We start from the raw sequence: 72,089 nt of genomic DNA, 5'->3' as shown, positions 1-72,089 counted from the left end.
AGTTTTGGAGACTGGGAAGTCCAAGACCAAAGTTCAAGACCATTTCACCGAAGCAGAAGACCCTCCTCCTGGCTCACAGCCAGTCATTTGCTGGGTTCTCACATGAGGGAAGGGGCAAGTTCTCTGGGGTTTCTTTCTTTCTTCCTTTTTTTTTTTTTTTTTGTAAATTAATTTATTTATTTTAATTGGAGGCTAATTACTTTACAATATTGTAGTGGTTTTTGCCATATATTGTCATGAATCAGCCATGGGTGTATATGTGTCCCCCCATCCTGAACCCCACTCCCACCTCCCTCCCCATCCCATCCCTCAGGGTCATCCCAGTGCACCAGCCCTGAGCACCCTCTCATTCATGGAACCTGGACTGGTGATCTATTTCACTTATGGTAATATACATGTTTCAATGCTATTCTCTTATAAGGGCAGTAATGGCACTCATGAGGGCTCTACCTTGTGACTTAATCAACCCCACAAAAGGCCCACCTCCTAATACATCACACTAGGGTTAGGATTTAACATATGAATTGTGGGGTGGGGGAAACATTCTGTCTTTAGCAAGTAGTAAGAAATTTTCTTCTCATTTTGATTTTATTTCTAGTCCAAAAACTTATATTATAAATTCTTCTTTCACATAATGTATTTCAATTCTCCTTTTAGAGGTCTAGATGGTAGCACATATACATTTTTTGATCAAAGTACTGACTGTGTTAGCTTGGTGGAAAACTTACATTAAAGGTTAATTTAAACCAAAGAATGAGGGATTCCCCTGGTGGTCTAGGGGCTAAGACCCTGCACTCCCAATGCAGGGGGCCCGGGTTAGATTCCTGGTCAGGGAACTAGATCCCACATGCTGCAACTGTTTGTATGCTGCAACTAAAGATCCCAGCACAGCCAACTAAATATTTTTAAAAACAAATTAAGTAAAGGATGATATGAAATAGGGGGTCCCAAACCCAAATTCCTGCAACAACTCAGAAGATAGAATAAATCAAGCAATGTGTGAAGTGACTGAGACAGTGAGACTGTGGTTCAACTGGGACAGTAAACAGTAGAGAAAGTTTTCATGTTTTATATTTTTATGTCATGATTTTCTGAGCAAATTTTGAGGACCTTTGTAATCTGAGCTAAAAGAATAAGATTCAATGTGAATTTATGAGTGATTACTTATTGTGAATTCCATAGAGATTTACTTAGATCTGTGGGGTTTTTTTAATGTCAAAGAGAGATGCAATCCCCTCCCACCCCCCATCCCCATCATCCCCCCAACCCCCAACTCAGGGTCATGCAGACATCTTCTGTGATGTGAAGCTGGAAACTCTAGTCCTATCTTCCGTGTCAATAAATTTATTTACATCCCAAAGGGTAAAAATCCAGGATCCTGCTCCATTGTTCCTCAAGGAGAATTTGCTTGCAATATGAAGCAAAAGATTTTACTTTATCTCTCAGAATGGGAGAGATAAATAAATGTACATGTTGATTCTGGGGAGTGAGTTGCTCACCTACAGTAGACACTGTTATGAGTAGGATGACATCTGGTTCTCACTGCATGGCCCAGAGATAAGAATTGGGACAGAGAGAAGATGGAACGATCATTTGCTGTAAGTAAATAATATTCTGCTTTGCTCTAGAAACCCAGTATTGGTGTACAGGATAATATTAATAAATGTAGATATTAAAAACTTAAAAGGAATCTCTACTCTACCTGGGCTTCCCCAATAGCGGGTAAAGAATCCATGTGCAATGCAGGAGACAGAGGAGATGTGGGTTTGATTCCTGGGTTGGGAAGATCCTCTCTAGGAGGGTATGGCAACCCTCTCCAGTATTCTTGCCTAGAGACTCCCATGGACAGAGGAGCCTGGTAGGCTACAGTGCATGGGATCACAAAGAGTCAGACACAACTAAAGTGACTTAGCACACATGCACGCATACTCTACCAGCCCTGCTGACCAAACAAAACATGTCTATCAGCTGACTTAAGTTCACGAGCTGTGAGTCTGCAGTAACTAGTATTAGCTGTGCCCTGTCTTTTGGAAAGTGGGTTGTCATAGCATCATTTTAAAGGTACCTAAAAGATCCCTCTTTCAGAGCAAAGTATCTTACTCTTCTTGTCAAGACTTCCAATGTCACTGTTGTTACACTGTCACGGTGAATCCATTGTTTTGCTACTTAGAAACTGTCTATAATGCTAAAACATCTAGGAGTGTTAACCCAAAAATGGCTATCAAAATGCTGGTATCTATAAACTAATCTGTTTACCCATCTTTACTCACAGCCAGCAAAGAACATCGGCCTGCAGATTAAAGAACCATTTACTGTACCTAAATGTTGATCAAAGATTGAGGTGGAGAGAAACCTTAAGCCGAAACCTTGTGAACCAAGGCAGTTCTAGTTATTCTCAAAGCAGAAGGACTCTTGTCTGAAAAGCAGTGAGAGGGCACCAGGCGTTGGTGAGACACAGGAAAGCACTTCAAGAGGAAGAAACTCTGAAAGAGGAAGTTCAAGGCACCCAAGACAAACTGCATGCTCCTTTACATTGCTTGATTCTTGCTCAGCAACAGTTTACCCAGACCAGTGTTTCATGGGATACTGAGAAATGTTTTCTAAAGAACATGGTAGCTGTTCTTTATGGAACTGACCACACACTGGCTAGAAATTATGACAAATGGGCTGTTTTAGTTGCAAGAGACAGAGACTCTGATTACCTTAAGTGACAAGGAATTTTGGTGCAAATGTATGGGAAAGTCAAAAGAGGAAATAGTCACCCTTCAGGGGGTCCTTAGAGATCACAGTGAGAGAGTACTGTTCAGGTACACAGCAGTGCTACAAAACCTTGGGTTACTGCTGCAGCTCCAAGGCTTGGGCCTCTTGTTTTCCTTCAACAAAGGTTCTTCTTTGCTTACTGTTCTAGTGCTCTATTTTCTCTCTCTGAGTTTCTTGCTGCTTCTTTTTTTATTTTCCCCTCGTTCCCACCCCCTCTGTCCAGCCATCTTTCCTTCCACTATGGTTTACATCTCAGCTCTCTGAAAGCACATTTATTCAGCTTGGTCTGACACTGTGTGAGAAAAACTAACAGAAAACTTAATTAACTTGATAAAAGCTTAATTAACAAAAAATCCAACTGGCAATGATTTAAATCCATAGGATTTTATTTTTCCTCCTAAAAGAAGATCCCAGAGGTAGGTGGTACCAGATACTGGTTCACCTGCTCAATGCTAACACCCAAATCTCAGTCTTTCTATTTTTTCTAGCCTTCCATTTTTAGCTGTTGGTTTTTAATCCTTAATTGTGAAAAACCAGCCTTATGATAGCTGCTGCAGATCCAGTCACCATGTGCCAACATTTAAGGCAAAAAGATTAGAGAAGGGTCAAAGCCAGCACGCTCTCTTGTTGCATCTGTCTCACACACACAAACAAGCATGCACATACACATGCTCGCAGACTTCTGCTTATGTCTCATGAACCAGAACTATGTCATATGACTATGCTGCTGCCATGAAGGCTCTGAAAGTGACTACTGAGATTTTATAGCCTCTATGATGCTGCTACTGCTAAGTCGCTTCAGTCGTGTCCAACTCTGTGTGACCCCATAGACGGCAGCCCACCAGGCTCCCCCATCCTTGGGATTCTCTAGGCAAGAATACTGGAGTGGGTTGCCATTTCCTTCTCCAATACATGAAAGTGAAAAGTGGAAGTGAAGTCGCTCAGTCGTGTCCGACTCTTCATGACCCCATGGACTGCAGCCTACCAGGCTCCTCCATCCATGGGATTTTCCAGGCAAGAGTACTGGAGTGGGGTGCCATTGTGGGAAGGAAACAAGAGGAAAGGTTTTTAGCTGTTAGGCATTACTGACAAAATGGAGGCACGACCCCAACCCCCTCTCCTCACAGGCACGGCTCCAGGATGAAGGAGTTAGGCCTTTGTGATTCTGACTTGCTCTTTCCTTTCTTCAGTTGAGTTGGCTGGAAAGCGTGTTAAGGTGCTTGAGAGAAGCATGAGAAAGCACAAAGACTTCTGCAGTTGTGCCCAGAAAATAATCTATAAAATAACCATTGACATTTGTTCAAGGATCTTTACAAAAAAACGTCCCCAGGATTGGAAGGATTATTATCTGAGACCTGTTTGTGAGGGGAATGTTTATGGCAAAAGAAGTTTGCAGACTTTAGGGTTTAGGATTAATTAAGAATAGCTAGAAGTCTTTTTAGGAGATAATGATCTTAAGATGCTAGGGGCAAAGATATTTAGAAAGATAAGAAATAAACTGAGGAGTGTAGCATGAGTTACAATGTAATCACGTTAAGTACAGTAAATCTGGGTGGGGAAAACTAAAAACCTCTGACTTAATGCTTTTGTCAAAGTATAAAAGAGAACCTGAAGCTTGAAATAAACATGTAGCTCCCATACTATGAGTCAGAGGCTACATCATCTTCTGCCAACACCGCTCATCCCTTCAGGCTGATTCCGGGCTGCTGGAGCTGAATTCTGGTAATTAGCATCAGTCAATGAACAATGATTGCCACAGTCAGCATCTAGCATATGGCATTAATCTTAGTCAGTGCTCCAAAACAAGCCATCTCCTAGAAGACTGTAGTCTTTGGATAGCTGCCTTGGAGTCAGGGGTTCATCTGATACAATCAGACATCAGCATAAGGGCTTTCCTCAAAATGGGGCTGTGTGCAGGGCAAGAATGGATAGTACTTGGTTTGGTATGATATCCACACGTGTCTAAATTCCAACCAATGATCCAATTATAGCTGATCAACTGTAAGTTTACTACCTGCTACATTCCCACAAGCTTGCATTGTCTATTCATATATTTGTCCACTCATAATATTCAGTATTAAAGGATTGATAGGCACTTGCCTAGGTGCAGGGACTACAACACAGAGGAAAACACTGAGCTTATTTTCTAGCGGAAGACAGAGAACAGTTAGGCTCCAATAATCCTGTTCTTCCTTTTGTAATGATCACCATAATTCCAGTGCTTACATGTCTGTGGACATATAATGACAAGAACACAGTTAAGTAAGGAGCAGTGTGGAGGGCATACTGGCTTTAATTTATAGAACAATCAGAATTCAGAACTGAATGTTTTAGCCACAGACTTTTCAGTCTGTCCCCTTTGCAGAGAGTCTCACAGACCTTTTGTGCTAGAGAAACAAGGAAGGAAATGCACACTGCCAGGAGCCAAAAGCATAGTTTTTGCTGCACACCCTGTCCCCGTTCTCATTAGAACATAGTTCTAACTTCTAAAATTACTTTATTTGGCCTTTATTTAACTTCCTCTATGGGGTCGCACAGAGTCAGACACAACTGAAGTGACTTAGCAGCAGCAGCAGCAGCAGCAGCAGGATATGCTGAATGTGGCCTACAAAGTGTAGCTTTACTCCTGAGCAGCACTTCTCTATGCACTTGACCTGAGATTTAACCATCCCCCATACCACATTAGTTTTCTTGGTTTTAAAAACTCACCAGAGGATATAACGGGAACCAACATATACTTGGATATTCTCTGGCCATTAGGCATGAGACGTTTACCAAGGAAATGGGTACTGTTCATGTGACCTCTGTGTGACTATATAAGATTTATATATTGAATTTCTAAATTATTCTACTGATCTTCCTCTTACCTCTCTTACTAGCCTGTGATTCCCCCATCACCCAGCTTTATTCAGGCTAATACCCTTTCATCCTTCAGGTTCTAACAAAGCTGTAACCACCTAAAGAAAGAGTCCTTAAAACTTAGATTAAGTTCCTGTTCATGCTCCTGTAAACCCATCACTCTCCTTGATAAAACTTACAATTTCAATACTTATAATAGCTTTATTGGGCTTCCCAGGTGGCTCAGTGGTAAAGAATCCACCTGGCAATGCATGAGATATGGGTTCGGTCCCCGGGTCAGAAAGATCTTCTGGAGGAGGAACTGGCAGCCCATTCCAGTATTCTTGTCTGGGAAATCCCATGGACAGAAGAGCCTGGTGGCCTACAGTCCATGGGGTCACAAAAGAGTCAAGACTCATTAAGCAACTAAACGGCAACAACAATAGCTTGCTTAATACCTGCTCAATCTCTCACTAGACTGCAAGCTCCATGAACACAGAGGCCATCTCTGTCTTGTTTAAGTCTACACCTCAGTATGTAGCAGTGTTGGATACAAGCAGTGGCACTCAATCACATTTAATGAATTAATAAGTAACTTTAGTCTCCAAGTGACTAGCATAATGCTGCCAAAAAATAGATACTGCAGCAGATGTTGACTGCGGAGCTCTGCCCAGGAATAGAAAATTTCGTACCATTCTCTCCCTACTGCTAAGAGTGCTACTGGCAGACACCCTCAGCTGCCAGCTCTCTTTGGAGAATGCCTTACTTTTTAATTTATTTTTAATTGGAGGATAATTACTTTACAATGTCACACTGGTTTCTGTTGTACAACAAAGTGAACGTGTACACATATATTCCCACCCTCTTGAACCTCACTCCCACCCCACCTGCATCCCACCCCTCTAGGTCATGACTAAGCACCAAGCTGAGCTCCCTGGGTTATGCAACGGCTTCCCACTAGCTTTCTATTTCACACATGGTAGTGTATACATGTCAATGCTACTCTCTCAATTCATCCCAAGCTATTTTTCTCCTGCTGTGTCCACAAGTTCATTTTCTATGTCTGCCTCTCCATTCTTGCCCTGCAAATAGGTTCATCTGTACCATTTTTCTAGATTCCATATATACGTGTTAATATATAACATTTGTTTTTCTCTTTCTGACTTACTTCACTTTGTATAATACCTTCTAGGTTTATCCACCTCACTATAACTGACTCAAATTCGTTTTATTTTATAATTAACATTCCATTCTATATATGTACCATAATTTCTTTATCCATTCATCTGTTGATGGGCAATATTGAAAAAGCAAGAGAGTTCCAGAAAAACATCTACTTCTGCTTTATTGACTATGCCAAAGCCTTGGACTGTGTGGATCACAATAAACTGTGGAAAATTCTGAAAGAGATGGGAATACCAGACCACCTGACTTGCCTCTTGAGAAACCTATATGCAGGTCAGGAAGCAACAGTCAGGACTGGATATGAAACAATAGACTGGTTCCAAATAGGAAAAGAAGTACGTCAAGGCAGTATATTGTCACCCTGCTTATTTAACTTATACACAGAGTACATCATGAGAAATGCTGGGCTGGATGAAGCACAAGCTAGAATCAAGATTGCCAGGGGAAATATCAATAACCTCAGATATGCAGATGACACCACCCTTATGGCAGAAAGTGAAGAAGAACTAAAGAGCCTCTTGATGAAAGTGAAAGTGGAGAGTGAAGAAGTTGGCTTAAAGCTCAACATTCAGAAAACTAAGATCATGGCATCTGGTCCCATCACTTCATGGGAAATAGATGGGGAAACAGTGGGAATTGTGTCAGACTTTATTTTCTTGGGCTCCAAAATCACTGCAGATGGTGATTGCAGCCATGAGATTAAAAGACGCTTACTCCTTGGAAGAAAAGTTATGACCAACCTAGTGTGTGTGAAAGTGTAAAGTCGCTCAGTCGTGTCTGACTCTTTGCGACCCCATGGACTGTAGCCTATCAGGCTCCTCCCTCCATGGGATTCTCCAGGCAAGAATACCAGAGTGGGTTGCCATTTCCTTCTCCAGGGGATCTTCTCGACCCAGGGATCGAACCTGGGTCTCCTGCATTCCAGGCAGATGCTTTAACCTCTGAGCCACCAAAGCAGAGACATTCCTTTGCCAAAAAAGGTCTGTCTAGTCAAGGCTATAGTTTTTCCAGTAGTCATGTATGGATATGAGAGTTGGACTGTAAAGAAAGCTGAGTGCCGAAAAATTGATGCTTTTGAACTGCGGTGTTGGAGAAGACTCTTGAGAGTCTCTTGGACTGCAAGGAGATCCAATCAGTCCATCCTAATGGAAATCAGTCCTGAATGTTCATTTGAAGGACTGAGGTTGAAGGTGAAACTCCAATACTTTGACTACCTGATGTGAAGAGCTGATTTATTTGAAAAGACCCTGATGCTGGGAAAGATTGAAGGCGAGAGGAAAAGGGAGTGACAGAGGATGAGATGTTTGGATGGCATCACTGACTCAATGAACATGAGTTTGGGTAAACTCTGGGAGTTGTTGATGGACAGGATGGCCTGGCGTGCTGCAGTTCAAGGGGGTCACAAAGAGTAGGACATGACTGAGTGACTGAACTGAACTGAGGTTGCTTCCATGTTCTCATTATTGTAAATAGTGCTGCAATAAACATTGCGGGTATATGTATCTTTTTGAAGAGAATGCCCCACTGAAAGAAACAGGCAACCCCAAACATGTCCCTTTTCTGGGTGGTTGATATTCAATGACTAATCAATCTTGAGAGTTGAAGACCCAGCCACTCATACCAACTCAAAGATACCTCTAAAAGGCCTGGAAGGGATCAGCTGAAGTCTTTGTTAGGATGGCATCTTAGCTCACCTCCCTCTGCTCAATCCTGTTTCCTCTACCTCCCTTTCACAGGAGTCAATCCCAAGAGCACACAAGAGCATGTCTGTACACTAATCTCCCCTAAGAGTCTACTCCATGGGTAACTCAACGTTTGATGGCTACTACAAAAATATTTACTGAACTGAATTGAATATTATGTTCAATTGAATTGAACGTTATACTCCATAAACTCCTATACAGCAAAGTGAAGTGAAGTCACTCAGTGGGTCTGACTCTGCGACTCCATGAACTGTAGCCTACAAGGCTCCTCTGTCCCTGGAATTTTCCAGGCAAAAGTACTGGAGTGGGTTGCCATTTCGTTCTCCAGGGGATCTTCCTAGCTCAGGGATTGAACCCAGGTCTCCCACATTGCAGGCGGATGCTTTACTGTCCTAGCCACCAGGAAACTTATTTATCCTTGTATCCTTGCACTGATTAGAAGGTGACTTTTATAAAGGGAGTGCTATGGTCTGATTGTTTATATACCACCAAAATTCACATGTTGAAATTCTAACCCTCAAAGGTGATAATATTAGGTGGCGTGACCTTTGGGAGGTGCTGGAGTCATGAGGGTGGAGCCCTCAGGAATGGAATTAACACCTTATAAAAGAGAGATCCCTCCCTCTTCTGTCAAGTGAGTAAACAGTTAGAAGCCTGCCACTTAGAAGAGTGAAGTGAAGTCGCTCAGTCGTGTCCGACTCTTTGTGACCCCATGGACTGTAGCCCACCGGGCTCCCCCATCCATGGGATTTTCCAGGTAAGAGTACTGGAGTGGGGTGCCATTTCCTTCTCCAGGGGAAATTCCTGACCCAGGGGTTGAACTCAGGTCTCCTGCATTGTAGTTAGACGCTTTACCATCTGAGCCACCAGGGAAGCCCAACTTAGAAGAGTATTGCAGCCCTAACCTGCCCATGCTGGCATTCTTATCTTGGACTTGTAGCCTCAAGACTAGGAGAAATATAATCCTGTGGTTTACAAACTACTGAGTTTGTGGTATACTGTTATAACCACCCAAGCAGACTAAGACAGTGAACACCATAAACTCAACAAACAAAATATTACCCCAAACAATTTACTTGTGTTAAACTCTTCCTGTTCAAAGTATGATCTTAGAGCTATGGCCATTGGCATTCTTTGTGTATTTTGTTACAAATGCAGACTCTCAAGACCCAACCTGAATCTGAACAACTGAATCCAAATCTGCATTTTAACAAGATCCCAGGTCGTTCATACTGATTTTCAGAAATACTGAGCTAAGGGGTTTATTATTATAAATTAAGTGATCTTGCTAATATTTCCTCTCTATGTTGTACATCTTCATAATGTTTTTCTTAAAAAAATTAATTTTAATGTGATCATGCCTTCTTTCATCCAACAAATACTGAGTCCCAAAGATTTCAACCCTATAGCGCTTACATTCTACAAAGATGAGAAAATAAACATCAAAATACATATTGTAGAGCATGAGGGAAGGTGATAAATGCCCCTCACACACACACACACACACACACACACAACAAAAAAACAGTAGGGCAAGGTAAAGAGGATGGGAAGATGGGTTGCAATCTCAAAATTTTGCAGAAAGCCATAAGCAGACACTTGAAGCAAGCTAGGTAGTTAGCCATATGCATATCTAAGCATGATCCAAGAAGGGTAGACGCCAATGTGGCTGAAGTAGAATAGGTGAGGCAATGCAGAGTAATAGATGTGGTCATAGAGGTAAAAAGGCAGATGTTAATGATGAGAGGCTGCTATTTAATAGCTGAAAAGGTAATACAAATTCTTTTTCCTCCAAGAATAAAGTAGTTCTTGCCCGAGCCAATTAGATTTGGGCTGTGACACTTTGCACAAACCATTTCCCGGCAAAGCTTCTGGTTCCTCAACTACAAATGCAGGGATTCCAGAAGCCATGTAAGGACTCTTTCTGCCCGAAACTCTCAAATTCCCAGAGGCATTGATGGCAAAGGCTAATACGTGGTAAAGGAAGAATTATGGCTAGGTTGTGGCGTTGAACAAAGTTCTGCAATCCTCAGTTCAGTTCAGTGGCTCAGTCGTGTCCTACTCTTTGCGACCCCATGGACGGCAGCACGCCAGGCCTCCCTGTCCATCACCAACTCCCGGAGTTTACTCAAACTCATGTCTATTGAGTCGGTGATGCCATCCAACCATCTCATCCTCTGTCGTCCCCTTCTCCTCCCACCTTCAACCTTTCCCAGCATCAGGGTCTTTTCAAATGAGTCAGTTCTTCGCATCAGGTGGCCAAAGTATTGGAGTTTCTAGCAATCCTAGAAAAAGGATTGCAAAAAAGAGGAAGATGAATTACGGCAAGTAGTGCCAAGCTTAAAGAACATAACCTTTGGACCCAAGGTGCTCACAAACGGGTGAGCCAAGATCGCCACCACAGACTGCCGTGCCCCTAACGCTGAGCTTCCACAGAGGCGACCTCTCTTTGACTTCCCTCTGTATTCCAGCTCGCCTACCCGATTCAACCTTCTCGGCCACCTCAGCCTCCCCTCAGGGGCCCTAATTACCCCCACCCAGGCCGCCCTCCCCGCCCAGGCCCCGCCTCCCGGCCCTGGCCCCGCCTCCCGGGCCAAGCTGGCCGCCTAGTCCTGGTCTCGGCCTCCAGGTCCGCGCCCTTCTTTCCCGTCCACGCCCCGCCTCCCCCTGGAGGGATGGTCGGCGGCGGAGGAAGTGACGCAAGACCTAAGCCCGAGGTTCGCGCGGGTGTATACCCGCGGTGGTGCTGGGCAGCACTGGCGTTAGTCTGGAGCAGCATGGCTCTCCTCTTTTTCCTCGTCCCTGTCTTGCTGACCGGAAGCTGGGTTGAGATGAGCGCCGCGAATCCTAGACTCTCTTCGGGTACTGTCGCTCGCGGCAGGGCCGCAGGCGGGTGGGGACGGGAAAGGAGGGAGCCCCACCGGCCAGGAAGCCCCGCCCGGGGTCGGGACCGCGCCAGCGTCGGTCTTCGACGCCCGGCGGCGGCTTCGGGTCCTAAGGGGGCGGCCGTGGGAAGGTGACGCCGAGTGTCCGCGGTTTGCAGCCTTCAGTTCCCTTTTTCTGGCCTCTTCCGCGGTTGCCGAAACAAAACGCGTTCTCTTAATTCGTTTTTAAATAAGTGAGTTACCTGGTGAGCAGTTGCACACTGTGGCCACAGCTCATGACTTAAATATTCGTAAGGTCGGCCCCGAATTCTTAGACGTTCTTTCGCCAGCTGAGAATTATTAAAAGGCAGTTAAGTGGCCGTCTTACGTGCGAGTCTGGAAGTGGTTCAGGGCATGTACTCTCGAGTCCGTTTGTCAGGCAGTAGGTCTCTTGGCAGACCTCAGTTCCTCCTTTATCTCCACCTGCTTAAAGAGATTTCCCAGGAAACATGTTTTTCTAAAGCTCGGTGTAGTGATAATTAGGCGCTCCGGTGAAATCAGTAAACTCTTTCTGCAAAAGAGGCAAACCTAGATTATCGGAAAGCGGGGCATTCTGGAGCGTTTCCTCTGTGTACGCTGTTAGCAGCTGCCTAGAAGGGGTCAGGGCGACCCCGCCTCCTTTACTCTTGGCAAACGCGGGGTCTGCACCTGTGTTATGACTTCCTCTGTGACCCTTGTTAGATGCAGTCCCTTTATATCCCGCTCTCCTTTGGCTTGCTCTTGAGAAGTCAAGTAAACAAATAGTTAAGTCATTCCTTGGAAGAGACATTGCACCATTTGTGTTGGAAATACAAAAATAACTTCAGTTTTTGCCTTAAAGGATCTTGATGGTTTAACTGTTATTGGGCACTGTTGTAAGTTCTTATCACATCATTTCCCAAACGTCCTATAAAGTAGACGCTGTTCTAGCTCTTATTTATGGATGAGAAGTTGAGGCATGGAATCTACTTAATTGCTGCTATTCACTGGGAAGCTTGGCGGTTGGGTTCCTGAATCCGAAGTACTTAACTCTATTCTCTGCCATTACTAGGGCGAGTTGGTCACCCATAAGAGCAGTTTCAGTCCATTGTGATAAGAGCTAGAACTTACACATAGTTTACTGGAAAGCAACACATGGGTGCCTGACTCAGAAGGGGAATCAAGGAAGACTTCACTGAGAAGGTGACCCCAGAGTTGGAGCTGGAGGTGCAAAGAGACTTGTGTGTGTAGAGGAAGGGCTCTGAAACAGCAAGTTTAATTTGTGGAATAATTTAAGCATTTTGGGTTGGATCCCTGGGTCATGAAGATCCCCTAGAGAAGGGACTGGCAACCCATTCCAGTATTCTTACCTGAAGAATTCCATAGCCAGAGGAGCCTGGCGGGCTACAGTCCGTGGGGTCTCAAAAGAGTTAGACACAGCTGAGCGACTAAACAACAGCAAAATTGTTTAGGAACCAGTTGGTTGGTAGGAACCAATTAATGAAGTACCTTGTCATGTGTAACAGCAAAGGACAGAAACACAGCTTCAGCTCACTTGGACAAAAAGAGGAGTTTATTGGCTCGGAGAATCCAAACCAGAGTTAAAACAGAAATGTAGAGATGTCGGCTGAACCAGAAACTCAAAGTGCCAAGACCCTCCATTTTTTATTACTTACTTTGGCTATTGGCAGCCTTCTCTCCTTGGCAGGAATTATGGATGTTGACAGGCTTTTGGATTTTGACATCTTGCAGTTTCCTCCACCCTGGCAAAATCCCAGAAGAATGCTCCTGACCAGCTTCAGTCAGGTGCCCGCTATGGGAAGGATACCGTTGCAGGTGGTAACAGTAGGAGAATGCCAGGAGGGAGAGCCATAATATTCCTGAAAGAAGTACAGGTGCTGAGCCAACAAAATAATAGGCTCACTCTTGCTCAAATCAGTGGGTAGCCATGGGATTATTTTCAGGAGATCAGTGATTTTATACAGGATCAGATACGCCATTTAGAACGGCCATTCATCTTAGAGGATAGTTTTGAGATAGATTCGAAGGAGGGAGGCCACATAGGAGGCTGCTACTTAAGCCTGGGAGAAGACAGTGGTAAGTTTAAATGGAAAAGAAGAAATTAGAATAGAGAGTCAGCATAACTTGGGGATGACTGGATGTGGGAAGAGAAGAAGAGAGTGACTGAGGTGCCTGGCTAGGGCAGAGCAGTAAACCAAGTACAAGTCCCTTCCTTCTGAGCCCGGAGCCCTCCTGACCATGGGCCCCTCGTGACTACACAATTCCTGCGTTCTTGATACCAGCCCTGGGAGGAGGATTGCCTGCCTTTCTCCACAGGAAGATCTGTGGCCTTCTGTACTTTAGCATTGTATAACCACAGGTGTCAGCTACCTTTTTCCAGTTTGTTCTTCCACTCTGGGTATTATCTGAAGAGCAGACTGCTTTAAAACAGGAGTGGGGCTCTTAACTCACCTTCTCCACTTGATTATTAGCTGTTCATTCTCTGACTTTAGGTGATGCTCTGGGTGTGCTGAGAATTTTCATTACTTTAGATTCGATATGTATTTCAGAGATTCAGAATACTTAAGTCAGTGCATTTCAATTATATTTATTGAAGAGGGTATTAATAATTTGTTTTCATTTTATTCTGATTCATGATTTATATGGGTTTTTGAAAGATCCACATTTTGGTTCTATATAAAGGAAAACCTAAAGAACTCAAGAGAGAAATAACCCCTTTAAAGACTGAGCTAAATGGATAATTAATGGCTCCATCTTAACTGAACAAAGAAAATGAAAGATGAGCCAGAATTAAATAAGTTCCTAACAAAAAGGAATCAGTTACTTGTAATTTTCTTATTAAGGGAGTGTCTTTGTTTCAGATTATCCCAATACTAGATATCCATTTCAATCATGTCCATGCTAAATAAATAATTTAGTATACTGTTCAGATTTTTGGTGACTGTCTTGTAATTGTGATAGTATAATAAATTAGGCAAAATTACTTGAAGCAAATGCTTATGAAGTCATCAGAAAACAATTATCTCCAGTTTCTATTTATATTTTTTCCCCACTTTTAGTAAACTATCACAAAGATGATGCTTACACAGCTTTTATTAATTAAAACCGACAAAACTTTGCACACTGTCAAGTCTTTGAGTAACTTCTCTAAGCTTTTTTTTTTCCCCTCTCTTTTCAGTAAAAAGATGTAAATACTACCTCCCTTCTAGGACGGTTGTGGTGTTTAACTGAGATAATGCATAACAAAGTTGAGCTCATAGCTTGTCCAGTAAATATTTCATTTATGTTGGTGACTGTCATTCGGTTATTTGCATCATTTTCACAAATACATGTTTTAAATATTGCATTGTTTTAGTTATGAATGAGAAATTGTGTCAGCTTTAAAAACAAACTCATCCAGATCAATATGAAAAATTTAAAATAAGCTCCGTGACCAACTCCTTCTTCCAACTTTTTCCCATTCTTCCTAAGATTGAAAAGTCCTGTTTCATTTTTTCTGTTCCTACACTATTTCTGAACTTAGAGTGAATCAGTCCAAAAGAGAATTAGTCTTGAGAAATGAGTTCTCTCAGGGACTAGGTGGACCTCGTTCAATTAGAATTTTATTGGCATGCCAAGCAAACCCAACTAGATGAAATTGAATAAACAGGAACAATAATACAGCACTGCGTTTCAGATCAGAAAAGTGGCTGGGAAGAAGTTTATTGGATAAGCCCTAATTTGCTTGTGGTTTCTGCGAAAGACCTGGGGAGCTTTAGTTCATTACAAATTCAGCGTAAGCCACGATTTGATAGAACTATCTCTTCAGAAGAGTATTTCATTCACATCAGTTACATTACTTTTTTTTTTTTAGAATCTCAGATTAATTTTTTTTTTTAATTTTTATTTTTACTTTATTTTGCTATACAATACTGTATTGGTTTTGCCGTACATTGACATGAATCCGCCACAGGTGTACATGAGTTCCCAATCCTGAACCCCCCTTCCACCTCCCACCCCATATCATCTCTCTGGATCATCCCCGTGCACCAGCCCCAAGCATCCTGTATCCTGTATCGAACATAGACTGGCAATTTGTTTCTTACATGATAGTGTACATGTTTCAGTGCCATGGGCCTTACATTTTAAGGGAGAGAGAGTGAGTGATAAAACCTGCAGACAGGAGGAAGAGAAGACTTCAGGGACAATAGAGGTCTTGAAATAGCTAAGGAACTCTGGAAGGTGAAACAGACCTGAAATATTTTAATGAACTCACTTGAACCCTTAGTTCTAACACCCTTTTTATGAAGGTACAAGGAAATAATAAAGGAATTTTAAATAGGATCATTTTTCCTTTCATTTCACAAAGTGATAGATAGGATTCCTTTCGAAGCCCCCCAATATTTAAATGTTTCGGTTTTAAAACTTTTATGAATGCTTGAAACACCATGTGCAAGAATTCTTAAATGTCTTTATTCAGCTTAAATTTAGAGGATGGTGCTATCAATATTTGCTAAGACAAGTTGGAAAGCACTAAGAAAAAAGTTATTTTATCAGCATCGTAAAACCAGTAGATAGATCATAATCATAAATATATTCTGAAAATAATGCAGAAGTCTTGATGTTTTTCCCTTTTTCTGCCTGGATTTCTCATGCCATTTTTTAATTTGCTGTGTAAGAAGAAACCTTTGTGAGAATGCCCATAACCCCGCATCTTTAACATGAGGAAGTTGTTAGATATTTTGAGAGTTGCTCACTCAAAAAAGAGTCTGGATGCTTCAAGTTAGAGAGTTTGTTTTTGATTTGTAGTGTCAGATGACTTTGAATCCTCCAAAACAATTTACTTACTGGCCACTGTCTCCTTAACCTCTTTATGCTTCTCAGTTTGTCCTTTCCCTAGAGAGGTTGTGAGCAGATAGTCGAATGGTGTCTATGCAGTGCAGAGCTCTGTTTTGCGTTTAGATGGACACAACTTTGGGGGCTTTCCAGATGACTCAGTGGTAAAGAATCCGCCTGCAGTGCAGGAGATGCCAGTTTGATCCCTGGGTTGGAAAGATCCCCGAAGGAGGAAATGGCAACCACTCCAATATTCTTGCCTGGAAGATCCTATGGACAGAGGAGCCTGGTGAACCACAGTCCATGGGGTCGCAGAGTCAAATATGATTGACCACGCTCACATGCACTCACATAATTTTTTTGTCTTTGAATGCTATTATGTAAAAATTGGTGAACTGCTGTGACTGTCCATCTTTCGGTCGAGGCACAGATGCTTTCAGATGCTACGGGATGGCGCATAGGAGGCTGCCTGCACCCCTGTCCCCGTCCCTGCAGAGGAAATCTGGAGGTGTCTGTAATGGTGTGCTTCCCCCCTGCTGCCTTTCCCAGCGAGGATCATAGAGCTGTCCAGCTACTGGTTTAGGGGCTTCGGTGACACATCCATTGCCCCATCTAGCGGCAGGGCTTCACCACGTGCTGAACTTCATTTGTCTTTTCTGTCCTTTCCCTTGCTGTTTTTTCATATCCTTGCTCTTTTTTTCATATCTTATCACCAGGAAACAGTCCGCTGTAACCAGATCTCTCCTTTTTATCTGCGTTGTAATTAGAATGTTATGAAAAGTGATTCTTCTCTCCTTTGTTTGATTTTGTTTAACCTTCAGCTGCTAGCTCTAAAGGAGTTTGGGGAAACAGATCTTAAGAAAGAGCTGAACTTGACTCTGGGTTGTGTGAAGATAGAATGCTACAAGGACTCTGAACCCATTTCCAAAAACAACATGTGTTGCAGAAAACTTCTGGGCATTTTTAAGAGATGAGGACATCTGTAAGATGATCCTACTTCATGAGATACTCCTTTAACTCCATTCTCTTGCTATTTCTACACATTTTTATTGACATAGAGTGTGTTTATTATGAATAGAAGTTAGCTGTAAGCCTCAATTATTTTAAGCTGATTATGTAGCCATTTAAACTTTAGGTTACAAAATTCTGAAACTTAAGGAGAAAACTGCTCATGTCTACTTTATCATGTGATTTTGGCAAGGATGACAAAAGCAGATGTCTGATCACCACATGGTTTCTCTTCTGGTAGCATTAAAACCACAGATTACATCCTTTGATGTAAATATTCAAAAGTCTCTTCTATAATCTAGCAGTAATTTCTGTGTTTTAGAATCCATTGAAACCTCTTTTCCTACTACCTGTCTTGATTGCTTTGAAAGCTGTGATTTAAGTCCTTGTCCTAGTCTAATCATGCCAAGCTTTTACTTAAATTTTGGGAAATATTTGATTCACTCTAAAGAATCACTCTAATGCAACGCAAGTCTACTGCTGTTTGTATTTCATAATGTATGATTCAGTAACCTCTTCTTAAATATAAATGCACTTTATTTTATATTCTAGTACATAGGTTTATTTCTATATGCCTTTCTCTCAAATGCAGAAACTAATTTCAGATTGGGTACATACACATTCCTACTGGGAATAATTTTTTAAAAGGGACTTAAAAGGAAGTGAAGGACTTGTCTTTACTGGAAACTGAGGATCCTTGTTACATAGTGGCAGGAAACTTAACACCCATCACCTTTAATAGCAGGGAAAGCAGGAAATGTGCCTGGTGAGCCCAGTGACCTAGCAAAGGTTTCCAGGCAGATTGAAGGTGCCATGTGATGTCTTTTTATTTCTTACTGTAAAATACAAGGTTAGAGAGAGTAATCAAGGGAAGGGCTGTTAAACAAAAGAAACCAGGACCTGATGGTTTGTAAATTTCTCCGCTACTAACTGCAGTCATGAAATTAAAAGACACTTGCTCCTTGGAACAAAAGCTATGACAAACCTAAACAGTGTATTAAAAAGCAGAGGCATCACTTTGCCGACAACGGTCAATATAGTTAAAGCTATGGTTTTTCTAGCAGTCATGTATGGATGTGAGAGTTGGACCATAAAGAAGGCCGAGCGCCAAAGAATTGATGCTTTTGAAATGTGATGTTGGAGAAGACTCTTGAGAGTCCCTTGGACTGAAAGGAGATCAAACCAGTCAATCCTAAAGGAAATTAACCCTGAATTTTCATTGAAAGGACTGATGCTGAAGCTGAAGCTCCAATACTTTGGCCACCTGATGCAAGGAGCTGACTCATTAGAAAAGACCCTGATGCTGGGAAAGACTGAGGCGGAGGAGAGGAGATGACAGGATGAGATGGTTGGATGGCATCACCAACTCAATGGACCTGAGTTTGAGCAAACTCAGGAAGATAGTGAAGGACAGGAAAGCCTGGAATGCTGCAGTCCATGGAGTCGCAAAAAGTTGGACACAACTTTTGAGACTGAACAACAAGAACAGCAAAAGATGCTAAAATTAAGAAATGGCATCTGAGGGACGTTCTGATTTATTATGAGTTTTCTTAACATTAGGTATCAAAGTTGCAAAATTATATTTATATGTGATTGATATTTGATATTAATGTTGAATTGACCCTAGAGGGGGATGCCTTTAATTTCCTTCTCAACCATAGAATGTAAGCTGTTTGAGACAGGTTGCTTCATGAAGTTGAGGTGTGACCACACCTTAGAAGGAGCCCTGTTAAGGAAGCTCAGTCCACCCTGCTGTGTATGGCCACGGGAACTCGACTAACACCGGGGCGAAATCTGGCAAGTCCAGTGCTTCCCGACTACCTGCAAGAAAATTGCTTAGAGAACTAGCGATGATAGATACCAAAAGCCATCAACATTATTCCAGAAAGGGAAAGTAGAAAAATGCTGACTGATCACTGGCTACAGGTCAAAGGGCATATTGAGTATTTGAACATGAGACATCCTTCCAACTTCATAATCTCAATCTTTAGGTACAAATTGTTCTACTACTTTGGTCAATGATATGGAGATTAGATTTCATGAGACACCAAGGCTATTTGCTGAGCAGGAAGTGTAAAACATATTAGTTTATCAAAAAATTCTGTTTGTCTTTTATTTTTTATTGAAGTGTAGTTAATTTTCAGTGTTAGTTTCAGGTATATAATAGTGACTCAATATTTTAAAATTATACCCCATTTAAACTTATTAATCAACTATATTCCTTGTGCTGTACAGTGTATTCTTATAGCTTATTTATTTTAGACATAGTAGTTTGTGCCTCTTAATTCCCTACTCCTCTCTTACTCCTGCCACACCATTGGTAACCACTGGTTTGTTCTCTATATTTGTGAGCCTGTTTCTTTTTTGATGCAGTCATCCATTTGTTTTTAGGTTGCACATGTGTTTGACTTTTTTCACGAACCGTAATACAGTCTGGGTCCAAACATGTTGCTGCAAATGGCAAAACGTCATTCATTTTTTGTGACTGAGTAGTATTCCATTATATGTGTATGTATATATGCGTATATGTGTATTATGTATACATACACAAACACCATATCTTCTTTATCCATTCATCCACTGATGGGCACTTGAGTTGCTTCCATATATTGGCTTTTGTAAATAATGATGCTGTGAACATTGGAGAACATGTATCTTTTCAAGTTAGTGTTTTTGTTTTCCTCAGATATGTGTATATATCCAGGAGTGTGATTGTTGGATCGTATGGTAGTTCTATTTTTAGTGTTTTGAGGAACCTTCATACGGTTCTCCATAGAAGCTACACTGATTGACATTCCCACCAACAGTGTGTATTAGGGTTTCCTTTTCTCCACATGCTTACCAACATTTGTTATTTATAGACTTTGATGATAGCCATTCTGACAGGTGTGGGGTGATTTTGAATTCCATTCTCTCTTCAATTTTTCTTCCTAGGTAAAAATGATTCCTAAAATTATGATAAGGTAGGGTTTCTCAGTGTTCGGCACTGATAGTGTTTTGGACTGCCAAAATGTCGAGGGCTGTCTTGTGTATTGCAGGATATCAGCAGCATCCCCAGCCTTTGTCCCTTAGATGCGAGTAGAACCCCACCAGTACCATGCCGTTAGGAGAACCAGACTGTCTCTCGACAGTGCTGCATATCCCTGGGGGACACAGCACCTCTTGTGGAAAACCACTGAAATAAAGGGAAAAATAGTGAAAGAAGGGGTAGGGGATGACAGTAGAATCCCACTGTCCTTGAGGACTTCCCAGGTGACTCAGCGGAAAAGACTCTGCCTGCCAGTACCGGAGACACAGGTTTGACCCCTGGGTTGGGAAGATCCTCTGGAGGAGGAAATGACAGCCGACTCCAGTATTCTTGCCTGGAAGATCCCATAGACAGAGGAGCCTGATGGGCTACAGTCCAGGTGGTTGCAAAAAGCCAGACATGACTTTGTGACTAAGCATGCAGGCATACACTGTGTTTTTTACCTAAGTAACTCTTGATCCGTGTTCTGCTTTGAAACAATAATGCAGTTGCTAAATAATTGTAAATTAAGACAGTGTACCAGTTTGGCTTCAAATATTGGAATTTTTGTTTTGGGAAAAAATATAAGTAGGTGTTTTCTTCAGCAGTAAGCAAATATCCTATGTATGTGAAATTAACACCTCACTTGACAGGTGAGAGATTCTGAAACAACTCTTTAGTAATATAGCAAAGAAAGAATCCGGATTTCTTAAGGTCCAACCCAGGGAATATATTTCTTATTAGAACAGTCTACTAGGTATAAGGCTACTGGGTATAGGGCTTCCCTAGTGGCTCAGTGGTAACGAATCCTCTGGCAGTGCAGAAGATGCAGGTTTGATCCCTGGGTCAGGACAATCCCCTGGGGGAGGAAATGGCAACCCACTCCAGTATTCCCTAAAAAATCCCATGGACAGAGGAGCCTGGGGGACTGTAGTCTATGGGGTCACAAAGAGCCAGACACAACTTAGTGAATAAACAACAAATAATTCGGTATAAATCTAAGTGATTATCATTATTATCTGGAATACATTTTTTAAAAGTATAAACTTTTGGCTCTCTTTGAGGTTTTTAGGATGACAGGTTATGTTTGGAAGCCACTGCACCTGACCACAGTGCTATTCATTCATTTATTTTAGCTGTACAAGCAAATCATGTTTGATGGAGTTTTCTAGATAGGTAGGATTGAATGCTCTTACATTTCAGGTCATATTGCTAACTCTATACCTTCATGTTTGTTCTCGGAGAAGGGCAAGAAAGGAGAGGGAGATAGAGCAAGAGAGAAAAGGAGGAAGGGAGGTGTGTGTTCAGTTTTCTATTGGGTGGTGGACAATAACCATTTACACCCAGCAGGGGAACAAATGGCAGCTTTTAGTAACTAGATAATGATGTGGTAGAGTTTGATTATAAGATGTTAAAGTGACTTCTGCCCTATTTTCTTGTGTAACACTTGCACGTCTTATCAACAGACATTTTCTAAAATGGTTTAAAAGAGCAAAGGCAGGAGGAATACAGGGTATGTTTTGAAAAAAGCCCTGTACACCTCAGAGAGCAAAATGCTGATGAAACTGGACTGCTTGATGGCTCCATCAGGCAGTCGTTCGGTATCAATTGCTGTGCTGGAGAAAAGGCAGTAAAGGTGTAACAGTGCTGAGTGGAGGGTTGAGAACCCAGGTAGCACTTGAGAGTGAAATTGACCATCCCACTTGTGGCCAGTTCTTCCCTAGACATTGAATATAGTCTTTGGTACCAAATAGAGAAAATTCTAGTGATTAAATGAATTGAGGATTATTATTGCAGTGCAATTATTGATAAAAACTCCTAAGACATTCTAGGAATGTGTTGCTCATACTATATTAGTATTTTTTAAGTCAATTGTGTTTTATGTTTACTGTGGTAAAATATATATAATGTAAAATTTACCGTTTTTCTTATTGTAACTGTGCAGTCCAGTAGCATTAAGTATATTAACGTTGTACAGCCAGCACGCCATCTCTGGAACTTTTCATGATCCCATATTGAAACTCTGTACCCATTAAACGTTAACTCCCCTTTGTCTCCTACCGCCGCACCCGCCCCTGATAACCACCGTACTAGTCTCTGTCTCAATGTATTTGATTATTTTGTATGCTTCATATTAGTGGAATCATACAGTATTTGTCCTTTTGTATCTGACTTATTCCAATTAGCATAATGTCTTCAAGGATCATCCATGTTGCAACAGGTATCAGAATCATCATATTCGTTTGTAAGGCTGAGTAACATTACATTATATGTATATGCCACATTTTTTGTTGTGGTACAAACACTCAAGATGAGATCTACACTCATAAAAAACATTTTAAATACAGCAATTGTTGTTGTTGTTGTTGTTCAGTCACCAAGTCATGTACAACTTTTCAACCCCATGGACTACATACAGCGCACCAAGATTAGCTGTCTTTCACTACCTTCTGGAGTTTGTGCAAACTCATGTCCATTGAGTCGGTGATGCCATCCAACCATCTCATCCTCTGCCACTCCCTTCTCCTGCCTTCAGTCTTTCCCAGCATCAGAGTGTTTTCCAGTGAGTCAGCTCTTCACATCATATGGCCAAAGTATTGGAGCCTCAGCTTTAGCATCAGTCCTTCAGTGAATATTCAGAACTGATTTCCTTTAGGTTTGACTGGTTAGATCTTCCTGCTGTCTGAGGACTCTCAAGAGTCTTCCTATAAGTAAACAATACAGTTTTGTTAGTTATAGGCACGGGGTATACAGCAGATACTGAGAACTTACTAATCTTGTACGCCTACTTTTATACCCATTGGACACAATCCCACATTCCCCCGTCCCTCCACCCCCTGGTAACCACCATTGTTCATACTGTATTTGTGTGTCCCTTATATCACAATGTTGTTTCAGTAATTTAAAATGAATTAGAATGCTTCTGTACATTGTTTAATAAAATTAATTTTTAGAAATTTTGAATTTAAATACATTTACTATCCTGGTGAATTCTTTAAGTGTATGTTTGGCTTCTTACATTAAGGTTTTGTAATGTTAGTGTTGCTCACTATGATCCTTTTTACTTTTTGCATCTCTTGTAGTTCCACCACCAGCCAATGTTACAATACAAGCCTACAACTTGAACACTGTTATATTTTGGGATTACCCCGTTATGCTACAGAATCCTATGTTTACCGTACAAGTGATGAACTATGAGTGAGTGTCACTTTTATCTTTTTATCCTGTTTTTGCCAAGGCCTTTGCACATCTCATAACTGATTCTTCCATCATCCTTCCTTCCCATGTGGCAGAACTGCCTGAACTGCTTAACGACATCCAGATGTAATAAGGATGCCAGTTAATTCTTTTCAGAATATTTCCTGCCTCTTGGTTCATCTTGTGTCAGATTTAGGGTAGAGGAGTATCACTGACTTCTGACATGTTAAGGCATGACGAATAAAGCTTACAGTTCTGTGTTAAAACAGCCAAGTCGTCTTACTTCGTATAGTGTATATATGAAGTAGAAAGAAAAATTTCAACAGAATTTTTGGCGTGTGTCAGGGGTTACTATATGTTGGATTCTATAAGTTATGGCTGTTAATGGACTCTAGATTTGTTTAAAGCACAGATTTTTTAAAAATTGCATGTGGAATGTGGTTTTTACAGGTCTTATTCTGAATTGAGCCTCTTTATTGTAAATGATTTTATAGATCTTCTAACCAAAGAGTAAAAGTTTCCCACTCTATCTAGCTTCTTCATCCTGTTCTTATTCATCTCTTTCTATCAGCTCCATGCTGTGAATGAACAGCACAGCACGGACAGAAATGGTTTATGTATTAACAGTAAAAGTTACCTTTGTGTTCTTTATTTTAGGGATGGGAAATGGATGGATGCCTGCAATACCTCCGAACATTATTGTAATATCTTTTCTGTAATTAATGATCCATCGAGTTCTGTCTGGGGTAGAGTTAAGGTCAGGCTTGGACAAGAAGAATCTGTCTATGCACAGTCCAAAGAATTTATTTTATGCAAAGAAGGTGAGTAGAATATATACATGTCTGAATTTTAATTTCATTCGTGTCTTCTATATATATTTGCTTTTATAAGCAGTTGCTAAAAATTATCACAATGCCCTCAGGAGCATTTGGAGGAATTTAGGGAGTTCCTGTCTTCTCTTCGCCCAAGCCCCACAAAATAGAGCTAAGAGGTGCCCGTCACTTTGCCCTTCTAAACCTGAGAACTGCTCTCAGTCTTCACCTCAAGGCCTCTGGCAATTTAACACATTAAATTTAACATTTTTAACACATGACAATTTTACAGCTCTGTAATCTCTTCAATCACAGTGATTTTTCAGTTCTTCATGCTGCCGACATCCCATTCCCATGATCTGCCTGAGCTTCGTTGTCACCTCAAGCTCCAGACTCTTCAGGGCCCATTCTTTTTTGGCTAACACCCTACCTTGTAGCTTTCATACCGTCACTCATGGGTAAGAGAAGTCTGTAGTCACATGGTTCCTTCCCAGTCTTGTAGCTCTTTAATGCCTTGCCTTCTGGCTTCTCTTCCATCCTTGTTCAACTTCCGTGCTTTATGACTTCAACCACTGCCTGGATTCTGCTCCTTCCTTTTGGTTTGTGCCTACTTCGTCTCTTCTAAAAGCCCTGCCTCTACCCGCCCTTGAAGTAGTTTCATTCCCCAGAGTCCACGCTTCTGTCACCTGATAATTATACTATCTGTTATGTCAGATTTTTCCCACACAGATTTATCGAGGTCATACTGTGTGCCAGAAAGTATGCTAGGCCCTAGGGTATAGTGGTGAATAAAAACAGATCTGTCAGGCACATAGGAGGCATGCAATAAATATGTGAAGACTAGATAAATGGTTCACCTACAAAGTTCCAGACATCAAAGACATAATAATAAATATTATGGAATCAGTGAATAGCTAGTTCTGATTTTCGTAGTAAAAATTGAATGTATTTTGCAAACTTTCATGACATCTTCGTGCCATGTGTCCATAGGCACTGGAAATATAAAGAGTTTTGATGCGAATTCAAAGATAATTACAATGCCTTTTCTGACATGTGTTTTAAAAAGCATGTTCTGTTTTCTGTTTAATGATTTTCAATCTACAGAATCAAAGATAAAGGAAAGATAACTTCATAAAGCTTCTTTTATGTCAAGGCTTTTTACCAAGATTCATTAAGGACAGTTAAAATATTTTCTGGATGTTTGTGGAATGATTTAAATGCAGTCCTGCTTTAGAACAACAGCAACAAAAAGAGGAGATTGATGGATTGAGTTTGGTAATGTTATATAATATGCTGTGGATCACAGTTCCAAGGCTGATACAAATTGTACTTCTTTTTTGTTCCCCACCCCCCAGGGAAAGTTGGACCACCTAAACTGGGTATCAGAAAGAAGGAAAACCAAATCATTGTTGATATATTTCACCCTTTAATTACTGTAAATGGAAAAGAGCCAGAACCTATGTATGATGATGAAAATACTTGTTATACATTCACATACCATGTATTTGTGAGCGTCAATAGAAGTGAGGTATGTGTTTCTATCTCATCTTTTTCTACATTGAAATTTTCCTGTTGTTTGCATAAGTTGTTTTATATGTGGTAAAATGAAAGTAGAATGTTTATGAATATTCAGTCAAGACTCATGGCTCATCAGTTTTAGTAAGAAAAAAAGAAATATATGTTGAAGGGAATCAGTACTGGAGTTAATCTTTAACACTGGCCACATGAATACATTTTAAGTTTTTTCTTTGCCAACAGTGTGGTTCTAATCTAGACTCTTAACCTGTGTATCTCCATTTCTCCACTGGTAAGATGAGGATAGCTTTAATCCTTTCTTCCTCATTGGTAGTGATGTGAAGTAATACGAAGTTCTAATTGGAATCGCTGTCTTTGAAAGAAGAAGCTACCAGTACTTCTGTAGGACATGATTGCACCCTGGCAGTGACGTGCAGCCCACACTTTGCCTAGAATTCTTCTGTTGCATCCACTCTCCACAGCACTGCCATTCCTTAACTTAACAGCATTTGTCAAGCACATGCCTGGTGCCTTTTAGGCCCTAGGAGTAGCTGTGAGCAGTGCAGACAAAGCTCCAGTGATAAGTATTGTGGGAGAAGCGCAGAGCAGGGAGGAGGGCCGGGCGCAGGGTGGGGCCGTTGTGATTTCCAGCAGGGTGGCCAGGCCTCGCTGGGAAGTGTTACTGGAGCCAGGGCTGGGGGAGGTGAGGAGGTGAGCTCCTGGACGTACCTGGGGAAAGTTTCCGGCAGAGCCTGGCAGAGGCACCCAGGCACGCGAAGGGAGCAGCAGGGCGCTGGGCAGCTGACATTGCAGGGTTCACTGGGGACCACTTCTCTTGAGGCATTGGAGAGAGCTGCTTCTTCTCACTGAGCCGTTGTGCCTTATGGAAGGATGTTAGGAGAAGAAGGACATCTGATTTAGGTTGTGAAACATCACTTTGGTCGCCAGCTGAGTTGTCTTTCTGAAGTGCGTATCTGACCACGTTACTTCATTGCTTAAAACCCTTTAACAAGTCCCCATTAAGTACAGAATCATTTCTAAATTCTCCTCCGTGGCATGCCCCCTTGGCCTTCATAATTTGGCCTCTTGCATCCTTTCCAGCTACATGTCTCCAGCCTTCCAGCTTCATCTTCATTTGTGCTCTGGTGAACTGCTTACTGTTCTTGGTCTCCTGCAGGTACCCTGCTCTTTTGCAGAATGCCCTTCTCCACCTTGTCTACTCTGGAGAATTTCTGTTTATTCTTCAGTATTCAGCTGGCAAACCAGCTCTCCTTTGAAGTCTTTTCTGACCCCATGGACTGTTTCCTCCTCTGTGGTCCGGTTATTCCTCATTTCACAGAGTGGGGCTTTCTCTTACAGTCCTCGTCACTCACTTGCATTTCTTTCTTGTGTCTCTTGTACTGTCATAAGTTACTGGAGGTCAGGCACCACTTCTTACCTTTGTGTCCTTAGGCCCTAGCACAGTGATCCGTGCACTGTGGCTGGTTGAATGAATAATAAGCTCCCAGAGATTGCTTCAGTCCCTTCCATGTATTATTGCCAAGAGATGCTCCGGCAAGATGCCTGAGTTATTCTTCGTATGAGATGCTCGTCTCTCTCACCAGCTAAGTTTCAGGCACTGCAGAAATAGGACCAGTGAGCATTTGTTGGTTTGACAGCTAACACTGAACGTTTCTGCTATTTGAGTTTTTATATTCATAATCTATATTTTAATTTTTAAATTTATAATCTCTATAAAGAACATTTTAATGGATTTATAGCATCATGCATCATGCTGTGTTGAAGTAACAGGTTGACTTACTGTTTGAATATCAACACTATGTTCAGACATGTTCAGCACTCATCATGTCTGTGTTTTTCTTCAAATGTTCGACCAGGATAAGTATGGTGATTTTTTTTTTTCCCAAATTAAAAGGTGCCGTGCATTTTCTTTGTTTTCTTCTTCTGTCCAGACCACGGATAAAATGTACACAAAGGAAGAGGATTGTAATGAGACTCAGTGCTTCTTAAATATTCCTATGTCCTCGCTGAATTCTCAGTACTGTGTTTCAGCAGAAGGAGTCTCAGAATTATGGGCTGTTACAACTGAAAAGTCTGATGAACTTTGTATTACCTTTTCTGATGATAACAACACAGAAGGTAAGTTGTTACAATTTTTTCCTAAATGTAGGGCTGTGGTTTAGTCCCTACGTAGTGTTTGATTCCTTTGGGACCCTGTGGACTGTAGCCCAGCAGGCTCCTCTGTCCATGGGATTTCCCAGGCAAGAACACTGAAGTGGCTATTCTCCAGGGGATATTCCCGACCCTGGGACCTAACACACATCTCCTGCATTGGCAGGTGCATTCTTTACCACTGAATCACCAGGGAAACCCAGTATAAGCAGTGATCAATCACTAAAATGGTAATGTGAAAAGAGTTGATTTTTAATTTCAGTGCATCTCTGCTCTTTACAAAAAATATTCAGTAGTTCCATTCTTCAGAAGTTTAAAATTAAAAATAAGGCCGTTTTTCAGTCTTAAAAGATACAAAACAACCAATTTAGAAAGCCATGTGATGACCTTTGACCCAGCAAAGAAAAATTGTAACACATAAAGTTGTGTGCATAAATTTCTGCATTTCAGGATTATGAGTAAGGACATACATCAGTTTGTTACTCTAATATAGCAAGATGTTATATATCCATTAAAATATTCTTCCTGGGGACAGTAAGTTTATAAACTAAAAAGTAGGGATGTGCACTGACTAAAATTGTGTTACCTGGGAACTGGACAAGCACTGGAAATTAACATTCAAAAATAGATAAAGATTGGTTTAAATCATAGATTATAGGTCATTTTTATAACACATTCTTAAAATAAATGTTTTCATTTTATTATTATTTTCTTTAACAGGCATTCTCATTTGGCAGGTACCTTAACAAAACTTCGGGCTTATTTTTGATGTTATGAAATTTAAATGTTCATTATAGATACTTTTTAAAATATAAAAAGCCAGAAGGAAACAAAAGCTGTAGTTCTGCCAAAATGAATACTCAGTTATTCACAGTTTGGTGGGGCTTTTTCCATCCTGTTTTTTCTTTTGCTTTGTAGCCATGATCATACTGTAGTACAAATATAACTTAGTATATAGGGCTTCCCAGGTGACTCAGTGTTAAAGAATCTGCCTGCTAGTGCAGAAGACACAGAAGACGTGGGTTGGTCCTGGGTCAGGGAGATCTCCTAGAGTAGGAAATGGCAACCCACTCCAGTATTCTTGCCTGGAAAATCACATGGACAGAGGAGCTTGTCGGACTATATATAGTCCGTGGGGTCACAAAGAGTTGGACACAACTGAACACATACACACACGCTAAGCATATGCTATAAATATTTTTTATTTTACATACTTTATTAATAGTATTTTTGATGTCTCTAAAATATTTTATTATGAAGATCCTAAGTGAAGTGAAAGTCGCTCAGTCGTGTCCGACTCTTTGCAACCCCATGGACTATACTGTCTGTGGAATTCTCCAGGCCAGAATACTGAAGTGGGTAGCCTTTCCCTTCTCCAGGGGATCTTCCCAACCCAGGAATTGAACCCAGGTCTCTCCCGCATTGCAGGCAGATTCTTTACCAGATGAGCCACAAGGGAAGCCCAAAGATCATATTTAATGTTTCTCAATTTTTGGATTAACTGGTCGATTTGTCTTTATAAATCATACTACTTTGGTGACTGTCTTTGGGTGTGTGCGTCTGTGTATGTATATATATATTATGTTGTTCAAGTATTTTTAGAATATATTTCCTAGGTTAAAAATGTACAAAAAATTTTGTAAATTTCTTTTCGAAGAATGAAAATCTAGCCTGAAGAATCAGACCAAACACTTTAATGAATACTGAAAACTTTTTAGGCCATTATGTTAGGATTCCAAATAGATAACTTAAAATGATGCAGTGCATTTAATATCCTTTTGTGTTATGCTATTTTGAGTAAGAAAATGCATAAAATTTGAAATAATGCAAATACCCCAGATTTATTTAAAAAAAAAAAAGAAATCCTGAGTTACAAACCAGACTGACAGGTGGCTGCACAATGGTACCTCTGTGGCTTATATGCAGGCAGCATTCTCTACCTGTCCACTCCAGTGCTTTTGAGCAGGGTGCTGTGTTGCTTATATGGTTATTTTATCTTTTCCTATTATAAAAATTTTTTTCATGTCCTCTAACAGGTGTGATATAGGCATTTATTTTAGTAACTTCCAGAGTTATTCTGTTTTTTTGTTGGAGTACGATTGCTGTTAGTTTCTGCTATACAGCATGATGAATCAACTGTGTGTGTGTATATATCCCCACCCACCCCCATCCCACCCGGTTAGGTGATCACCAAGCACCGAGCTGAGCTTCCTGTGCCTTATAGCAGGTTCCCACTGGCTATCTGTTTGACACATGGTGGTCTGTGTATGTCAGGCTGATCTCCCAGTTTGTCCCACCCTCTCCCCTCCATGTCTGCATGTCTGTTCTCTACGTCTTCATCTCTATTCCTACTGCGGAAATAGGTTCATCTGTACCATTTTCCTAGATTACACATATATGCATTAACGTACCATCCTTGTTTTTCTGACTACGCTCTATATGACACATTCTAGGTCCATCCACATCTCTACAAATTACCCAATTTCATTCCCTTTTTTACGACTGAGTAATATTCCATTGTAAGTGCTTACCACATCTTTATCCATTCCTCTGTTGATGGCCATTTAGATTGTTTCTATGTCCTGACTATTGTAAATAGTGCTGCAGTCAGCATTGGGGTACACATGTCCTTTTTTAAAATATATTTATTTTTTAATTGAAGGATAATTGCTTATAGAATTTTGTTGTTTTCTTTCAAACCTCAACATGAATCAGCCATAGGTATACATAAGTCCCCTCCCTCTTGAACCTTCCTCCAATCTCCCTTCCCATCCCACCCCTCTACATTGATACAGAGTCCCTGTTTGAGTTCCCTGAGACATACAGCAAATACCCATTGGCTGTCTGTTTTACATATGGCAATATAAGTTTCCATGTTACTGTCTCCATACATCTCACTTTTGAATTACGGTTTTCCAGGGTATTTGCCCAGTAGTGGAATTGCTGGGTTGTATGGTAGTTCTGTTTTTAAGAAACCTCCGTACTGTTTGCTACAGTAACTGTATCAGTTTACATTCCCACCAACAGTGCAAGAGGGTTTCCTTTTCTCCACACCCTCCCCAACATCTATTGTTTGAAAATTTTTGATGATGGCCATTCTCACTGGTGTGAGGTGATAACTTCATTGTAGTTTTGATTTACATTTCTCTTATAATTAGTGATGTTGAGTATCTTTTCCTGTGCTGTTGACCATCTGTATGTCTTCTTTGGAGAAATGTCTGCTTAGGTCTTCCACCCATTTTTCGATTGGTCTGGTTTTGGGGGTTTGTTTGTTTTTTTTTTTTTTAGATTCTGAGTTCCAGGAGCTGTTTCTGTATTTTAGAGATTAATCCTCTTTCCTTTACTTTGCAAATATTTTGTCCCTTCCTATCTTTTTGTCTTGTTTATGGTTTCCTTTGCCATACAAAAGCTTTTCAGTTTCATTAGGTCCCATGTGTTTATTTTTGTTTCTATTTTCATTACTCTAGGAAATGGGTCAAAAAAGATCTTGCTGTCAGAGTTATTATTTCAAAGAAGTAACTTTGGAATAGAAATTAAAGGTAATAAAATGCTGTGAAGGATGGCAAACACCACCACAGCATGTAGAGCACTGTTAATTTGAAGAGAAGACTGGGAAAAAAAATTGAAGATTGTGCTGTGAAAATAAAAAGCAGCATTAGAGAAAAATATACAGTCGTGATTGTAGGTGTTTGTGCTCTGAAACAAACCTTCCCTATTTTATATTATTCTTTATATCTGGTTTACCTTCAAAGGGACTTTATTCCTGTGCAGCTTGCCTATATGTGTGTATTTGTGTACATCTGTGTATTTTATTAAGTTTTGTAATCTTTAAATAACAAAATGTAACAATTCAGAAGGGTGGGACTAAAGACATACCATATTGGGGTGTGTAAGGAAATTATTATGAAAAAGTCATTTTAGGCACACTGTATGACAGTATAGTTGCATAAAGTTTAGAATCTGAAAGCTGGGAGGAATCACATGTTGATTTCTTGGACAGGTACCTAATTTTTTACTCATGTCTTCTGACTTCTGTGTCAGTGTTGTTTGAAACTCTGACCATATTAATTGCCGGATATGTAAATCCATTAAAGAATAGCACTGAGACTGTGTAACTGTTTGATGGATCCAGCACTGTTCACTTGCAATTCTGATTTGCGATTTGTTTCCCTTCTCGTAGATCCTGTTTGGATTCCTATCGTTGCTGCTTTACTCCTCTTTCTTGTATTTGCTGCGGTAGTTGTATGTTGCATCATTAAGAAGTTGTATCCAATTAAGCGAGAAGGCACCAAGTTACCCAAATCCTTGGTAATATATTTAGATTTTTTTTTCTATATCTATTTATAGTTGGCTCTTGAACAACATGGATTTGCACAGCACAGGGCCACTTCAGTATTTTTTTAGTGAATATATTGGAAAGTTTTTTGGAGATTTGTGACAGTTTGAAGAAAAACTCACCATATAGCTTAGAAGTATTGAAAACATTAAGTGAAGTTAGGTATGTCATAAATGTATAAAATGCATGTAAATATTATACACAGGGTATATGTTAATCAGCTATTTATGTTATTGGTAGGTTCTGGCCAACAGCAGACTCTTAGTAGTTAAGTTTTTAGAGAGTCAAAAGTCATACATAGATTTTTTGACTGCAAGAGAGGCTCAGTGTGCCTAACCCTTGTATTGCTCAAGGGTGAGCTGGACACTAAAATGTTAATTTAAACCTTTTTGATAATTCTTCGAATTTTGTTTTTAAGTAGAATGATGCTCAGCTGCATGTCACCTATCATAAATCACTCAATCTCCCACATACCCAAAACCACTTTTTTGTTTTATTACTATGCAGCGGGTACCTTTTTATATGAGGGCCAGAGGCATAGTTAGGCCTCAGTGCTCAGGAGCTTAAAGTCAAGTGGGAAAATGATAAGGACTCAGTGGTTGTCCAGTGCAATCTGAGGGTTGAAGATCGAGGTTTATATACATGCCAGTGAGGACTTGGTCCATCTTTGTGGGGTTGGGTTAGTTATGGCTTCTCCAGGGGCAGTGATAGCTAAACAGTCTTGAGAGGCAGAGGAATTCATCCAGGTACCAAGGGACAGTGTGTGCTAAGGCCCACTGTCAATAAGGTGTGGCTTTCGAAAACCTGCAAATACAGAAATGCTTCATGGTAGTTGAAGACTAGAAGGAAAGATGACCAGCAGTGAGTCTAAACTAGAAGGTTGACATTTTAATGCCTGACATTTTAAAGTATGATGAAAAGAACATTTAAAGGTGCCAGAATGATAACTAGTTAAGTCAGATATGACAGGAATCGCACCTGTGATATGTAAAGGGCACGTTTAAATTTGTTATGGAAACACTGTCTTTAAGTAGAGGGGATAAGAACTGTCAACAGTTAGCAGACAATTCACATATGAATTATTAACTACTAGTGGTATGGCAACCCACTCCAGTGTTCTTGCCTGGAGAATCCCAGGGACGGGGGAGCCTGGTGGGCTGCCGTCTCTGGGGTCACACAGAGTCAGACACGACTGAAGCAACTTAGCAGCAGTGGTAAAGCACAAACGGAGCGCGCAGTGTGCTATTTTACACCTACTAGAGAAGGAAAAATAAACCTGAATATCCACTAGTACCTTGTAATAAAAGTAGTGTATGCTGGCAAAAAAGAAATTTTAATCCTGAGGAGTTGATAAGTATGCAGTGGGTGTACAAAGTAGCAGCATCCTAAGCGTGCCACACTCTAAAAAATTAATCCTTAAAAAGATAGTTTCATAAATAAAAAGAAGTATAAAAATATTAACTTCAGCATGTTCTATAAATGGTAAAAATTAGAACACCTTAACACTTAGATAAATGATTTCATCATCAGTATAAAATTATTGAGCCTATGAAAATTAGACTATAAAGACAAATGGTGAAACATTACCTAGAATAAGTAACTGTACTCCTATTACAAATGAAACGTGCGTGGTTGTTGAAGGTAGCACACAAAAAGCAACATATGTTGGTGAGATAGTGACTTTCAAAAAACTTGTTTTTAATCTTAATGGTGTTTCCATTAAAAAGAAAGGCAATTAGCAGACTATTCCACTGTTATCCTAAATATGCCAATGAGTGATACATTTAGTTACCCTCTACCCTTTTAGACCTTTTTTTTTTTTTTTGAGGTTAAGCACTTAAGTGTAATAATTTATTATGTTTAATCACTGATTTCTCTTCCCTTAGCTGTCTGTGGTGAAAAATGCCTCTTCAGAGGCAAAATTTGATTCAAAAATGATATCACCCATCACCTACCAGCCAATTGCCGTAGAAAATGAACAGCTGTCCCCAGGGACCATTTCAAGCCTACACACTGAGGACAATCCAGAAAAAGTGGAACACGGAGATCTTTCTAGTGAAATGGAAGTGGTGACCATTGAAGAAAATATTTCTGACTTGGCCCCATGTAGTCCTCTGACCCCAGAGAGAGAGGATTCTATCCACGCAAGCAGCAATCAGTCTGAATCCTGCAGCATCACTTTGAATGCGTATCACTCCAGAGATGGCTCTGATAGTGGCCTGGTGGTGTTAGACAACTGCTCCAGCTCAGAATTTCCCCCAAGTAATAAAACTGAAGTAAAGACTGAAGGACAGGACTTCACAACGCTGAGAAACACCACCACCTCTTTTGGTTACGATAAACCGCACGTGTTAGTGGATCTGCTTGTGGATGAAGGTGGTAAAGAGTCCTTAATTGGTTACAGACTTACAGCAGACTCCAGAGAGTTGTCATGAGATGAACCAAGATCACAAACTGGAAAGGAGCTGTTTTCCTGAAGAGTTTTTCCACTTTGATTCCGTGAACAGATCCATGATTTCAGAAATGGCGTCATCTTGATAGAAATCAGATGGAGTGTCATGGTTTAGATAAAAGTGTAAAGAGCTTGTTTGGCCTTGTCGCTTGTCGTCTGAAAACTGCAATCTCTTTTAAAAAAAAAAAGCCATTGTCACATGTGAACCTTTGCGTCTACAGGTTAATGGTGAACATAACCCTGCTTCCTGTAGGTGTTAACTCCAGGGTCCTTTCTAACCACTTTAAGAGATAATAAAGATTGTTTTCCTTTTTGTGCCTCAGCATGGTATTTGTTTTTGGAAGTCTGTGTATATATACTTTCAGGAGAAATCCTGAATGCTTTTCGAAACTGCACTTAAAATTGCCTTGAAATCCATAGTATTAAATAGAATGTGTAAGTAAAAGCATGTATGTATATTTTTATGAAATGTTACCATTAAGGGATATTTTTTAATAAAGTAACTTTAAAATTCATTTTTGCTTTCATTTATTCATTTAACTGGGATGTTTTTTATTCATTCACTTGTTTCTATCCATTAATATCATAGAATCATTTTCTAATTATTCATATCTTTAAAACCATCCTAAAAATCACCTAATCTTTAAAAATGGTCTTTTTGTATCTATATCTTAATATTTAGCAATCAGTGTGCAGAACACACACAAGGAAAACCAAAAGTTTATGTTACACAGAAGTTTGGAGAATTACTAAGAGGATAGGAATTTTAAGACAAATTAATTAACTGACCCCCTAAAATGTTAAATGCAAATTACATGAGTAAATTAATAAGCCATGAGAAAAACATATTTCTTCTCACCTATAAGTGCAAATTAGGTTGTGGAGGGCTCCCTGCCTCACCCAACTCAGGCCTCTGCTCACCTCCATTGGCAACAGCACCTTGCTGACAAGCTCTCCCCCTGCCCCCTGCTTCATCTTTACGGCACTGATCCTTGCCTGAGGAAGCAGTCATGTGTCTGCCTCCACATGTAGATGCTAGGATATCAGCTCTCTGAGAGGAAGAACTTTTCTAATCCCCTGTAATATTTCCAGACTTTAGGACAGTGCCTGGCAAGTGTTCCTGAACACAGCAAGTGTTCAGTAAATACTTACTGATGAATGAATTGTCTACACAGTCACTTCTGTTTGGCTTATGATTATGTCCATGTCAGTTTTACTCCTTTTGCCACAAAGTGTGTATGTGTGTGTGTGTGTAGAGAGAATTGGTCTGTTTTTGTGATTCCAGAAAAATCTGAAAACTTTTGCAGAACCACAAATTCTTGCAAGCAAGAACTGAGTTAAAATCTGGAATAAAGGTGTGGGATTAAAGTCAGATGATAAGCTAGACATGTTACAAAACAACTCTTCTTTTTTATATAATTTTTATTTATTTTTTGCTGTGCTGCATCTTTTCTGCTGTACTCCAGCTTTATCTGCTTGAGGCGAGCAGGGGCTACTCTCAATTGCAGTGCTTCTCATTGCTGTGGCTTCTCTCGTGGAGCTTGGGCTCTAGGCATGCAGGCCTCAGTATTTGTGGCATATAGGCACAGTAGTTGCAGCTCTGAAGCTCTAGAGCTTGGGCTCGATGGTTGCGGTGTATCAGCTTTATTACTCCATAGCAAGTGGGATCTTACCAGACCAGGGATCGAACCCATGTACCCTGCATTAGCAGTCAGATTCTTATCCACTGCACCACCAGGGAAGTCTCTTTTATATTATTTTAAGAGCACCAATTTCCATGTTTTGTAACAGGGAATCAAACTCAGTGAACTGATTTTACCTCAACATTTCCACCTGTGTTGTGCCATCTATAGAACTGTTCTTTTCCATCATTCCCAGTGTCTTGCAGGGTTACATGGAACAGATATGACTCAGTCTCTAGATCTGTAGGGATCCTTTGTTTCACACAGCAGGAATCCCCCTTGACTCCTGCCGGAATGTTTGGAAAACTGCAACAGCTGTCTTTCAGACTCCCCCAGCCTGCAGGAAGGGCTGATATTTATCAAGTCTCTGCTCTAAGCAGATGTCTGGCAAATTTCTTACTGATCCCCAAGTGACCTGATGTGAAAAGTATTCTACGTTTCTTCCAAGTAAAGAAACTGGGGCACAGGGAAGTTGCTAAAAGTTGTTAGGTAAACTAGAAATCACAGAGGTGTATCTCGGGGACACAGCACAGTAGGCACTCAGAAGCCAATAAAACCTGGAGGACAGCAGCCCTGGGACCAGTGCAGCTGGGAGTGGGGGTGGGTTGCAGCTCGGAGGTGAAGGAGTCAGGAAGCCAGGAGCCCAGCCTGACCCTGGGCAGGAACCTCTGCAGGAGCCTCTTAGGCTGAGGAAAGGACAAGATGTCGGGGGAAGGCAGGTCACCTCTGCAGTATAAAGTGGGACCCTGACTGGGAAATTTAGGATGCCTAAAAGTCCAGAGACTCCAGAAATCAAAAATTAGTGCTCTGGGTTTTTCTGAGCATTTGGTGGAGGGGGATAAAAAATGGCATCCTCCAGGTCTTTGAGCACCTGGCTGGGGACTACACTGGTGAATGAAACTCAGAGAAACTCATTTTGAGAGACTCAAACTCAAGTGTCACTTGGCTCCAAAGTCCAGGATTTTTCTGTTGTGGTCTGATGTTTCTAGCTTCCTATTATTCAAAACCAAAGGGGTAGGGGGGACACTAACCCTTCCACTTGTCTTTGAATATGTGTTATTCTTTGACAACTGGCACCTACCCCCAGAAACAGCCTTCGATGAAGCTGGGAATATACTGGCATACGTTATTTACGGTGGTTACTCACAATGCTATCATAAAATAGTACATGAAGTCATTATTTTAAAATGGGAAAGGTCCTTTGCTTACTCTGAGGTTCGTGAGGATTTTTAAATTTTGTTAAGAAGCTCAATGTCCTTGTTGGATTGTCTGGCCATGTTGTGTCTTTGTTCATGAATAATAATACTGATCTGCTGCTCTGCTCTTCCACTCCTCCCAGAAAGCAAAGCAATAATAAAGGGGGTTTCCAAGTTGCAAATGGTTGCCAAAATCAGCATCTTTTTCTTCCCTGGGAATCACGAAAAAGCAGCAATGAGAACTGAAATCAAAAAATTTTCCCACTTGGAAAGTTTATTTTTAATTCTCTTTAAAAACGCTTGGATCAGAAAAAGTAATCCAAGTTACAGAATTGTTAATAATAGAGGGGGAAAAAAATCACATTTCAGAAACAAAGGGAGAACCTGTGGGATACAGTCCAGAATAAATTCCTAGTGCAAATATTTGTATTGTTATCAAATAAAGAACAAAGCAAATGCAATAAACATCTGACACAAAGAATTTTTTTTCTTAAAAAGAATATATAGAAGAAAAGAACTTTAAAAGGTAAAAGAGGAGATATGAATGAGACATGAAATTTTCAAGAAGCAGAATATATATAACTAATCACAAAGTCTGGTTCCTTGCAGAGTGGTAAAGATAAATAACTAGCTTACCTAACTAAAAATAACAAAACATACAAATCTTGAAATTATTTGTTCTAGTTCTGTGAAAAATGTGGCTGGTAGCTTGATAGGGATTGCATTGAATTTGTAAATTGCTTTGGGTAGTATACTCATTTTCACTATATTGATTCTTCCAATCCATGAACATGGTATATTTCTCCATCTATTAGTGTCCTCTTTGATTTCTTTCATCAGTGTTTTATAGTTTTCTATATATAGGTCTTTAATTTCTTTAGGTAGATATATTCCTAAGTATTTTATTCTTTTTGTTGCAATGGTGAATGGAATTGTTTCCTTAATTTCTTTTTCTACTTTCTCATTATTAGTGTATAGGAATGCAGGTACCACTTCACACCAGTCAGAATGGCTGCGATCCAAAAATCTGCAAGCAATAAATGCTGGAGAGGGTGTGGAGAAAAGGGAACCCTCCTACACTGTTGGTGGGAATGCAAACTAGTACAGCCACTATGGAGAACAGTGTGGAGATTCCTTAAAAAATTGCAAATAGAACTACCTTATGACCCAGCAATCCCACTTCTGGGCATACACACCGAGGAAACCAGAATTGAAAGAGACACATGTACCCCAATGTTCATCGCAGCACTGTTTATAATAGCCAGGACATGGAAACAACGTAGATGTCCATCAGCAGATGAATGGATAAGAAAGCTGTGGTACATATACACAATGGAGTATTACTCAGCCGTTAAAAAGAATTCATTTGAATCAGTTCTGTTGAGATGGATGAAACTGGAGCCGATTATACAGAGTGAAGTAAGCCAGAAAGAAAAACACCAATACAGTATACTAACACATATATATGGAATTTAGGAAGATGGCAATGACGACCCTGTATGCAAGACAGGGAAAGAGACACAGATGTGTATAACAGACTTTTGGACTCAGAGGGAGAGGGAGAGGGTGGGATGATTTGGGAGAATGCCATTCTAACATGTATACTATCATGTGAATTGAATCGCCAGTCTATGTCTGACGCAGGGTGCAGCATGCTTGGGGCTGGTGCATGGGGATGACCCAGAAAGATGTTATGGGGAGGGAGGTGGGAGGGGGGTTCATGTTTGGGAATGCATGTAAGAATTAAAGATTTTAAAATTAAAAAAAAAAAAAAGGAAAACCTAATGAATGGAAAAAAATAAAATTAAATTAAAAAAAATTAAAAAAAAATAACAAAACAAGGGAGAAAATATCACTACTCAGAATAGGAAATTATAAAAGGGAAGCTGCAGAAACAGGCAAAATTGCATGTACCATAAGGGAATAATTGGCTCAACTGTCTGCAAATACATTTAAAAGCATGAATGAAGTAGAGACTGACTGTTCTAAAGAAATACAATTTGTAGAAACTAAACCTAGGAGACATAGAAAATCTAAGCAGACTAATGATCATGCGAGAATTATAAGAAAATTGCTAAAGAAATGCCACCCCCAAGTTCCCCCATGTCCCACCCAGGAAAGCACCCAGATGATTTCTCAGGGAAATCGCTCCAACCTTCAGGAAGCAAATAGTTCTCAGGTCACATAGATTAATCTGTCCAGCTTCATAGCCACATAATACAGTGAAGGTCATTGTTTCCTCTGTGTGTCTGACAACTATAGTGATCCCAGGCATCAGAGAATCTCAGCCCTCTCCCACCAGGACTCCAAAACTCAGACCATAAAAAGCAAAGTGTTAGTCGTTCAGTCGTGTCTGACTCGTTGCAACCCCATGGACTGTAGCCCACCAGGCTTCTCTGTCCATGGAATTTTTTCAGGCAAGAATACTGGAGTGGGTTGCCATTCCCTTCTCCAGGGGAACTTCTCCACCCAGGGATCTAATCCAGGACTTCTGCATTGCAGGCAGATTCTTTATTGTCTGAGCCACCAGGGAAGCCCCCCAAAACAGAGAAGCATCTTCTTATTCCTTTAACTTCAATCTTGCAAATTCATGAAAACTGCTTTATCACTTCCTTTCACTGATTCACTAGATACGTATTCTGTGTTTACTCTATGCCAAACATCCTTCCCAAGGGAAGCAGCAAATAAAACATACAATGTTCCTGACCTCATGGAGTTTGTACTTTAGTGGAGGAGACAGACAGCAAGAATAAAATAACACAGTCCATTAAATGAAAGTGTGATGGAGAAAAATGAAGCAGATGAAGTACTGCCGTGGTGGGTGGTCACAGAGGGATTCACTGATAAGATAATATCCAAGTTAAGATATGAAGGATATGAGTGAGTGAGCCTGGACATCTCAGGAAGAGCATTCAGGCAGAAGGGACAGCTAATAAAAATAAGTCTCAGTGGAGGATGTGCTTGATGTATTTGACAAACAGCAGAAAAGGCAACCAGGGCCAGAGCATTTGGAGTTAGGAAGAGAGTTATGCTGCTGCTAAGTCACTTCAGTCGTGTCCGACTCTGTGTGACCCCATAGACAGCAGCCCACCAGGCTCCCCCGTCCCGGGGATTCTCCAGGCAAGAACACTGGGGTGGGTTGCCATTTCCTTCTCCAATGCATGAAAGTGAAAAGTGAAAGTGAAGTCGCTCAGTCGTGTCCGACTGTTCGCGACCCCATGGACTGCAGCCTACCAGGCTCTCCCATCCATGGGATTTTCCAGGCAAGAGGACTGGAGTGGGGTGCCATTGCCTTCTCCATAGGAGAGTTATAGCAGATGAATTTAGAATCTAGCAGGGCTAGATTACACAGAGCTTCAGAGGTGAGCATCAAAAGTTTTATTTTTATTCTGAGAGGCATGGGAAGACATGGGAGGATTCTGAGCAATGGCTCTGATCTGGCATTTCAGAGAAACAATCTGCCTGAGGCAGAGGACAGCGGCAGAGGCAGGGAGAATGGCAAGGAGACAGCCTCAACCCAGGAAGGAGATGATGGCAGCAGAGACCTACATGGTTGCGATCAAGGGGGTGACCTGGCTATGCCAAGAATCCTTTCAGAGTTGCAACAAGGTACAGGCATATGCTAGCGCTTAAGTGTCATGACTGATGACACCCAACCTCGGTCGAGAACAATCGAAGCAAAATCAGTAGCATCTTTTATCCAAACAATATGAGAGAAGAGCAGAAAAAGTTATCTTAATAAAGCCCTAAATCCTATTAGGGCTCCTAATGGAGATTGAGAATAATCTATTAGTGTACAAAGTCCAAAAATAAAATTAAACTTGATCAAATTGGTCATTGTGCTTATTGCCTGTATTTGAACAATGCAGTTCCTTTTTTTCTGAATTCAAGCCCATAAACTATTTTAAAACTCATGCCAGCTATTTCCAGAATGCAGAAGTACTTAAAGGTCATGGTTATTACTCAGTGGAGTTATTGAGGGCCCAGTGGATAAGAAAGAACAAATAGTTTCCCAGTTAAGGGTACTAGAGGCATGTGGTTCTCTGTAGGTTGAGAAGAGTGGTGTTTGAGATGTAATTCATGATTGAAGTTTGAAAGATGTCCTGCTGCTTACCAAGTCATAGAATGAGGGATAGGACATGAAGCAGAAACCCAATCTATCTGACCCCCTTGGATAAACCCACTGAAATAGTGCAGAACATCAGTTTTTAAACACCTTCTGAAGATAATAAGAAACATATAACCCTTCATTACCAAGATGCACTGAAGACAATGACACTGGCTCCCTGTGGACTGGCCCTGCTGGCTTGTTCAGTACCACACGCCTAGTCGGGTGCCTGGCACACAGCACATACTCAGTAAAGATTTGTTTGAGTGAATAAACAAAAGAATAAATAGCTGAATCTTCTTTGACATCATTCAATCCCTTTATGGAATCAACATTATAAGAAAAAAAGCAACTCCGATTTTTATAAGCTTCAGACCCTGAAGGCAGGCAGACCTGGCTTCACTGCTCACTGTGTTACTGCATGCTATCGAGCCTGGTCAGCTTCTCTTGCCCCTCAGCTTCTGTTTCCTCATCTGCAAAATCAGGATAATAATACCAAACTCCTGGGCTTGTCATGAGGATTAACTAAAGTAATGTTCAAAAAGGATCCAACATACTGCCTCATAGTTATTAGATACTATTATCATCAATAAAATGGCATTAAAATTACTATAAGAAATTTCACAGAGATGACACCTTGTAGATAAACTTAAAATTTTTTTCTTTTGTTACAAATTGTTTCAAATATATACAAAAGTACAGAGTATAATGAACTGCCTCATACCCAGTACCCAGTTTCAATAGTTATCAGCTCATCGCTGGTCATCCCCCTTCCGCAACTGCTTGGATTATTTTGAAGCAAATCCCAGACATCATGTCATGTCATCTGTGATACTTCAATATGTATTTCTAAAATAATAACTAAAATCTCATATCACTCTTAAAAATAATGAATAAAGATTCCTTAATTTGATGAATTGTTGGTCAGCTGGAAGCCACAGGAGAAGAGAATCAGGTCTGTCCAAGGCAAGGCTTTAGGCAAGCTCTCTCCAGATCCAACACGGTAGAGGCATCCGTGGTCACTGTCGAGGTGGCCTCTTCCTGCTAAGGGGTTGCTGGCTGGGACTGGGGGATTTGGGAGGGGAGGGAACAAATTTGCAGATAGCATTTCATGCCTGAAGCCGAGTAAAGCAGAGGTCTCCCGTTGTCTGTAAGTTTCTTACTTCCCAAAGCAATCTCATTTGATTTGAAATAATTCTGTACAAATTCCTCTGCTTTCCAATTGGTGGTATTTTAATTGTATCTTTTCATTAACTCGAGGCATGGTTGGCAGTGTCGGCTTTTATGCAGACTGTGATCTCAGAAAATCAGACAGCTCATCTGAGGGTGACAAGATGAGCTCAGTTTCTGAAATTTAACATAGCACAGACATTCACACATATTTGAGCAAATTTGGTTCTTAGTATATTCTCTGCCCTCTCCCAACCTTCTCCCCCCCTCATTTTCCCCTTATTTGTTCCTACAAAAAGTCACTACATTGGAAACCCCAATTTCCTTCTCTGCTTCTCTACTTATTAAACCTTGAATTCATTTCTTTTTTTTTCTTAACTGGAAGTTGGAGCAATTTGGTTCCTCTAATACATGAGTTATTGGCATTAAAGATATTGAATATCAATGGTTCAAACCTAAATGACTATTCCCCACTTGAAACCAAGGTGAGTAAAAAGTCTAGCGTTCAGTGGTGAATCACGAGCAAGGAAATGAAGGATGATGCTGAAAATGCTAAGGGACAAAGATCCCTCAGAAAGTATTCATACAAAGGGCACCTGAGATAGGCTGCTGTTTCTTCTTTGAAAGCCTAAGTCATCTTAGAAGCAGTGGAAACTTCACCTGGAGGAGGTAAGGAGTTTGGATTCAAAAGTCTGACCCTGCCAGAAAGTGCTGGAAAACCCAGCATTGTTTCCACAAAGCCCCCCATCCTGCTTAGGGAATGTGCCTACTTCCCCCATTAAAACTCATCTTCGGGTGAGTAGGGACAATGTCTATGTTATTTGCTTCTTCATCCTTGATGCTGAGAACAATGCCTATCTCATGGTAGGGCAGAAACTATGTTATTGAGTCAAGTATTTACTTACTTATTACTTAAATAATTATTAATTAATGGATACTGCTCAGCAGCCATCACTATTCCCGACTGAAGGGGTTATGCTACCAAGAGCTTGAAAGTTCAACTTCCCAAGAGGAAAAAGAAACCAGCATGTATTTCTTCTTTTACCCCAAAAGCCTCTTTAAAAAAAAAAATCTTTGAGTTTCTTGTGCTTTAATGTATAATCTTAGTGTTGCTAAAAACATGCAGTAAAAAAAAAAAAAGTTTGGTAAGAAAACTGATATAGTGAATCATGGGCAAAGAACAGATGACCTAGTTTGATTAGATTTCCAAGAAGATATGACGAAGATTTAACATAGTTCAAAATGATTGTCCTTGGTCTTCCTCCTTTTAAGGGTTTACTTGGTTTGTTGGGCTCAAAATCTTGATCAGCTAGATTGCTGGAAATGGAGAGTGCAGATGGAAAAGGAAGAAGCATGAGCTGCGTGGGGCCCAGGGCGCTACGGACTGGGATGGCCGCAGAGGTGGGAGGGAGTCCTGCAGAGAGGCCAGGCGGACAGAGGGTATGAGGTCTACACCCGGGAGGTTACTCGAGGAGCTCCCATGAAGGGAGGAAAAGGAAAAACTAGCCAGAGACCCCACCTGCTTGAACCACTGCCAGGGGCCCTGATCACTGCAACCGCCAAGCCCGTTACTCAGAGTCACTGGCAGCCCCTCTGCCCCCTCTGCCAGATGCCGTTTAGGCCTCCTCCACTCACCTGCAAGAATCTTGCATAATTCTTCACCCTGCCTGCCCCCGGCCCACCAACCCAACATTAAAGTGACTTAACTGACAATATTTTTGAAATGATTCTTAATACTTATTCCTCTCAAATGATAATACACGAACAGGATGAAATTGTATTTACTTCAAGAAGCATGGTTAAAACCAAAAGGGGATCTTTGAGCGAGAGGATTCTGGTTCCCTCTCTTGTCCAGCGCTGTCGTCTCATTGAGGTGAACACTGGCCACCCGACCAGTCACACTCGCAACCATGACGCTGAAGTGTTGCTTTCTAGGCTTCCTCCTCAGTGTCCTCCTGCCTGGTGTGGTAGGTAAGTGCTTCCTTTCTTCCTAATTTCTCAGTGTTGTCATCAGAGCCTGCTCCAGGGCACTATTGGACATGGCAGTCTCGCCCTTCTGGGCTTTGTAAAGATTTCAGCTCTCTCCTGTCACAAATTGGTCAGAACAGACATGGGGTCCGTTTCTCAGTGAGCTAAGTCGTTCCAGTTGTGTTTGACTCTTTGTGATCCTATGGACTGTAGCCCCCCAGGCTCCTCTGTCCATGGGGATTCTCCAGGCAAGAATATTGGAGTGGGTTGCCATGCCCTCCTCCAGGGCATCTTCCTGACCCAGGGAGCAAGCCCATGTCTCTTGAGTCTCCTGCGTTCGCAGGCAGGTTCTTTGCCTGCCACCTGGGAAGCCCAGTTTCCCTCTATAGCCTGGATAAATACATGACTGGACTTCATGAGTAGCTACTAAAGAGGAGGCACTCTAGTGGGTTCAAAAAACTCCACACAGGACAAATACACACCCTTCTCTGTCTCCTTAGCATTTCTTTCAACTTCAGGGGACAAGCAGAGCTCCTAAACCAGACTGCCTGAACCTGGATTTCAACTCTATCTCTTTATTATCTAGAAAAACTGGGCTGATTGGCTTAAACCGCCTCTGCCTTGATTACTTCATCTGTAGAATGGGGATTGCAGGTCACTGTGAGGATTAAATGAGTTAATAATATATGCCAAGTGCTTAGCACCGTGCCTAGCATAGAATAGATCATAAACAACATGTGAGAATTTGCTATTGGCATTCATGGAGAAGTCTTCAAGAACAGAGAGCATCTTGTCACCCCAGCTTACCTCTGAGCAAAACCATGGGGGGCCCCAGTTAACAGATGTGTACCTTTCAGTGTCAGTGGCTCAAGGAGCTTTCCCAGCATTCTACAGTTGCCCAGTGACTGATCATTTAAACACAACTCAAGCCTCCATTTCCCAGAAATGTGTGGATTTGGGTAGACTATGCCTTTGGTCTTTGGTCATACCAAGGATTCAATTAAAAGAATATGACAGGAATTAAGTGTCACCAAAATGACTTAGGTGCTGCATCTTACCGACCCTAGGCAAATCACACAACTTCTTTAGACCTCAGTTTTCCCATCTGTAAAACGTACTAATAAAAGTACTCTACCTTATTGGGTGGTTGTAAGAATGAAAAAAGAGATGAAGCTCTGAGCACAGTGCCTGATAGATGGTTAATGTTCAAAATGTGTTTTCTTAATGCCAGCCAGGAAGAGGAGGAAGAGGGCAAAAGGGAGGACTATCTTTGACTCCTCACTGTTCTGCCTCCTCCACTGGCTCCTGTCCCCCCAGGCTTTGCTCTTGTTTTGCTGTAGCCGCTGAGAGGCAGGCTCTGGAGCCAGACAGCATTGGTATAAAATCAGCTTCACTGTCTGCCACTTTGCCAGCTCTTTTACCTCCCCAACGCTTGGATTTTGGTCTGCAAGAGAAAGGCCATAATATTATCCTTTTCATAGGTGAGCTGGGCAAATTCAATGAGTTCTTGCAGGTAAAAGACCTGCGGTGTTTTTCACAGAGGGCTTGTTATTTTCTTTGATGGTGCTTACCAACGGTGTCACAAAAATGAGAGAAGCCTGAACACAGACGAGATAAAGGACACTGGACCATTTGTTTTCAGGATAGCAGATCAACTGTAGGCAGGGTCTTTAAGAAACTGTGCCTATCACTTCCTATCAACTCCTGAAAACTTTCAAAGTTTTTATGTGCTAAATATGATTGATCCAATAGTGACTTGTGTGAGCGAAACCAATCATGGCATTTGACTCTTTCCAAGAGATATGTTCTTGTACTTTGGATGAAAGGAAGTCCAAAAAAAATAAAAAATAAAAACCAAATAACAGCACTGACACTATTTGGTTGGTAGAAATAAATACCTAAGGAAGCAGCCTTACTCATTAGAGAATAACACATGTCTTATTTATTTACTTATGTTTGGCTGTGCTGGGTATTCCTCACTGCTTGCAGGCTTTCTCTAGCTGCAGTGAGCAGGGGCTGCTGTCTAGCTGTAGTACATGGCCTTCTCATTGTGATGGCTTCTCTTGTTGTGGGGCGTGGGCTCTAGGGTATGTGGGCTCAGTAATTGTGCACGGGCTTAGTTGCCTCACAACATGTGGCATCTTCCCAGGCCAGGGATCAAAACTGTGTCCCCTGTATTGGCTGGGGGATTCTTAACCACTGGACCACCGGGGAAGCCCTGAGAATAACAAATTTCGAAAGTTCAGAGCGGAGATCATAGGCATCAAAATATTCACTTCCCTTTGAATGATATTTGAGCAAAGACTTGAAGGGGGTGAAGAAATGAGGCTTGTGGAAATCCAGAGAAGAGTATTCGAGGAAAAGGAAAGGGCCAATACAGAAACCTCAGATGGGGCCACGCCCAGCATGGTAGAGCAGGAGAAAGGAGGACACTCTGGAGAAGCCAGGGGGCAAGTGATAGAAGATGAGGAAGAGACAGGTGGGGGAGACATGCTTCCTGACTCCTGCTTCTGCCTATCTCCTATCCTTCAGCAGAAACGCTGGGCCTGTCAGGAAGGCAAAGCTTTAATTCTGCCTCTTTTACGTTTTCATCTGGTACTCTCTTCTTTTTTTTTTTTTTTTTTTTTTTGCTTACACAATGTTACATGACAAATTTATTCAGTAAAAAAGTCAACTAGGACTCTAGCAAAAAGATTAATAAAAGAAAAACTGTTTATGAGTGCATACACAGCATGTCACTAGTGATGAACTTAAACAAAGATGAACTCAAAATGGCGTCTGAAAGTCCCAGCTTCTGTAGCATCTTCAACAAGGAATGATATACCTGTGCAAATATGACAGGACAAAGGAGAGCAGTTCTAGGCTTCCAAAGGTGGCAATCTGCGGGAAAGTCAATACATGGGAGGAAACTAATGGAGAAGTTTCATTTGCAGATTCTTCTAGTGTTTTCTTTGGGCCGGTAAGAGTCTGTCTCCAGTAAAAGTAAAAGAAGAATGTATATGCCGGCTTCCCTGGTGGCTCGGAGGGTAAAGAATTCGCCTGTAATGCAGGAGACCTGGGTTCAGTCGCTGGGTTGGGAAGATCCCCTGGAGGAGGGCACAGCAACCCACTCCAGTATTCTCGCCTGGAGAATTCCATGGACCAAGGAGCTTGGCAGCCTACAGTCAGGGGTCACAAAGAGTTGGACATGACTGAGCAACAGCATAGCATAGCATTTAGGCAGAAAAGGAGGGGATCAAGAAAGCTTTTACTGCATTTGCTGCTTCTCAGTTGCCTTCAGCTCAAAATAATTTTTATGTCAAAGAGACATTTCTGGGGGTGATATATTCTGGTTTCCTTCAGACTCCAGAAAAAAAAAAATTGTCAAAGATCTTTTATCTCCAGCAGACTAAAGGCTGGTGAGACTGAGCTGTCACATCCCATTAATTGAGCAAGAAAGCACAAACTGTGCCAGTGTGAAATTATGCCCATTCCCGTCATGACCCATGATGAGATGCCTCTCAGGGAAGTTCCTGGCTCGGGCAGTCTCCCTCCATAGCTTAGACCAGTCACCTGAGCAATTATGCTCGGGCACTTGGAACCAGGATGCAGGTAGGTAAGAGGATCTACTCAGGAGTAGATGCAACCTACGTGGAATAAAGCCAGGTCAACTAGACAGGAAGAAGACAATGAGGCAGGACCTGGAGATGGAAGAAAAACCAGAGAGAGGAATGAGTGCTATGGTGAGGTCCTGGAGGCCGAGCTGATCCCAGGTGAAACCTTGAGGGGTGGTAATACAAGGCCTCCTAGGAAGATGGGCATCTCAGTCATTATATCTCATCACCACCAGGGACAGATCAAAAGACAGTATCTTCTCACTACTGTTACTTCCTCTCCCGTTTAGGAGTGATGTGAGAGATTAGCACATATGTTTTTACAGTCCGGATCACAACTGTTTTGAGACTTTAGCATGCATCAAAATCCATCACATCAAAGATCCAAAATGTTAATTTCTGGGCTCCACCTCTACCACCTGCTCTTCTAGCAGCTCTTCCAAAGAATCCCAGTGGAGATATTACTACCCTGCCAGTTATGGCTAATGACAATGGTGCTTGTATCAATGTTCAGTTTTGTCTCTCTTCTTGTTGTTTTAGAAACTCAGCCAGCCAACGAGTCTCTGAAACCTCAACGAGTCCATTTTCAATCCCGAAATTTTCACAACATTTTGCACTGGCAGCCTGGGCGGGCTTGTCTTGGGAACAACAGTATCTATTTCGTGCAGTATAAAGTGTAAGTCGTCTGAGTTTCCTCCAGCTAGTAGATGGCTGCTGAGATTCCGTGCCCTAGAACGCGATGGTGTGCCAGGATCTGAGCTTTTGTCAGTTTCAAAAGGGTTGAGAAGAAGCAGAGATAGGGGCAGGAGAGTGTCTCCCCTGAAGGTGACACAAAATGCATGATGACGTGAAGTCTGTGGAGGGAGGTACTTCATCCCTAGGAGACCTCACTGAGGCCTCACAGGCTCAGCCTTCAGCTTCACAATTGACTCTTCCTATACATTTGTCCACTGAGTGCTAGAAGCGACTTGTTTAGCATATAATAAGTACTCAATCTCAATTAAACTGATGCTATTGATAGTTGAAAAATAAGTTGTGGGACACGTGGAAGTGAGTGTGTAAAGTACATTTTCAATTAAAAGTCTTTTTAAATTTAGGGTGAGTTTGCTATTTAGGAAAAGTCCTTTTATTTTTTTAATTTTTTTATTTTTTTAAATTAATTTTTAAAATTTTACTTTATAATACTGTATTGGTTTTGCCATACATCAACATGAATCCTCCACGGGTGTACACGTGTTCCCAGTCCTGAAACCCCCTCCCACCTCCCTCCCCATACCATCTCTCTGGGTCATCCCAGTGCACCAGCCCCAAGCATCCTGTATCCTGCATAGAACCTAGACGGGCAATTCGTTTCTTATATGATATTATACATGTTTCAATGCCATTCTCCCAAATCATCCCACCCTCTCCCTCTCCCAGAGAGTCCAAAAAACTGTTCTATACATCTGTGTCTCTTTTGCTATCTCGCATTCAGGGTTATCATTACCATCTTTCTAAATTCCATATTATGTGTTAGTATACTGTATTAATGTTTTTCTTTCTGGCTTACTTCACTCTGTATAATCGGCTTCAGTTTCACCTACCTCATTAGAACTGATTCAAATGTATTCTTTTTAATGGCTGAGTAATACTCCATTGTGTATATGTATCACAGCTTTCTGAAAAGTCCTTTTAAAATGGAATGCCTCCTGTAAGCATGAACGCAAATTGGAACACACCACAACATGTTCCTCTTGCATGATCTTCAGGCTAATTCTGATGGATCCATGCAAAAACTCAGATATAATCTACTCCTTTCCTGGATCGAGGCCTGGGAACAGAAGTTTCTGATTTGCAGATAGCAGATGTTCCCCTTCACACATCTTTTTCTGGACATGGTGGGGCGGTGGAGTACAAGGTGGGAATTGAGGCTCTTCCTTCTCTTTCATAGATTGAGATGCTAGTTGAACATGAGGCAGGCAATATTACTGTTTAGCTTTTATGGTTTTCTATTAGAAATTCAGAAGATCAGATGCAGCTATGGACCAAAATGGCAGTTTTTATGCCATAAATTCATTCTTGTCTCTCTAGCATGGGATAGATTCAAGGTCAAATTTTTCCATTAATCAATCTCTCTAACTTCAGAAGGACTATCTCCAAAAGTTTCTCGGTCTTGGTGGCTTTTTTCAACATGTTTTGTGCAGCAATTATAAACTTTATGAATCTTTATCATAAAAATTTCTCCACTTCTAAAAGAGACTTGGGCATCTATTTTGAAAACGCTCCTTGCATATAGGAAGTGGGGATCAATGATCTTTTTATGCTTCCCCTTTAGGCAGTATAAACATGTCCAAAATGAGCCTATTTGTGGTTCAATATAAACAGTGGATTAGAAGTTGTTTTACCGTGAAATTAATGAAGATTAGACTTTAGGGCCCCATAGAAGAATTTCATAGTTCTAATTCTTTTGCTTAAATAGAGCTCCCAGACTTGTATAAAATTCAGAATATCTGGATCCCATCTTACCTATGTGGTATTTTCAGTAGCACGATGCAGATTAATATTTTTGAAATTTTTTGCTTTGGGTCTATCCAGTTCTCATGGATATACTGTTAGATATCTCATAAATATACTCATGGATATATCCCTGTTAGACATAGATATACTCATGGATTTGTCCCTCTGGAATAGGACAAAAGATAAGGTATTACACCAAAAACATAAGCCAGTCATTACAGCTAAATTTAGCTAGCAAAGACAATGTCTCATCAATAAATGTTAGAAAACATTAAATTGTTTTTGATATATGTTATTGGTTCTGCCCATATGGTATCTTTTGATATAATGAAACTATTGTCAACATATAGTTTGCAGAGTACAAATACCATCAATGTTCCTCCTTATATGACTATAGAATTATATTTCAAGTCCTTCAGCAAATATTTTGGGGGCTTTTCTCCCCAGCATCTAATCCCTCCTCTGTTCCCACCATCACCTTATTGCGTTTTCTCTGATCTGTGACTAATAATCTTCCCTTTTCCTGTTATACCATCCCAGAGTGTTAGGCTGAATTACTGTATCTGACTCTTTGACACATTATGTTCTTGGGTTCTCCTCCCTCTCTCCCACCCTCTAATTGCAAAACTCAGCTAACCCTCACTACCACCTCTGATCAGTTGTCAAAAAAAGAGATTGGCCTTAGGTGTTGAGTAAACATCACCTGAGATGAAAAGTGGTAGCAACTTCTCAGAACCAGGCGTATTACTCAACAGCAGGCTGATGAGAAGTGAGGAAAACCACAAAGCACTGAAACCCCAGGAGGCTGAAGGACGTAGTCAAAAATGGAAGTTGGTTCAGACACCAGAAGAAAAGCTTGCCTAAGTACTAAAAACCCAAAAACCCTTATGCTAGGGACAGAAGCTTATCAGGCTTGAATTTATCTTTCAACAAGATAGCACTTTTATTAACAAAAAGAAAAAAACATTTAAAGAGACTTAGGAGCAACTGTCAGCTTTCACAGGGGTGCTGATGATATTGGAGGACAAATGCCAACCAGTCTGAAAACTGAATAGACTGAAAAAAACTTCTCCAGTGGAATAAAGGAACTCAGATTTTGTCTTCTTCTGTCTCTAGGTATGGAGAGAGACAGTGGAAAAATAAAGAGAACTGCTGGGGGATTCGAGAGTTCTTCTGTGACCTTACCAATGAAACGTCAGATATATGGGAACCTTATTATGGGAGAGTGAAGACAACTCTGGCTGGGATCCACTCAGGCTGGACCATGACACAGCGGTTCACTCCATGGTGGGAAAGTGAGTTCCATGGCATTTCTTTGCATTTGCTTTCCCTGACCTTCAATAGCCCTCACGGAGCCTGGCTAGCTAGCTACCAGGCCCTGGGCTTTGCTGAGGTGCACACCATCATCTCATTTGATCTCATTTTCAGAACAACCTTAGCAGATGGATTTTACTGTTCTTGTTTACTGTCCAGAAAATCAAGGGACAGACTCTTTGGAAATAGCCCAGGTCTCACAGCCTATATAAGCCAAGTTGGGGTTCAAAATGGGCTGCCTCTGATTATGAAGCTGACACTCCATCCTACTGCCTGGATGTTGCCATCTAGAAAAGAAAGTATTTTTATATAGCAGAAAGGATTCACATTGCCCTTCCTAAGCATGAGGGTTACGTTCTTGAAAATATACTTTAGACAATTTTTCTATTGAGAAAATTAAGGCTTTGAGTTACCTCTCCAAAACAGGAGATCCAAAATACTCTCTTGTATCCAATTCTCAATAATGTTTGTTCTCCTTCTAATTTAGTCATAATCTCAGAATAATGTATTATAACTTCTGATGAAAATTATTTTTAAAAAACTAATGGACTTCATATAAAATAGTAGACAAAATATATGAGAAAAATGTGTCTAAAGTGTATGTACAAAGATATGCATAACAAAACAAGAACAAAAATACAGATATTATAGTCCTCACAATGCAACTAGTCATGAAGCTGTAGTTAATATTCATAACTTCTCCTCTCATGATTAACTCAGCATCTGCTTTCTTTTCAGCCAGCACCTCAGCCTTTCATTTTTCAGGGGTTTGTGTCCTTTTGATCTTTATTCTATTAGTTTAACATAGCCTACATTAATTTTTATCTCTGAAAATAGGAGTTCTAAGAAGCACTTCTGAGGATGCCTAGCATATTTGACCCCAATGTATTTATAACAGCTCTATTTCACTTTGATAATTGGAACCAGTCACCCTAGACAACACAAGGACCTCTTTCCTCCTTGTTGGTTAAATGGCGTAAAAATCTCCCAACCATCAGGAGGCAGCCTTAACTTCCAATTCTTGGAAACTGTTGTTGTTATAACCCAGAAGAAGGAAAGGATCAAGTGTATGGGAAACAAACCATTTGATGAATCATTCACTGTGTTTAAAAGTGAGAATTGCCCCTCCATTTTTTACTTCCTGTATCCTAGACCAGTGAATTCTGTCCATGGAAGAAATAGCACCATTTATTGGTCATATTTCATATGAATAGAATCACATAATATGTGATCTTTTGTGACTGGCTTTTTTCATTTAGCATGTAATGTTTTGAAGATTCATTAATGTTGTAATATATATCAGTACTTCATTTCTTCTTGCTGCTGAAAAACACTGCAGTACCTGAATACACTGCATTTTGTTTATACTTTCCTTAGTTGATGCATGGTTGTTTGAGTTATTTCCACCTTTATGCTACTATGAATAGAGTACCTGTGAACACTCATATGCAAGTTTTTGGGTTGAAATGTTTTAATTCTCCTGGGTATATACCTGGAAGTGGAATCAGTTGGTCACCTTATAACTCTGTTTAATCATTTGAGGAAATGCTGCATTGTTTTCCAAAGCAGATGCACCATTTTCCATTCCAATCAGCAGAGTATGAGGATTCCTATTTCTCTACATCCTCAGCACCACTATCTGACTCTTTGATTATAGCAGTCCTAGTGGATATGAAGTGGTCTCTCGTGTGATTTTGATTTGCATTTCCCTGACGATTAGTGATATTGAGCATCTTTTCATGTGTTTATTGGCCTTTGGCATATCTCCCTTGGAGAACTGTCTATTCAGACCCTTTGCCCATTTTGAAATTGAATGCTTTGTTTTTAATCACTGAATTTGAAGTTTTTTATGTATTATGGACAACAATATCTTATCAGATATGTGATTTTCAAGTATGTTCTCCCATTCTGTGTTTTCTCTTTGAGCTTTCTAGATGGCATCATTTGAAGCCCCAAGTATTTAACTTTGATGAAGTCAAGTCCACTTATTTTTTCTCTTGTTGCTCATGCTTTTGGCATTATATCTCAGAATCCTTTGCCAAATCTAAGGCTATGAAGACTTATCCTAAGTTTTCTTCTAAGAGTTTTATAGTTTAGCTCTTACATTTAAATCTTTGATCCATTTTGTGTTCAGAAGTAGTATTCTGAGTCCCCAAGGATTACCAAGTTATGACCAATCTAGACAGCATATTAGAAAGCAGAGACATTACTTTGCCAACAAAGGTCCTTATAGTCAAGGCTATGGTTTTTCCAGTAGTCATGTATGGATGTGAGAGTTGGACTATAAAGAAAGCTGAGCGCCAAAGAATGGATGCTTTTGAACTGTGGTGTTGGAGAAGACTCTTGAAAGTCCCTTGGACTGAAAGGAGACCCAACCAGTCAATCCTAAAGAAAGGGAGGATAAATCTTAAAAGGAGACTGAAAAGAAACAGCCAAAGACGTAGGAGGAAATCAGGGGACGGCATTATTTGTGACTATCTCAAGGAAAGAGAAGTCAATGAATAAAACAGTGCTGTGAGGTCAAGTAATCTTAAATTGGCCATTGTAACACAATCGCAGTCCAGTGAAAAAGCTGATAATGGTCTCTGAGTCACAGATTCCTCCATCATAGATCACAGATCAGGAGCCCTTAGGAAGTCTGTAAGTCAGGTTCTCTGGTGTTCCTAGGTCAGTGCTTGACATTATGTGCTTCATCTGTATGTAGGATCAAATAACACATCAAACAACCAGAATCTAAAATAATAAGCCGATACATTCAAAGGACGAGGTCTGTATGCACATGATTCAAGGAAAATTCTTCAACAGTCATAACTTAGGCCAGAAAGAACAAATATTACTAGGAGAAAATCAGTTATGCATATCGTGCTATGCTGTGCTTAGTCACTCAGTCATGTCTGACTCTTTGTGACCAAATGTACTGTAGCCCCCCAGGCTCCTCTGCCATGGGGATTCTCTAGGCAAGAATACTGGAGTGGGTTGCCATGCCCTCCTCCAGGGGATCCTCCCAAACTAGGGATCAAGCCCAGATCTCCCACATTGCAAGCAGATTCTTTACAGTCTGAGCCACAAGGGAAGCCCATGAATACTAGAGTAGGTAGTCTATCCCTTGTCCAGGGGATCTTCCCAACCTAGGAATTGAACCAGGGTCTCTTGCATTACAGGCGGATTCCTTACCAGCTGAGCTACCAGGAAGCCCTATACATATCATACTGGCCTACAAAACTGACTCATGCTTCTCATCTTTCAAGTGATAGGCAGGAGGTCTATGGTCACCAGAATTTGGAGCATGAAAACCATAAACAGAATTAAATATCAACCACTTTGCATGATTAAAACGTAAACAAATAAGAATTCCTTCTTCAGGCAATTGGGCAAAGTTTCCAACATAGTTGAAAAGTGAATTAACAATTTTTTTGGTTACAAATTAAAATGAATCCCCCTTTTCTAAGAGGCTTAGAAATTCTGAATATAATATACCACATTCTCTTAACTCTATAGAGGAACATGAAAGAAAAGGAAGGAAATCCCCAGGTGCCAAAACAGAGCAGCTAGAAACCAGAGAAGAAACCAAGTGAAGTCCCCCTGCCCTGAGGACATTTGCCCAATTTAGTAACTAGTAGTAACTAGACCCTGGGAGGGGAAACAGCCATTCCCTGAACAGAAGACAATGTCATAGCCAGCGCAGCATGGGGAGTGCACTCCCAGAAATTCTTGCCCCCACATAGGGCTCTACTCTCAATAAAAGTGCAGACTAGGGAAAAGCCCTTTAGAGAAACAAAGAAAGGTGTATGTTTCAGTCTTGACTGTTAAGAATCAAATGTTTCCTAAATACAGAAAGTTTTGAGATTCAAATGCATACAACCTTATGTTCCAGAAAACACCACTTTGAGGCTGTACCAGGCTGACGGTGCCATGGGATACCTTGCAGAAGCAAATGCTCAGACCCAAGTTCAGAAGCAGCACTACACAGATGAGGTCATGTGATCCATGTCCATGGTGCCATTCAGTAAAGTAACCACTGTCCTTTTTAATGAAGGAGACTGGATCAGTTGGAAAAACAAGAAATCTTGGTCCCCTACATCCCTCATTTTCAAAATCAAGTATGGCGAAATGAAAACAGTAAAACTTGGCAACTACAGACTGTGGGCCAAACTTGACCTACTTCTGTTTCTATAAAATCACATTTTATTGGAGCAAAGCCACCCCCATTCATTTACACTTTGTTTGTGACTGCTTTCACTCACCAATGGTAAAGTCAAGCAGTTACAACGAGACATATGGCTCATGTATGCGTGTGTGTGCCCAGCCACTTCCATCATGTCTGACTCTTTGGGACCTTATGGACTGTAGCCTGCCAGACTCCTCTGTCTATAGGTTTCTCGAGGCAAGAATACTGGAGTGGGTTGCCAAGCCCTCCTCCAGGGCATCTTCCCAAGCCAGAGGTTGACCCCACATCTCTTATGTCTCCTGCATTGGCAGGCAGGTTCTTTACGTACTGAGGCAGCTGGGAAGCCCCATACATGGCCCACAAAGCCTAAATATCTATTATCTGGCCCTTTACAGAAAACTTTTGCTGACTTCTATAAAATAACATGGGAATCCCTGATGGCTCAGGGAAATCCCATGGACAGAGGAGCCTGGTGGGCTACAGTCCATGGGCTTGCAAGAGTTGGACATAACTTCAGCAACTAAACCACCACTGTAAAATAACATGGAAGAATATTTTTATGATTTGGAGATAGGTAGACCCCCAAAAGTACTAATGAAGAAGGAAATGACTGATAAATTGGACTACACTAAAATTATGAACTTCTGATTATTAAAATATAACATTAAAATGATGAAAATGCAAGCCACAGAGAAAAAATATTCACAATGCATGTTTTTGAAAAAGGACTATGTCCGGAATGTACAAAGAACTCTTACACATCAATAATAAGGGGCAAAAGACTTGAACAGTCTTTTCACAAAAGGGAACATTCAAATGGCCAATAAACATGAAATTCCACTAGTCAGCAGGAAATGCAACTTTAAAACACAATTAACTGGCACTACACACTTACTAGAATGACCAAAATTAAACTTTTTAAAATATAATAATGTCAAGTGAAAAACAGAATCTTTCATATACTGCTGATGGGAATAAAAATGGTGTCTTTACTGTGGAAAAAATTTAAGTATTTATAAAAGTTAAACATATATCAACTCTATCACCCAGAAATTTCACCCTTAGTTATAGTCCCAACAAAATGCTTGTTTCCCAAACTACACACAAAAGAATGTTCATTAAACTTTACTCAGAATATCCAAAAACTAAAAACAAACTAAGAGTCTGTGAATAACACAATGGATGAACTGTGTTATTCATACAGTTAAATACCACACAGCAATCAAAAAAACAAATTCTTGATACATGCATCATGGATGGATATGTATGTGTTAGACATAGCCAACTACCACAGGCTAGGGGGCTCAAACAACAAAAGTTTATTTTCCTACAGTTCTGGAGGCTAGATATCCAAGATCAAGGTATTCACAGGTTTGGTTTCTTCTGAAGCCATGCTCCTTGACCACCTCACTCACTGTGTCCTTGCAAGGTCATCCCTCTGTATTCAGTCTTATAAAGATTCCAGTCACTGGATTAGGGATCACCCATATGACTTCAGTTTATCTTAACTGTGTTTTTTTAAGATCCTGTCTCCAAATACAGTCATATCCTGAGGTGCTAAGGATAGGACTTCAACCTCTGAGTCTGAGGTGGGGCGTAATTCAGCCCATAATTATATATGTACAAATAAAAGTAAAAGAGTGAAACAAGCCAGACAGACAAAAAAGTGTATATTGCATGATTCCAAAAACAAATGTACATGGAAATAAAAGCTAGGACAATTGTGGTTTTTCTCTGGGGTTAAGTAATTGGAGAAAACATGGAGTTTTCTGGAGCACTGGTAATGTCCTTGTTCTTGTCTGGGTGGTAGCTGTACAGGGGTGTTTATCTGTAAAGATTTGTTTAGCCATATTGTCATGATTTATTTGTCTGCATCTATTTTATAGGTTGATTTTTTTTAAGTTTATTTAAAGTTTAAAACTTCAAACCGAAGCAACAAAAATGAGTACCAACTTTCGACATGTGTTCACAATAAAAACACAAGGAAGCAGATCAACACGAGCAAGTTTGTAAGAAATAAGCACTTGGCTGGAGCAATGCTTTAAGGATTCGTATTATTGAAAGCAGATAATAAAATAAATAAGTTTAAAGAAATAATAGAGGAGAATAAAAACATAATCAAAGGACAAAATATTACTAAGATCAAATAGACTGGAAAGTACTCGAATTGAACTCATAGAAACAAAAATATATAATCAATTAAATTAAAATTTCGATTTTAAGAGGAGTGACAGATCAGTTTTGGAGAAGGAAATGTCAACCCACTCCACTATTCTTGCCTGGAGAATCCCATGGAGAGAGGAGCCTTGTGGGCTCCAGTCTATGGGGTCACAAAGAGTCAGACATGACTGAAGTGACTTAGCATGCACACATGCAAAGATCAGTTTAGAAATGCTGTTCTTGTCCAGTTACTATCTGGTCTCCAACTCTTAAATCATTGGAGTAGAAGACAGCTCTGAAGAAACCATTCAAAATATTGAGAAAGAAAGATGGAAAAATAAAAAAGAAATTAAGACATGGAAAAATCAAATAAGAAATAGTGACAGATATTGAACTGAAATTCTAGAATAAAAGCGTATGTATCCCGATCTCTATATCAATTTATCTCTCTATAAATTTATTGATCATGGCTTATTTTCAAGAATTATAAAAGATAGAAATCTACAAACTAAAACACATGATGAATGCCAAACAAGAAAACAACAACAAAATCAATTAATGAATTAATTCATTTAGAATTACTAAATGAATTTAACTTGCTAAATTAAATTAAACAGACCTTAAACCCTGCCCCCAAATAGTTAACCTGGGGGAAATTAAAGTGACGGTTTATTTGGTTTTCTTTCCTAGTTAATGATCATCTGATTATTGACACCAAAATTCAAGAAACAAAAATTCTCTCTCAATCCTTCTCCAGCTACTCTATAGTATATAACATAGTTCCATTGAAATAATCTTATACAAACAAGTCTTCGAATGATTTTAATGCTGCTTTGAAATTTTACCTCTTTAAGGGCCTACAAAATATTTGCCTTACACCAAGAATATTCACCCAAATAACTCTTTATAGTTCATTTTCTGAAACAATCACTGCATGCTATGGAAGTGGTTGATTAATATCCTCTTAAAGCTGATTCAGAATACATCAGTCTTTGCAAATAAAAAATCATCTTCAAAGAAACTTCTCAGATATCTATATTTTGAGTGTCACCAGTATCCCTCCAGGAGAAGGCAATGGTACCCCACTTCAGTACTCTTGCCTGGAAAATCCCATGGACTGAGGAGCCTGGTAGGCTGCAGTCCATGGGGTGGAAAAGAGTCAGACACGACTGAGCAACTTCACTTTCACTTTTCACTTTCATACATTGGAGAAGGCAATGGCAACCCCCTCCAGTGTTCTTGCCTGGAGAGCCCCAGGGACGATGGAGCCTGGTGGGCTGCAGTCTATGGGGTTACACAGAGTCGGACACGACTGAAGCAACTTAGCAGTATCCCTCCATGATAACTTTTGCCTGATCCCTGAATTTAATAATGATTTGTTATTATGTGTTCCTGTGAAATATTACATTTTTAGTGATTTGTCAAAATTTCCTATTCTTTCAGCAAAAATAGATCCTCCAGTCATAAATATAGCCCACATTAATGGATCTTTGTTGGTAAATCTCCATGCTCCCAACTTACCATACAGAGACCAAAAAGGGGAAAATGTGTCAATGGAATACTATGAGCTAGTATATCGAGTCTTCATAATTAACAATTCACTGGAAAAGGTAAGTTCAGACAGATAAATTTAGTATTTTTTCTTGGTATTTTTCTTTTGTTTAAGCAAAATTCTAGCCATGGAACAGGTCCTGTCTTTTGCTACTCTACCCCCTCTCATTTTTCCTTATCTTTTTTTAGTTCCTTCTCCCTTTCACCCTCATTGATAAGCAGTTGATGGTTACCATCACCATCAGAATTGTGTGCACGCTTGCACCTTTTTAATCTCTCAGTTGGTTTCCATTTGATCTTCCCTGTATATCTAAAGATTGATATTAACAGTATTCAATTCCATTTGATGGTCACAAATATTCATTTTTATGGAATCTTTATACACCTTTTAAAGTGGCTTTTGGATCAGAGCGTTACATATTTGTGCCAATTTTGCTATGATATTATAATCTCCCATTGGTGCCTTTACTTTGGTCTGGTGGTTAACTGAATGTTCCCCTTTTTGATATCCATCTAAGACAGGGTTCCTTTGGCTATAAAAACAACGGAAATCCATTCAAACTGGTTCAAATAGGAAAGTGGAGGGGAGAGGAGGATTTTTACTAGGAGGTAAAGATCAGTCTTCGGAGAAGGCAATGGCACCCCACTCCAGTACTCTTGCCTGGAAAATCCCATGGACTGAGGAGCCTGGTGAGCTGCAGTCCATGGGGTTGCTAAGAGCGACCCCACGACTGAGCAACTTCACTTTCACTTTTCACTTTTATGCACTGGAGAAGGAAATGGCAACCCACTCCAGTGTTCTTGCCTGGAGAGTCCCAGGGACAGTGGAGCCTGTGGGCTGCAGTCTGTGGGGTTGCACAAAGTTGGACACGACTGAACCGACTTAGCAGCAGCAGCAAAGATCAATCTTAAGCTAGCTGGAAGCAAGAAATAAAGTGCTGCCACGTTTTATAATGACTGGGAAGGAGAACTGGAGAAGTAAGTCACACGTCTACAGTTGTCTCCAAGTCTACTCCATTCTCCTCACTGCACAGTTCAAATTCTTAAAAAAGAGACTCTGACCACTGGGGCAATCAATGGACATCACTCAGGAAGGAGTCGTGTGGTTCCTCAGCAGCCATGTGACCTGTCCCTTTCTCAGTCTGGGAACTAGGATGCGGGAGATGGAGGATGTGTCTGGGAGGTAGCTCTAGAGCCCACTACTACTGTGGTCATGAACAACTTAGTTTTATCAAAAATAGAGCAAGCCAATGACTTACTGAAAACTGTTTATCATCTCATTTTTTCTCCCTTGTGTGCAGGAGCAAAAGGTGTATGAAGGAGCTCACAGAGTTGTTGAAATTAAAGTTACCTCACCTCACACTGGTTACTGTGTAGTGGCTGAGATATACCAGCCCATGTTAGACAGAAAAAGTCAGAGAAGCCGAGAGAGATGCGTGGAAAGTCCTTGAAATACTCTGCAGAGTGCAATTCAAAGCTCTCTGAGAATGAGATGACTTGTTTTGAAGAATCTTATTGAAAGCTATTCTTATATTTTCTTTTTTTTAAATTGAATTATAGGTGATTTACAATGTTACAATGTTAGTTTTTATATTTTCTTAACACAGTGTTCACCATTATACTTCAGGGACTTTATTTAATAGTTCTTTCTTCTTTTATATTTTATTTGTAAATTAAATTTAAGCAGCACTTCTCCCCACCCCACCCCCAAAATCATCAGAATTTAAAGAGTTAGGAAAAAAGGACTCTCTGAAATACAGAAGTTTGCTTCTGTCTCTAACATCTCTAACATAATCTCCATTCTTCCAAGTCTGCTAAATAAAAACTAAAGAACCAAAGAAGTGTGGGCATTTTTAAAAAATATTCTTGAATAAATCTTTAAAAATAATTTTACAAACAAGTGATCCAGATATAATTCTTTTGCAGTCTCTACTGACAGTTAACATGACATAGGTAATTCAACTTTCACATAAGTGGAATTTTTATGTGAAGAAGTATTTTCCCATATGTTTCTATTTTATATAAATATACTTCAAAGACATTCATTTTCCATTATATAATATTCCTACTTAATGAATCAATATTTTATTTTAAGTTCTACCGTATGTAAATAAGAATGGTATTTTTAAGAAGCTTCTCACGATCGCTGGATTAATATCTAAATAGTTTATCAACAATAACATCTAATCACCAAAGAACGCCTACTCAATATAAGTTCCCTCATTTAGCACATACTCACATTAATATTCAGAGAAGGCAATGGCAACCCACTCCAGTACTCTTGCCTGGAAAATCCCATGGACGGAGTGTCCTGGTTGGCTGCAGTCCATGGGGCCGCTAGGAGTTGGACACAACTGAAGTGACTTAGCAGCAGCAGCAGCAGCACATTAATATTTTTTTTCTGTTTTTGTTTTGATTTTTAATACTGCCTGAGAAGACTATATCCTTATTCTCAAAATCAGGTATAATAATTTTCAGCAACAAGTTAAATTATAACTTAATTATACTAACTCTAAGTTATACCACACTCATTACCCAGCCCTTCCAGTGAAGGGTCTCCTGCCAGTGGGATCTTTATTATCTCTGCATACAAGGATCTTTTGAATGACAGTTTGACTGGGGACATGAGGGATGGTTGGGGACCAGGTAGCAGCTGAAAGCATAGCATAGGTGGTGGGTTTATTGGGAAAAGGAGCTGGTGCTGATAGAGACTGTAGGGCCATTAAAGCCCCCGAACAATCTTCTAACAGCTCCATGTCCCCAGTGAGTAAAGGTCTATGACCTTGGGCTCAAGTGGCCTTCCTCACTTTGGGCTCAGCCTTGCATATGTGTTAAAGGTTGTCTTTCTTGTGAAACAATATGAATTGGAGAACCTTTATACAATTTCTCATAAAACATTGTTCAAAATGTGACAAAAGTATAGAGTTTCTGGTTTTACACAGTTACATGTATGCATGCATGCTCAGTTGTTCAGTTGTGTCCGACTCTTTGCAACCCCACTGGACTGTAGCCCTCCAGGCTCCTCTCTCCATGGAATTTTCCAGGCAAGAATACTGGATTGGGTTGCCATTTCCTACTCCAGGGGATCTTCCTGACCCAGGGATCGAACCTGTGTCTCCTGAGTCTCCTACATTGGCAGGCAGAGTCTTTACCACTGAGCCACCTAGACAATAATAAATATTAAAAAGTATTCAGAAATGCAAGGAGGGAGATAGTAAGAGAGAAAGAGCTAGAGAATTAGCCTTACTGCTTTTCTATAGTTATAAAAAGTGAATTTGAGCATACATCTCAAAATTAAAGTTACTTTAATCTGTGTTTTTGAATTATGCTTTTTTGGGGGGCTTACTGTCCTCTTGAGGGGCAACTAACAGCAATGGGATGGGTTGGGAGTAAGGATTATACATGGCCAACAGCATTTAAGTTTTTGAAGTTCAATAGTCCTAACGTCTGGCTTTAAAACGTTATGGTTGCCTCGTGAAAGTTATTAGGTAGAACCAAGTTTTGTTTCGTGTTTGCTATACGTCGTTTTTGCTTTCATGCTTAGGCATATGGCTTGGGCATTCTTAACCAACTATAAAATACCTTGTAACAAAGATATGTCGTATTCTTCATTGTATTAGGAATATATTATCACACTATTTCAATCAATAAAGTTTTGTATAATCTTGTCTCTGTATTAATTCCTTCACAGTTATAAAAAACATATGCATACACAAAAAGAATGTAGGTAGTCTTAACATTGAACATTGTGTACAAGCTAACTTCATTTCTTTTGCTCAGCGCTCAGTTGCTCAATCCTGTCTGACTCTTTGTGACGCCCTGGAGTGTAGCCCTCCAGGCTCCTCTGTCCATGGAATTTTCCAGGCAAGAATACTGGAGTGAGTTGCTATTTCCTGCTCCAGGGGGATCTACCTGACCCAGGGATTGAACCCACACCTCTTGTGTCTTCTGCACTGGCAGGTGGATTCTTTACCACTGAGCCACCCTCCTTTTAATTCCATGGGCCTGTCCAAGACACTCATTGTGATGCCAACTTAGCAGAGTCAGAACTGCTATCCTCCTCCACCTGGAGTGGCCATTCTTTGCCCTGGAAGGAGGCATTACACCAACTCATAGCATTTCCCAGTCTGGGGATCAAAGTAACAGTTCAGACACATGTCATACAACAGAGTCAGCACTTCCTTGTCCTCTTCCACACTCACGTCTTCTTTACACAGAGCACTCAAGCTTCCAGAAGAATCCTGATGCTGCTCTGCTGGCTGTTGACTGGGAGGAGCAATCAGTGGGCTCAGCATACTTAACCAGCCCCTGTTATGTTGGAGGGTCTCCTGTGGAGACATGGGTCAGCAGCGACTCACCTCGGGGACAGCGGCACCAGTAGCAGCAGTCCTGGGAGGTGGCCCTGGCCACGAGCCCTCCCAGAGATCGCCAGCAATCCCACTGTAGAGCCTGTAGACTTCAGGGCTGAATAAATCTATATTTTTTAATTAATTTTTATTGGAGTACAGTTACTTTACCAAGTTGTGTTGGTTTCTACTTATAGCAAAATGAGTCAACTATATATATATACATATATCCCTTTCAATAAATCGTTCAATTTTTTTGCTTTGCATTTTGAAATATCTATTATTTGGGTTTTTGAAGGATAGACTTGTGAAGCCTGTCAGATGAAATCCTAATTAGACTTGTTAGACCCACACTAAGTTGCAGCCAGAATGGAGCAGAGTTGAGCAGGACTTGAGGCATTCATTGATCTTGAAAAAGAAAAGTGAAAGTGTTAGTTGCTCAGTCATGTCTGACTCTTTGAAAATCCATGCACTGTGGCCCACCAGACTCCCCTGTCCATGGAATTCTCCAGGCAAGAATATTGGAGTGGGTTGCCATTTCTTTCTCCAGGGGATATTTCCAACCCAGGATCAAATCCCAGTCTCCTGCATTGGAGGCAGATTCTTTATCATCTGAGCCACTAGGGAAGCTCATCACTGATCTTGCCCTACGATCAAATGGCAATTCCACAGTTACAGGTTCTCAGGCCAAAAACTCTGGGGCCATCTTTGTTTCTCCCGTTTCAGTCACATCCCATATTTGATCTGTCAGTAAATTCTCTTGGATCTAAACTCCAAAATACAACATTTCTCACAACTACCTTATTCCAGGCCAACAGCCTTTCTCATCTGGATGATTTCTAGAGCCACCTGGCTTGTCTTCCTCTTTGCTCTTGCCTCGCTCTTGTCTGGTCTCAGCAGGGTAGCCGGGTGATCTTCTAAATGTAAATGAGATCATGTCACTCTTCTGCTCCTAATCCTCCAGTGTCTCCCCATCTCATAAAGGTTAAAAAAAAACCAAAGTTCTTCTCATGGTCCCCAAGACCCTGGATGATTTAATTCCTTAGCTCGTAATCTCTCAGACCTCATTTCCTGATTTCAGCTATTCTCATTCTGCTCCAGTACACTGACTCCGCTGCTTGGCCCTCGAATGAAAATGCTCTTGCCCCAAGGCCTCTATACCAGCTGCTTCCTGGAGAGCTGTGCTAGAAATCCATAGGCTCATGCCCTCACCTCTAGCAAGTATTTACTGGAAGGTTGCCTTACCCCTCAGGTTTCCCTCATCATTCAATCTAAAGTTGCAGACTACCCATTACAATTCTCTCTACTCCTCATTTTCCCCCACAGCACTTAAACCACCTGATGCAATGTAGTTTACTTATTTATCTTGTTGAGTGTTTGTCTTTCCCTCCTCCACTAGGGCTGTCATTTTGTTTGGCTTGGTTTTGCTCCCACAGCTGCCTGTTCATTCTCTAGAACAAAACCAATGCACAGCAGATGTTCAATTCATATTTGTCAGATAATTTAGTGAAACAAGAGTAGAACCACTGAGATCATGGGAGAAGTGGTGAGGAGGACAGGAGCGGGAGCTTTTCTTATCATTCTGTACAAGCTGCTGCCTATCCTTCTCCATAAGTTAGCATGAGAGAGCAAGCCACTCTTGACAAAGTTGCAATGATGGAGATAAGCAGAGAGCAGCTTGTGGGCAGCTCTGAGCAGAGAGCTCTCCTAGAGTAATTGTTTCTTCTTCCAACTGAGTGTCATTTCCTAGGCATTGTTTGTTCTCCTTGGATAGTGGTCAAGCCCAGAAGTCCCATCCCAGATTTTCTTTAAAAGGATGGAGAGAGAGACATTGGGAATATGAAAGGGGTATGCCCACTTTGATGAGGAGGAATTTTAGAGAGTATTCTCAAAATAGGGTTGAGGTAAGAGTTCATGACATAAATTCATCTCTAGGATGGGTTCTCATAGGACAGAAACCCAAGATCAAGCTTGGGATTATTTGTATGAGTCTATGGAGCTTCCCAGGTGGCATTAGTGGTAAAGAATCTGCCTGTAAAGCAGGAGATGCAGAAGATACTGGTTCTATCCCTGGGTCCAGAAGATTCTCTAGAGTAGAAAATGGCAATCCACCCCAGTATTCTTGCCTGGAAAATTTCATGGACAGGGAAGCCTGGCAGGCTACAGTCCATGGAGCCTCAGAGTTGAACATGACTGAGTGACTAAGCCCACACATGAGTTTCATGATATAAAACATGAGTTTTATGACATCCTTAGCAACGGCTTTTTTGCCAGAAAAAAAATTATTCAGAGGATATTGGGATTATTTTCAATTAATGCTTGATTTATGAGAATGACAAATTCAAATCCCTTATTATTCTTGGTTTCTCAGTTCAACTTATAAACCCTATTACTCTGTTTATAAATCTGGCAACCTTTAAACAATCACTTTTAAGAGGGCTTTTACAATTTAAGTGAATTATTCTCGATATCTCTAAATTTAATATATTCCATATTCTTTTGAATATCTCAATTGTATAACACCAAGTTTTCAAAAACTGTAAGAGATCTGATAGTTTACCCCAATTAGAAGCTAACAAATTAGCCTGTCAATATTTTTTCAATGCTGACAGCAGACATGAGACTCCTGGGTCAGAGGCAAAGAGCTTTAACACCCATGGCAATAACATGACACAGAGTATCATCATTTTGCATCAGTTCACTGTTCAATAGGTCTGGGTTAAAACCCAAATATAATATGACAACTAAATTTAATGTGATATCCTAAATGGGATCAAGAAACAGAAAAAAAGGACATTAAGTTAAAATTAAGGATTTCTGAAGAAAGCATGGACTTTAATAATAAGGTATCATGATTGGGTCATTCATTATGACAAGTGTATATTACCAACATCAGATAATGATAAGGGAAATTAAGTGTAGGTATATGGGGAACCTCTGTACTATCTTCATAAATTCTTTATAAATTCAAAACTATTTTTAAAGAGTTTCTAAATTTCAGTAAATAAAAAGTATTAAATAATAGAACATATTGTCCTTGAATATTGAAAACACTGTGAAAATTGTAGTCAATGGCTAAAGTTCAGAACACTGGTTTTGCGCTCACCAAGGATGTGTGGACTAGCTGCTGAACACTCACTCTTCCTCACCACTGTGATGTAAGAAGATGTGTGATCTAACCGCATTAGTGTCCACCCATAGGTTACAATTCCAGATGACTCTTAGGCAGCACTAATTAGAATTCATTCATCAACCATCCTGAGAATGAGCAGACACTAACCACCAAAAGCAGAGCTGAAACTTCTCCAAGGGTGAAGCATGTCTTTCTCTGGAGGGAACTGGGGCTCCTTGGTTTCTGGGTTCTCAGGGGATTTCTTAGGTGGAGAGTCACTGGTAACACCAGGCTCTGGTTTACCACAGGGACATGGCTCTCCAGAAGCTTGTGTCTTTCAGCAATATCCTTGGTAAACATGGTTCCTTATTTGCACAGGCAAGACCTCACTCTGGAGGGAGAGAGAGAGAGAGTTAAGGACCACACTCACTGATGCCCCATCCTCAGTGGCTCCCTACCTTCTGTCATTCCATCCTGTTCACAATCTTTTTAGGGACTGTGGTACAACACTCAAGGTCCCAAAGTGAGAGAAGAGAGTATCAACATTTCTCATGTGTAAAATCAAGAACAGGAGAGGGCTGCTCTAAGCCGGTGGTCTGGAACTTTAGCCTATGTGAGAATCTCTGGAGGGCTTGTTACAATACAAGTCAGTGGGTTCCCCTCCAGGGTGTCTACTCAACAGAGGGTTGATAATTGATGCTTCCAACAAGTCCCTGATGATACTGATTCTCCCGGTTGGAAAGACATTCTTTGAGTACCACTGGCTTAAATGATCTTGAGGACATCTTTCTACTTTCATATTTATTGAATTCATGTATCTCAGACTCAAGTGATCATAAAAATCACCTGGGACATCGGTTAAATATACAGATTAAATATACCAGGAGAGTATCCCTAGTGATTCTTAAGATCAGAGGAGTTAAAAATGTTCACTACATAAAAACCCAGAGTGCCAGCAGTGAAGGTAGTGTTAGGTTGGATTAGGGCATGGTGGGAAGCTCATGGGCCATCAAGCACAGCATACAGCCCCAGAAGAAATGGCTAAACCTGAAGGAGGGGGTGAGAAGAAATTGTCGAGGACACGGTTAAATAAATTATGAATAGCTCTAATACTCTACATGTCCATGGATCTAATCTTAGTCACTTATATTTGCCTAATGTCTTACATCTTAAAAGATATTCTTGTAAAATGAGTTGATGGTCTTATTAGCCCCACCATAACATTCTGGAAACAGAGACTCAGAGAAGCTAAGTGACATGGCCAACATCACAAAGCTATGAGTGGCAAAATCAGGACTGAAGTTCTTCTAAAGCCTAGACCAGTGGGTTTCTTCCCAAATAGCATCATTTGAAGTTAAAGAGCTTCTTTTCTTTAAGTATATGATCCATGCATCTCAGGAAACAAAATTTCATCATGAAGATGCTCATTTCTTTGAATGTTTTGAAATCAATGATGGAAGTCCCTTTTAAAATAAGAATATTCTAAACCTTCATCGCCTAATACATGAGTGGGTTTAGGTAGATAGGGAGTAGAATGCTGATCCTAGTCTAGTAGGTAATAAAGCGTATGCCACCTCCATAACCCCACCTCGTCCTGGCAGGAGGTAGGAAGAAAAAATGATAACAGAGGAAAGAACAGTGAGTAGGGAGGCAGATTCCCTCGAAGGTATGTTTTGAGGGGAGGGGTAGGGTGAGGAGTGAGTCATAGAGCCTGCTTCCCAATTCTGCCTGCAGGGTCCCCAGTAATGCTAGTCAATTCAAAGTAAACAGAAGCTAACACTAATTCTGGTTGAAAGCAATATGAGGCTTTCATTTGACCTAAATTCTCTAATAGATTAAGGGACAAAGAGAAACTTCTTATAGAGGAAGACCCTGCCCAATGATAGCAACCAAGACGCTCCATGTAAAAGACCGTGTTCAAAATGCTACCAGCCAAGAAAGAAGTCTTGTTTAGAATGAGACCAAGAATCTTCCTGGAGTTATTTCTGCCTTTCTTCTCTGAAAGGCATATTCAGGACCATGTTGTTTTTCCCTGGTGTGACCACCCCCCTTCTTTCCCGCAGCTTGTTTGTTGGGCGGGGGGGAGCTGCTCGATTAAACAAGAGACTCAAGGAGAAGGCCGTTAGAAAATTGGAAAGAGCAGCAGCTAGAGACCAGATGCTCCTGCCTTATAAATTAGTAGAAGATTATGCACAGCCAGCTGTACCATATAAATGCCCAGTTTTTATACCACACCATGACCCTCTGTGTTTATCATATGGTTCAGCATCTGGTCAATTCCATCCCCAACTCCCATATATCTATTCAAATCAAGCATTGGCTGGGGATTTATTTATGTATATGCTTCAATCTCAATCAGGATACCCTCTTGAGGTCCAAACTTACAGTGTGGCAGCAGAGAATTAACCCAGCAAGTCCTTAGAAGGTGAGTAGTGGCCAAACGAAGAATGTATGCATGACTGTGGATAATAAAGACTAGATATAAATATAAGTGATATAGATACAGATATAAGTTTCAGAGTGTTTACATACCAAGATACAGATTTTCTTTGTTGTTCATTCGCTAAGTCGTATCCGACTCTTTGTGACCCTATGGGGGGCAGCATGCCAGGCTCCCCTGTCCTTCACTATCTCCCTGAGTTTGTTCTAATGGATTTTCTAGAATAAAGTAAAAGTAGTGTTTTGTTGGAGAAGGAAATAGCAACCCACCCCAGTATTCTTGCCTGGAGAATCCAGTGGACAGAAGAGCCTGGCAGGCTCTAGTCCATAGGGTCGCAAAGACTTGGACATGAGTGAAGCAATGTAGCACAATATTTTGTATGCCTTCAATAATTAAGAGGAAAAAAAGAGACTTTCTTGTGTTTTTAAATCTTAAGTTAAACCTAGGGTTACAAAAAATTTTCTAAGTTTCTTGCTTTTGAAAAGACAGTTTTTTTCCAAGAAAAAAATCCATTAATTGATTACTTGGCTTTGCGTGTCTTGTTTCAGATGTCTTGTTCATTTATTTTTAATGGGACCCAAGTTCTGTGGGCCCAGTCTTATGGTACAGACCAAAGAATACTCTGATCTTCCCCTTACACCACACATCAAAACAAATTCTAGACTGACCAAAAAATTAAATGGAAAAAACTTAAACCAAAAATAAAACTTAGAAGAATACACTTTAACAATTTTTTTCTGATCTCTGGAAGGTAAAGACTTTTAGATCATAAAAACAAGGGAATAAGTTACAATAGAAACAGATTGCTAGATTTTACTCCATTAAACTTTAAATTTTCTCAATCACCACATTTAGCACAAACCGAATTAAAGTCAAACAGATAATGAAAAAAGAGTTAATAATCTTAACATATGAAGAAGTCCTGGGATCAACGAGGAAAACACCAAAGCAACAGATACATAGAAAAAAGACATAAATAAACAGTTCTCAACAGAGAAAACACAGGTTTTCAGTAAATTTTTATTGCCCAATTCATTAGTAATGTTAAAAACTTCAGTTGAAACAAAGTACCATTCTGCGCCTATCAACTAGAAAAAGATTAAATTACAATAGCAAGGATGGAATGAGATCAATAAATAGGGCAATCAATCTGGAAAGCAAATTGGCTTCAAAGTGTTAGAATCCTTTGACGCATTAATTTTATTTTGAGGCCTCATACTAAGGGTGAAAATTCCAAAATGCAGATACAAATCCAGGCACAGTGATATTCACTGCAGTGTTTAATAGCAAAACAAAGAGCGGAAACCATCTGAATGCTCTTCAACAATAGGGAAATGGCAAAGTACATTAGGAAGTGTCCTTTAGACTATTATGTCCTAATCAAAAGTCACTCTTAGGAGAATTTGTAATGACATAGGAAGGGACATTCATATTTCTCTGCCCTAATTAATGTGGCACCTTTTCCAAGGACACTTGATCTGCATAAAGCCCTCTGCACAGTACTGAAAGGAATCAGGATATGTCATCCACAAATAAGCCAATTTGGCATAAAGTTTTTTTTAAGCTAAAGGAAATTAAGACTCAACAGAAAAAAGGAAGACTTCTCTGCCTTCCCCTTACTTGCCTGCATGCAGGCATAAATTTCCGTTTGTGAAGGTAGTTTAAGTTCTCCCCACACTCCTATTCCAAAATGAGGAAAGTGACCTTTATTATGAGAGAGAGTCAAAACCAAGATGACTCTGCATAAACAAACTTTACTAAAATAACCTGTGTCTTCCACTAGTTCCCCCAAATATTTCCTAGTTACTTCCCCACAATTTATAGTCCCTTGAAATCCAAACCCTCTTTTGGTTGTCAAAATGTTACATAAGCTCCCAAGTCTAACCCCTCCTTTGAGTTTCACTTCTTTCCTGTGAATTCCTGTGCATGTAAAATATTAATAAGTGTGTATTCCTTCTCTCTTGTTAATCTGTCTTTCTCAGTGACATTCACAGGTCCCCAGACACAGAACCTAAGAGGGCAGAGGAAACGGTTTTCCTCCCCCACTGTTTCTGGCATGTAGAAATTCCTTTATGAATATT

The 72,089-nt window shown here is 40.5% G+C and overlaps 2 protein-coding genes across 2 annotated transcripts; both read left to right on the top strand.

The window, feature by feature from the left end:
- The first annotated feature begins 10,844 nt into the window (after window positions 1-10,844).
- Window positions 10,845-35,219, top strand: IFNGR1 (interferon gamma receptor 1). The gene is made up of 7 exons (XM_069598507.1): window positions 10,845-11,348; window positions 23,303-23,417; window positions 24,075-24,238; window positions 25,585-25,757; window positions 27,697-27,883; window positions 32,097-32,224; window positions 34,139-35,219. The coding sequence occupies exons 1-7, from the start codon at window positions 11,162-11,164 to the stop codon at window positions 34,685-34,687; spliced, it is 1,503 nt and encodes a 500-aa protein (XP_069454608.1). The 5' UTR covers window positions 10,845-11,161; the 3' UTR covers window positions 34,688-35,219.
- A 9,508-nt stretch (window positions 35,220-44,727) lies between these two features.
- Window positions 44,728-63,778, top strand: IL22RA2 (interleukin 22 receptor subunit alpha 2). The gene is made up of 5 exons (XM_069598506.1): window positions 44,728-44,831; window positions 48,962-49,097; window positions 52,034-52,212; window positions 60,003-60,169; window positions 61,412-63,778. Exons 1-5 carry the CDS (start codon window positions 44,771-44,773, stop codon window positions 61,559-61,561), a joined length of 693 nt encoding a protein of 230 aa, XP_069454607.1. The 5' UTR covers window positions 44,728-44,770; the 3' UTR covers window positions 61,562-63,778.
- Window positions 63,779-72,089: the final 8,311 nt, after the last annotated feature.

This window comes from Ovis canadensis, chromosome 8 (genome assembly GCF_042477335.2).
Source record: "Ovis canadensis isolate MfBH-ARS-UI-01 breed Bighorn chromosome 8, ARS-UI_OviCan_v2, whole genome shotgun sequence".
Lineage (NCBI taxonomy): Eukaryota > Metazoa > Chordata > Mammalia > Artiodactyla > Bovidae > Ovis > Ovis canadensis.
This window is presented reverse-complemented; position numbering and strand designations above follow the sequence as displayed.

Bases quoted from the DNA above. Each gene is read 5' to 3' on its own strand.
- IFNGR1 (XM_069598507.1), top strand. From the start codon at position 11,162: ATGGTCGGCGGCGGAGGAAGTGACGCAAGACCTAAGCCCGAGGTTCGC. The intron at 23,418-24,074 runs GTGAGTGTCACT...TCTTTATTTTAG, and splicing joins GTACAAGTGATGAACTATGA to GGATGGGAAATGGATGGATG. The intron at 32,225-34,138 runs GTAATATATTTA...CTCTTCCCTTAG, and splicing joins CCAAGTTACCCAAATCCTTG to CTGTCTGTGGTGAAAAATGC.
- IL22RA2 (XM_069598506.1), top strand. From the start codon at position 44,771: ATGACGCTGAAGTGTTGCTTTCTAGGCTTCCTCCTCAGTGTCCTCCTG. The intron at 49,098-52,033 runs GTAAGTCGTCTG...TTCTGTCTCTAG, and splicing joins TATTTCGTGCAGTATAAAGT to GTATGGAGAGAGACAGTGGA. The intron at 52,213-60,002 runs GTGAGTTCCATG...CTATTCTTTCAG, and splicing joins GTTCACTCCATGGTGGGAAA to CAAAAATAGATCCTCCAGTC.